Here is a 72,089-nt window from a genome sequence, read left to right as displayed (position 1 = left end):
TCCAAAGTTGTTGTCCCTAAAGCGAAAGGCCATATTGAGGACAACCACCACAGCGATTCAGATTCCGAGATTGACCCTAAACATGATCGTCGTGGCAAGAGAAAAGTGTCTGTCTTGGATGCAGATGATGTTAGACTAGACGCCCGGATTTTTGAGGTGGGTGTCGAGTGCATCAAGAATGCCTTCGCAGACACTGGTCCGCTTCTCTTCTTTTGTGATTCTCATTGTTTATTTATTTATTTCCCTACTTGATCAACATTTTTTTTCTTTCAGGAAGGTGAATGTGCCTTGGAGACAGTCTCCCTTGCTCCGGAATATCGTCTTCCGCATCGTCCACCAAAGATGAAGCCTGGAAAAGGGAAGGGGCTTATGATTCTTATTAAATCAATACCCGTAGGAGACTCTTCTGGTCCAGCATATCAGGGGAGCCAGACTAACAGTTCGTTTGCCAATGGTAGTCAGACTGCCGTGGATAGTCCAGCCTCAACTCATATGTCTCCTCCTTGCAAACCTGACGATCGAAGGCAGACGTTTAAGCCTCTAACAATACGATTTAAACTTACCACACTCCCTACGTGCTCCAAAGCCTCATTTCGTCCACCTCTTTCACTTAAGGGGATTTTTGATAGAGCACTATACGCGATCCGCTTGCAGGTCTTGGGAGAATTAAAAAATGCAAGTTTCTCTAATGTAGGGGAAGTGGCAATGAAGGCTAACGTGTGTTATGAGGGCATTCGACAACTCAAAGGTGATTGTTCTTCACTACAGGCGCGAGTGGATTCTTATGTGGGTGCGGTACATGTTACCTTGCACTCGAGAAGCAGGAAGCAAAGTGTCATCACCCTGCATTGCTAGAGGATAAAAGGCTGGAGTGGCATCAAAAGATTGAGGATACCAAATCTTTTCATGATAAGGCGCAAGAAAAGCATAGAGAGCAAGCTGTGGAACTTTCTGTTACTCTGGAAGAAATAAACGATCTTGAAGCTAAACTCAAGCAAGCACGAGAGAAGGAAAAGATATTGCGAAGCAAATTAGAAGTTGGGGATATATCTTTAATCTCATTGCAAGATGATCTTCAGAAGTTTGAGAGAGAATTAACCCAGTTTGACGATATCCCTGTTTTGAGTCCTGAAGAGGAAGCCTTACTTCACGAGCGAAGAGTTGAATTGGAAGAGATGCGGGCTTCTCTGGATGTTGATCCATAGGCACTTAGATTTTTTTTCTTTTTAGATTATCTAGATTTCATTCTTGATGCATCCATTTTTTTTGTTGTAGCCTAATGGACCAAATTCTTCTAAGATGTTTATTTGTGTTAATCGTTTCTGTGCAATAACACCCTTTCCGCGTGTTATATTCCATTATATTTATTTATACAAACAAATACTTACAATACTGTTTATTTAGCCATTCACAGTTTAAACTCTTGTGGGCCAGGAGTAATTATTTTGATGTAAATTTTGTTGGTGTGGCTGCACTTTAACAAAGTGTTTGCTCAAATTGCCTACGTACTTGCAAAGCTACCAGGTGTGACAACTTGCAAGATCAAGCTAACGTAGCTCAAGAGATGGATTTTTTTGTTTGGAAGTATGGCTGCACTTGAGCTACATGTTCACCCAAGCTGCCTACGTACCTGTGAAGCACAAAGTGTATTTCACAAGATCAAGCCGACGTAGTTCATAAAAGATGGAAAGTTTTTTTTTTTTTTGGAGATTTTTTTTTTGTATACAGTTTAACCTCTTGCTTAGGAGCTTGGACTTGCAGTTTACGCTCTTGCTTAGGAGCCTTCACTGTTGGGATTTAAGAATAGTAACGCTTCAAAAACTTCCCATTGATTGGGCCTACCCGAACGCCGTCTTCATCCATGATTTTGTAAGGTGTAGACCTCCTGTACCACGTATGGACCATCCCACTTAGAGGTGAACTTGCCAACTGGCTTGTGAGAGGTGATGATTGGTCTTCATACTACCAGGACGAGGTCTCCTACTTGGAAAGAACGATGACGCACCTTTTTGTTGAATGCACGTGACAACCTTGCTTGATAGCACTGGAGTTTTTGTTGAGCTTCTAATCTTTTTTCATCGAGAGCCTCTAACTCTGCTAATCACAATTTGTCATTTTCGTCATCCGTGAGTCCTTCTTGAATAGCGATACGCAAGGAAGGGATCTGTAGCTCTAATGGCAACACGGCCTCTACTCTATACACCAACGCATACGGGGTTGCCTGAGTAGATGTTTTGTATGTGGTACGATATGCCCACAATGCTTCACCAATCCTTTCATTCCAGTCTCGCTTTGATTTTGCTACTACTTTTCTCAACAAGTTGCAAAGGGTCTTGTTGAAGGCTTCAGCCAAACCATTTGCAGAAGCATTGTACATGGATGACTTGTACTATTTGAACTTGAATTTTTTTCCCAGACTTGTCATCAGATGGTTGAAGAATTGTTTTCCATTGTCAGTTGTGATACGCCGAGGTACACCATATCTGTAGATGATTTGGGTTCGAATAAAGTCCACAACATTTTCTTTTTTCACTTCCCGTAGTGTGATGGCTTCTGCCCATTTTGAGAAGTAGTCGGTGGCGGCGAGGATATACTCGTGCCCATTTGAGGCCTTTGGAGTAAGAGGTCCTACAACATCAAGTCCCCAAGCTTCAAAGGGCCATGAAGAAACAGTGGGGTGCAACGGCTCTGGCGGTTGGTGTATGAAGTTTGCATAGAACTGACAAGGTTCACATTTTTACGCGAAGTGCATACAATATTGCACCATGGTTGGTCAGTAATACCCCATTCTTTTTACACGATCATGAGGTTTAGGCCCAGATTGATGAGCACCACAAATGCCAGAATGAGCTTCATGCATTGCTTCAATAGCTTCGTCCTTACTTAGACATCTCAACCATTGGCCTGAGAAAAAACGTCTGTAGAGTGTCCTTTTATAGTGAATGAACTTTGGAGCACGTCAACGTATTTCTACCTTGTGTCTGGGATCATCGGGTAGTTTTTGGTGGTCCAAGAAATCAATGATAGGTTGACGCCAGTCATCTTCATCAACTGTGTAGACGCATATCATGTTGGTTATGTCTACATTTTCTTCTCCTTCGAGCAATGATACTACCCAACGATTGTAGACTGGGACTTGCATAGACTCTTTCGCCTTTGAGTGCCAAAGTGGCTGCAAGATTAGCAAGCGCGTCAGCCAACTTATTAGCACTCCTTGGCACATGACCAACATGAATGTCGTCCAGTTGATTCAGCAGTTGTAATGCCTGTTGATGGTAGGGAATCAAGTCTTCCTTTTTCACTTCATATTCACCAAGTACTTGATTGACCACCAGCTTTGAGTCTCCATATATGTCCATATCCCTGACACCTATTTTGATCGCCATTTGAAGACCGAGTATGAGAGCTTGGTATTCTGCCATATTATTTGTGCACAACTGAGTGAGTGTAAATGCATATGGCATAAGATGATTTTGTGGAGTTATGAATACAACTCCAGCTCCAGCTCTATCTTGCCTTGCAGCACCGTCAAAGTACATTTGCCATGGAGGTAGGACGTCCACATAGAAAATTTCTTCTCCTGGGAGGTCATCTGAAATTTCCGACTCTGCTGGCACTGGATGATCAGCAAAGAAGTCGGCGATAGCTTGACCTTTGACAACCTTTTGAGGCACGAACACCAAGTCATACTGCTTAAGTAACATTGCCCATTTCGCAAGTTTTCCAGACAAGACTGGTCTTGAGAGTATGTACTTGATTGGATCAGCTTTTGAGACCATGTGTATGGTATGCGCCTGCATGTAGTGCCTCAACTTCTGGATGGCGAACACCAAAGCAAGACATATCTTCTCTATGGGCGAGTAATTCAACTCAGCTCCAACCAAGGTACGACTCAAGTAGTAGAGTGTTCTCTCCTTGTGGTCTTCAATTTATTGAGCACACATTGCCCCCAGTGAGCGTTCTTGTGCTGCAATGTAGAGGACAAGTGGCTTTCCTGGAATTGGTGCCCTCAGCACTGGTGCGCTGGCCAAGTACTTTTTGATGCTATCAAAATCATTTTTGCATTTTTCATCCCATTGGAATGGAGCATCCTTTTTCATGAGATGGCTGAATGGTTGGCAACGTCCTGCTAGGTTAGATATGAACCTTCGAATGTATGCCAAACGTCCCTGCAATTCGCGCAACTCTTTCAACGTCTTTGGTTCCGGCATTTAGTTGATCGCTTTGATTTTTGTTTGGTCAATTTCAAGGTCTCTGTGTCTGACCACAAACCCTAAGAACTTCCCATATGTGACACCAAATGCACAGTTGAGTGGATTCATCTTGAGTTGACATTTTCTAAATCTCTCAAAGACGGTTCGAAGGTCTTTGATATGGTCTTCTCTTTTCTTTGATTTGATAACCACGTCATCAACATAACACTCTATTATTTTATGCAGAATGTCATCAAAGATCTTTTGCATTGCGCGTTGGTACGTAGCGCCAGCATTCTTCAATCCAAACGGCATGACTGTGTAGCAGAAGATCCCTTTCGGGGTTCGAAACCTGTTGGTTCTTGATCTTCAGGTGCCATATGTATTTGATTGTAACCAGCAGTATAATCCATGAATGAGAGGGCTTCATGACCAGTGGTTGCGTCAATCATCAACTCTGTAACTGACAAAGGGAAGTCATCCTTCGGGCATGCATCATTAAGGTCTCTGAAATCGACACATATGCGCAGTTGTCCATTCTTCTTTCTGACTGGGACAATGTTTGCTATCCAGGTAGAATATTTGACTTCTCGAATGAAACCTGCTTCAATGAGTTTATTGACTTCCTTTTTAATTTCAGGTACAAGCTCCGGCCTGAAACGACGTTGAGGTTGCTTTTTGGGACTGGTGCCTTTCTTGATTGCTAGACGATGAACTGCAATTTTTGGGCTGAGTCCAGGCATCTCTTTATAGCTCCAAGCGAAGACATCTTTGTACTCAACCAACAACTTTTAGTACTCCTCTTGTTCTTCTTTAGTCAGCAGAGCACTAATATAAATGGGGCGAGAATCTTCCGTAGTTCCCAAATTGAGCTCCTTGAGTTCATCCACAGTCGATTGCCCCACGTCTTCAAGTGTTTCTGGGGCCTCATCGGCCTCAACTTCTTCATTCTCGTCAGCTATCTCTTCTACTGTGATGTGATATGACGACGTTGTAATTTCTAAGTCACTTGACTTCCTTGCATCATAGGGACGTGAAGATGAAGGCAAAAGCTCTTCGATATTCTTTTGCCGACCAGTAAGAACTAGTACGCGCCTCCTTGCTTTGAGTGGCTCATGCTGGATGATATCCACTACTTGCATACGCTTCATGCGAGATGGTATTGCGCTTCTCAAGTCATCGGTTACTCTTACTTCTTCTTCATTTTGTGCTGCAAAAGTTGAGAGAGGACGACCCTCACCACTATTCCTCTTGGGAGCCCCTAGTCGACTGAAGACTGTTTTTGATGGACTGCCCAAGCGTTCATGTATTGCGCCCTTCTTGTTTATGCGCAACGAAGGTGTTGTCACTTTGACCTTACTTTTTCCTTGATTGCCAAGCCTAGCAAAGACAGAAATGTGTTTGGTTGAAGCACTTGGTCTCCCTAACCTTGTAAATTTAGAAAGATGACACTTTTCTGCAGGTGGACTTATTCGATCGAAGACTGAAGATGAATGCATCTTTTCTTCTCCTTCTTCATTTTCTTCGACCACTTCTACTGTGATGTGCTGAGAAGAAGCAGTAGCCCCTTTTCTACGAGCACCAATCTTCACAGGCGCATGAGACTCATATCCGAACCCGGCCCTGGTCACCATGAAGCTCCCATCTTGCTTGAACACTTCATGTTGCGCTTTGTTCAGACCGTACGGCTCAACTTCTATAACTTTGCCGAGAGGAGTCTGATTTGTAAAGTCATATCCAGCCTTTGCCAGTAGCTTGTAAGCATTGGAATCAAATATCCCCTTGTTTCCCTCACTTGATGATTGACTGGATGAACAGACAAAACCAGTTGGAGGAGGTCTCACAATCTTCGTTTGAGATGAACTTGGTAGAGGTGTAACGACTTTGGCCACCCATTCCTGCTTGAACACCAAACTTGACTTTTTATCCTTAGGCTCTGTCTTTGATGTTAAACACTTTGCAAATGGACTCTCCCCATCTTTGCAGCGAGACTTCGGGATGTAGCGTAGTACTGGTGGTGTAGTTTTCTGCGTCGTCTCTTGCTTCTTAGATGATGCAACAGGAGTAGTTGTTTTTCTAGCCTTGTCTACATCTTTCTTAACAACATTTTATTTAGCAGGACTTGCAGCTGCATCTTCTTTGATGATGTTCTTTTCCTGCTTACCTCCTTTTCCTGTTGAAGAGATGGTGGTTGGCATGAACTCACTAGAAGTACCATTCTCTTCAAAGAATTTTGCATCAGTAAAGAAAGAGTCGACCTTAGAGAAGGGTTTTGCATCTCCGTCTATTTTCGTTTCGCCACCACGATAATACTTCAAGCATTGATGGAGGGTTGAAGTGACAACTCCATTATCGTGCTTCCAAGGCCGTCCTAGCAACAGTTTGAATGATGTCTTGCCATCCATGACGTGGAACAATTTGTCAGAAGACAGTTCACCCATTGTAAGGTTCACGCGGATCATGCCAAATACACGCTCCCCATTCAAGTTGAAACCATGAATCATTGTTCGACTAGTGGAGAGTTCATCCATCGTGATCCCTAATTCGTTGATGGTGGCTTTTGGCATGAGATTGATTCCTGAGCCTCCATCTATTAAGATGCGTTTGACCTTTTGCCCCCAGATGTACCCAGACACATAAAGTGGCCTATTGCAAGGCTTGGATCCAAGAAGTAAATCCTCATCATAAAAACTCAAGGCTGCATTGCAGGAGACACATCCAGTTGATTGCTTAGAAGGCTCGATTTTGTCTTTCATCTTGCCCGCGTACAACTTTGGCTTCTCAAGTCCTTGAATTATCAGTTGACGCTTCTCTTTAGGTAGATGAAAGATTTGTTTCCACCCCATATTTGTAGGAAGGGCGTCGAGAGCAGCCACTATTTCGTTCTCCTTTTCAGAATGAGACTGTTGTGGCAATACCACATTATCTAGGCCTTCTTCCTTTATTTTCTCTTTATCATCACCACCTTCAGTAGCTGAGATGGTGCACACGGTAACCTTGTTCATGAAATCTTGTGGGAAGAATTCTTTTAAGGTAACGGGACTCAGTTGTTCTTGCTCCAGCAAATCAATAGGTAAGACATGTGGTTTGACCACTATTTTGGACTTCTTCTTCCCTTTGGATCGGCGAGGCTTTTCCCTCTTTGATTGTTTTCTTCGACGGTGAACAGGTTGTGCTGTCTGCCTTATTTGTTTCTTTGACTTCTTGTGCGTCACCAAAGTCTAGCCTTCATCATCATCTTCATCTTTCTTATCCTCATTCTTCTCTTGAGGAGTCAACTTTCCTTCTAGTGATGTTAAGGACAGGGAAGGCCATGTCCTTTGGATCCGTAATGCCACAGGCTCAAGACTTCCGAACTGCAACATATACCCATATCGTCCTTGCAGTATAGTTGGCTCGTCAGGTTGCTCCAGGTCTATAGTAGTTTGATTTGTGGTTACTGTATCATCCAAGTCAAGAATGATCTTCCCTTCCTTGGTGAGCCGCATGATCTTCTTGAGTGTTATACACTTTTCAATAGGATGACTCACCAGCCTGTGATAACGACAGTAATTGGGATCGTTTGTCTTGTTTGCTTGCTCAGGGCGCTTGGACTATGGCAATTGTATAACCTTCTTTTCTAAGAGGTCATCGAGCATTCCAGACAAGTCAGAGTTTGGGAATGGGTATTTCTTAGCCTGCAACTCTTTCAATGTAGGCATGTCTCGTTGGTAGTTATAAGAGAATGACTCTTTCTTCTTTTCATACTTAGGCTTTGATGAAATTTTCACAGGTGCACTGCTGGTTTCGATGACCATTGTCTCCTTTGTCGATGACTTGACGCCCTTATCAGTTTTCTTGAACTCCTTTTTTTCACTTGGCGCCTTAGAAGAAGTTGGTCGAGCACTACCATGTTCTTTTATTGTGATATCCATGTCATGGGCGCGGGTAGCCAGGTCTTTGAAGCTCTTCGGCATGATCCCTTTCAGGATGTAAAGAATGTCCCATTTCATCCCGTTGACACACATTTCAACTGCCGACGCTTCACTTAAGCGATCCTTGCATTCCAGACTCAGCGCACGCCACCTGTTGATGTAATTGACGACAGACTCATCTTGCCATTGAGTTGTCTTTGTCAATTTGCTCATGCTGATGACACGTCTGGTGCTGTAGAATATGTTGAGGAATTCATCTTCCATGTGACCTCAGCTGTCAATTGACTCGGAGTCCAGATCTGTGTAACAATTGAACGCGATCCCTTTGAGCGAACGCACAAACTGCTTCACCAAACAATCACCTTCTGTCCCAGCATTGTTGCATGTCTCGATGAAGTGGGTGATGTATTGCTTTGGGTTCCCCTTCCTGTCGAACTGTTGAAATTTTGGAGGTTGATAACTAGATGGCATGCGCAGGCTGTCAATCCTCTTAGTGTAAGGCTTGATGTAGCGTCCTCTACTTGTCGAGCTATCTTCTAACTGACACTTGATTGTCTTGGCTATTAACTCTTGCAGCTTCTCTTTAGTGAAGGCGCTGATCTCATTGTTTGGCTTTTCCCTGTCATCCTCGCCAACTTTTTTATCGCTATCGGCATCCCTGTCGGTGTCACCATGCTCGTTGTCAGCCTTCCTATCACGGAGTGCCACCACCTCTTTTTGGAGCTCGTCAATTTTCTTGTTCTTTTCTTCATTCTCCTTCATCATTTTCTCAAGGAGTTCATTCATTTTCTGCATTCGATCCTCAAGAGTATCGCCACTTATCACCATGACTAAAGCAACGTTAGGAGTTGAGGTTTCTTTCTTCTTTGGCGATGCCTTGGGTTTGCAAGGGGAAGCCTTCTTGTCAACCTTAACACTTCTAGGCTCCTCGCATGAAGGAGAAGAGACGGCCAGGAGAGCTGTAGCGGCAGCAGCTATAAAGGCGGCAAAGATCTTGCACGGCCTAGTAGGGATGCTTGCAGAGCGTAGACTGGCAGTAGCAACATTGACAAGAGCCTTCCTCGCCATTCCTCTTATGCAAGTGCCAAATGATTGCACAGCTGAGGAGGTAGCAGCACTGGGGGTACCCTGCAGGGTATCTAAGTAGGTCTTCTTGGATGTGCTGGAGGATATGCTTTCCTTGGTAGACATCTTCTTATTTTGGTATACTTGAATAAAACGGCAGTAGAGATGAGAGATAGAGAACTTCACGTCGGGTTCACCAAAATTTGTTACAGCAAATTTTGTGTTGCGATAATTTTATTGCTCTAAGCGCGGTGTAGATTTGATTTCTTGAGTGGGTAGCGATGACTTGAATCTCTCTTGAAGGTTTGAATTTGTGATTGAATCTTCAACGCAGGCGGCACGATTTGATGTGCTTGTTGACTGCTTGCAATGATTTTGACAGAGAGGATTTGTAGGAATTTGTACCTTGTTCTCTCTAGCTCCTTTGCAATTATGAATTTTCAACCCTTTGAATGAATGAGAAGATCTCTATTTATAGAGTTTCAAATCTCCTTGTTGGACTTTGGTGGTCACAGGCCCATTTGTGGGTTTATTAGCAACCTTGGCCCAAATTTGATTCTTTATGGGTTTAGTTATCCGAATAACTCCTTTTGTAATCCGAATCGACCCTTATTTCATTTAATCGGGACAAAATAATTAAATTAAGTTAAAATTTGGTATTAACTCCAGATAATTAATTTATTTTATTTATTCGGCACATTAATAAATTTTCCGTGCCTACAGCACCTTGTGAAAAAAGATTGTACAAAGGCAATTCTTTCTATTTTAAATTCCGGGATTGTTCTTAAGGAAATGAATCGCACTTTCATTGCCCTGATTCCCAAATGTGATAGCCCTGAAGAAGTGAAGGACTACCGACCAATCAATCTTTGTAATGTGTTTATGAGGATTGTTACAAAATGCATTACTAACCGAATGCAGAAAGTCATGGGATGTCTCGTTGGGGACCATCAAAATGCTTTCCTGGCTGGAAGGAGCATTAGTGATAATATATTGCTGGCTCATGAAGCGATACATAAGGTGAACACACATAAGCGCGAAAAATTTGGCAAAGCGGCCTTTAAAGCTGATATGAGCAAGGCTTTCGATCGTGTAAAGTGGGACTTCCTCCAAGCTGTTTTATTTAAATTTGGATTCCCAGAGCGATTGGTTAGTTTGATTATGAGTTGTGTTTCCATTGTAAGTTATGAAGTTCTTTTGAATGGGTCTCCTATTCCACCTTTCAAACCACATCGTGGTCTTCGGCAAGGTGACCCTTTATCACCGTACCTCTTCATCTTATGTATGGAGGTTTTGTCTTGCAATGTTGAGTATGCTCAAAGGGCCGGAAATTTCCAGGGTGTTCGGCTATGTCGAGGGGTGCCTCCCTTAACGCACCTCTTCTTTGCGGACGATTCGGTCTTCTTCTTTCAAAACACAGGTAAATCCGTCCGATACCTTAAATGTATTCTTGCTGATTATTGCGACGCTTCGGGTCAGGTTGTGAACGAAGAGAAGTCGGGAATCATTTTCAGCCCAAACACCACGCTTCGGAGGGTTCGTTTCTATTTAAAAGCTCTCAATATAAAGCACAATAAAGGTTTTGGAAAGCATCTTGGCCTTCCGACTGAGTTTCAGGAATCGAAAAAGGAAGTCTTTAAGGGGCTTGTGGAATCTGTTACTAAACGAATTTCATTGTGGAATGGGATCTTTCTCTCTCCAGCTGGGAGACTTACCTTAATCTCTTCTGTCCTCTCAAATCTCTCCATTTTCTTTCTATCGGTATTTAAAATACCGGTAAGTATGACTGAGAGGATTAATGCTCTTTTGTCACAATTTTGGTGGGCTGGAAGTAAATCAGGTAAGTGTCTTCACTGGTGTAGTAGAACTTTCACCAGTCTACCGAAGCGCGATGGAGGCCTTGGTATTCGCAATGTGGGATGTCTCAATCATGCTTTATTGGCAAAGCATGCATGGCGGCTCATGTCACATGAGCAATCACTGTTCTGCTTGATTTTCCGTGAAAAAATAATGGGACCTTTGGGAATTGAGAATCAAAGATGGCTCTGTAGTAAAAAATCTCTTTCCTGGATGTTCGTACCTGGATCATTAATTGGCTTCTTTACTTGTCTAAGCTGGAAGACGGGGTTACTCTTACAATCCAATTCCTTGCGATTCTAACTAGTCTCTGGACCTTAAGGAACGACATCATGTTCAGAGGAGAATCCTTTAACCCCGGAGCTTTTTTCTCTAAGACTCGTCAAAAGGTTGGGGATGTTCTTCAGGCCAACGACAGGATCACTAATGACCCTCTATATCCGCCTGGTTTTGAGGATGTTACCCAGGACAGTCTGGAGGTCCATGATCTTGATCTTCAAATGCTCCGTGGGGGACGGCCTTTTTACTCTATTGGTTGTTTCTCCTCCTGCTCCATGGTGCGAATCTATGTTGACGCCAGCTGGAAAGACTCTTGTCTTGCGGGCTACGGATGGATTGTCCTTGGGGATGAAGGCGAAATCAGATATGAAGGTTTTGTTCGTGGCAGGGCTGAATCATCACTTCAAGCGAAAGCCTTAGGTATCAAGGAGGCCATTGGTTGGGCACGTCAGGCTGGCATTCTTCATCTCGAGATCTCCTCTGATTGCCTTCAACTCTTGGCTCAATGGATGGGGAAGGAAACCAAACATCACCAAATTAGAGGCATTCTGGATGACATCACTCTTATTTCATCTACCTTTCATTGTTTTAGTTTTAGTTATGTTCGTAGGCATCGGAACAGCAAAGCTCATTACTTGGCAAAACACGCCATGAGTTTGCACTAGGAACCTTTCTTTTCAGCTGTCAAAAAAAAAAAATGTTTGGTAACTCTGGTTGCCTTGGAAAAATCATAACATGTTGAAGTTTTTTAAGTTTCTTAATATTGAAAAAACAGATTAGTCAACTTTTTTGTATAATAGATAGGAGTGTTGTCAATTTATATGAATTTTTGGCGCTTATAAAATGGAGAAATTGGCTTAATTACTCCTCTTAATTATTAGGAATTTACATAAATTGATTCCCTGAACCAAACAAAATTGTCCATTTTATCTTAATTTGGACAAGAGAGTATTTTACATGAGTTTGATTTCATAGGAATACATAATTGCCAGGTCAACTAAACAATACTATCTTACAACAATCACAGATTCACGGCTAAATTAGCAATTTTGTAGATGGTGAAATTCACATAAATTAACTCTCGCATCTTTCATTTTTAAAAACTATTTTTTTGTGTGTTGAATTGGCGTTAACGGTCGGGTATTACAATTTATATGAGGAGAGGGAATTTAAGCTTCGAATCCACCATAATTTTAACCTAGTCACTTTACTAAGACATCTTCAAGTGAACTTATTACTATTTTAACCTAGTCACTTAACTAAGACATCCTCATTTTATTTTATTTATGGAGTAAATTAAAGCCAACGTTAAGACACATATTCAGCCAAAGAACCGCAGCATCAAACTTGATTCTTAATTATAGATGTTGCACTTTGTTGACTACAAATTTGAATAAACTATGATTTCAAAAGACGTGCAAGACATACTTAAAAGCATGATTAAGAAAAAAAATTTAAATAACACAAATTCTTATTTGTGACGGGCAATATCCGTCACAACCTTGTGACGGGTCAAATAAAACCCACTTGCATAGATAAAGACAAACCTTTTGTAATCCCTAGGCATCTTTACTTTTGTCTTTTCTAACAATGTGAGTGGTACTTGACCCGTCACAAGGTTGTAATGGATATATCCGTCACAAGAGAGACCTATTGTTTAAATAATCACAAATTATAAAATATGATCGTAGCATTTTATCCTTTCCATTTCCTCTCACACTCTCCTTAAATAATAATTTTCTCTTTCACCCTCATTTTCCTTTATTTTTATACGTAAATTTAGAACGTTAGATGTTGTCAATATGCGATCCAGACCATTAATAAGTACTTGCCTCTCCATTTCTTTTGAAGAAATGGAGAGAAAATGGGCTCATATATATATATATATATATAGAGAGAGAGAGAGAGAGAGAGAGAGAGAGAGAGAGGATCCGGTGTTCGGTGAGAATGATCACTCGGTGAGAACGCACTAACCATATAAACTGAATCAACAAATCACGTGGAAATGCCAAAAACTAACCCAACAGCCTTTACAATTTCTCTCCTCTCAACCCAGCCCAAACATTTAACTCTCCCATAACCCACCCAAATTATCAACAAACCCAAACTTCCTTCATCAACTACTAACAGTGATCGTCATCGACGGCTCTCTGACTACCGGCGACGAGATTAGCTATTATCAATTTTAGTTTCATGCCGGAGTCGATTTTATTTTTCATTCTCTAAACATTCCATGTGAACCTAACGCCGACAGCCGCACCGACCTTTCGTCATGCCAGAGCTCCGACACAGTACACCATCGACCGTTAACGGCGGTATATTCGACTTGTGTTTCGCCATAATTCGATTATTCGAGGCCTTTTTTTCTTCCCCTTTTCTCAGTACACCATCAACGACGCCCTCAGTGTTGCCGGCATTTCGGTAACAATCAAGTTGATTACGGTGGCTTGTCGGCTCATGGTTGATGTCGGCATCACACGGAAAATATCCGACGACCTTTATTCATCATCGGCAGTCTCTCGACCACCATGGCTAATTATTTTCCCTCTTATTCTGCCTTCAAAAATATCTTTTAATTAACCTTCAGTAATTTAGTGTAACTGTGTATCCATGTATCTACTCTTTACAATAATGTATCTCAAAGCACTTTTAATGTATTTGGGAACAATTTTGGTGTATTAATGGTAGATACATACCAATAGTTTGTAGATACATAAAAAAGTGGCGTAGATACATTGTTCTTGAGACGATGATGACTGATGAGTGGCCACCTGATCTTAATCCTCTGATCCTCCATTTTTAATCTTGATCAGAATAAATTTAGAAATATTAGGCAATAATATTGGCATATCTTGTAAATAAGGTAGTTATCTTATTCTTAGGCAACAATATATTGATTAGTAGGACAATATGGATATACGTGTAAACATTGTAAAAATTGTGATGCTGTATGAATCAAACACAGCAAGGGGCGTAGGTAGAGTTGCCACTGGTAGTTATCTTATTATTAGGTACATTAAAACTGGTTTGAAATACATTAATAATTAAATTAGATACACCAATTTCGTTTAGCTCCGACAATGGAAATGGTTGGATGGAGAAAACAAAGGTGACAATGATGAGGAGATATCTAGTGTTGCGATGTTGTGACGTGGTCAGACGCCGTCGAATGTCGGTTGACAACGGTGTTGGTTTTGGTGCCGGTGAAATGTTACTGCATTGGCTGAGTATCTCGCCGGTAAAAGGCTGACAAGGACGGTGGTTGAAGTGGTGATGGAGAAGAGAAGGAGAATCAAGCTAGAGTTTCAATGTTGTGAGTTCATGTCGAGTGCAATTCGTAGAAATGCGTTGGTATTAGCGAAGTTTACGGTGTTTGTCGGCGTTGTTGATGATTGTCGACGACGATGACGGCAGGTGGTAGTTGGTAAGAGCAGGTGATGATTGGTAAAGTTGATGAAGCAGGGGAAGAGATAAAGGAAAGGGCAAGTGAAATAAAAGGTGATAAAGTTGGGCTTGGATTTTTTATGCAATCACACGTCAGACGTTGAATTGTTTATTAGTTGAGAGTATGTTCTCACCGAATCCTATATATATATATATATATATATATATATATAGATAGATAGATAGATAGATAGATAGATAGATAGATAGATAGATAGATAGATAGAGATAGATAGAGATAGATATATATATAGAGAGAGAGAGAGAGAGAGAATCCGGTGAGAACTACTAAATATTTGAGGATTGAGGATTAGTGAATACAATATCACAGGTTCTTCAATACAATATCACGAAAAATCTGACCTTTGTCAAATTTTTTTTTTTGAAAAATAAAAATTATATATTTTTTTTGCACAGGTATTTTTTGTGTGTGATACTTTATTGAATAACCCGTGATATTGTATTGAAGAACCTCTGATATTGTATCGAAATCCTCAATCCTCAAAAAGATAGTACATCCTCACATGATCTCATTCCTATATATAAAACTCACTTTTTAGCATTTAATACTGTTTTTGTTTGTTAGTGGTATGTTCTACAATAATGGGTGCAATTTGTTTTATGTAAAATTGGAATTTATCTTAATTTATTGGTTTACTTGGTTTTTTTTGCAGTATAAGGAAATTCTAGGAAAAGGCGCTTTTAAGAAAGTGTATCCTCTTTTTAGTTGCTGATATTCTGGTTAATTTCCTGCTGTTTATGTTATGTTGACGTTCCATTTCGGTTTCGAATTCAGCCATGTTGTTGACAGTATAACATCAGCAGAATTCCTAAAAGACCCGGGTACATTAGTCTCAAACAAAAAAGATATTTAGTTTTGGATTTTTTCAGCCCCCTAATTCCACAAATCATTACGTTGGAATCTGGTATAATCAACCTTTTACCAAGGAAGTTATATGGGTTGCTAACAACAATAAAGAGAAGGGAACTTTTGGGAATAAACAAGCAACAAAAAGACGACAACAATAAATTGAAGAAGAAGACCATCATCAAAAACAATAATGATAAGACATAATATCATTATATATATTATTATAAGCAATAAAGAACGTTATTTTATTTCCTCTGTTTAAAATTAAATATTTTTGATGTCTATAAACTGATTTCTTGATACATGGGTGTATTTTCACAAATTTTGTTGATAATAATATAGTTGGTATCTTTAAATTAAAGTATGATTCATTTTTTTATGGCGTGTTAATAATTATAATTAGACAAAAATATACAATAATAACACTATTGTCCAATTGCTAAATCAAGACAATATAGGAAAAAAACGCATGAAATTCAAGGCTAAATAAAATTGGATTTAATATGTATTTTAGGTACAATGTGGACTCTATCTATATATAAAGAGGATAATTATTGCTAATGCAATTATTAATTATCTGGATTAAATTAGTTTTGATTAGATAATTATTTCAATTAAAAATTAAAAATTAAAATTAAAAATTTAAATATTTTTAAAAAATAAAGAGGTTGATAAATTAAATTTGACTCCAACAATAATTTCATATTTCTGTTCATGTCATCCACAATATCTTACCTTTTTAGTTAATATTGAGAGGTGAACCAATATTATAACCCGTGCAACACACGGGCACAAAATCTAGTTTTCTACAAAATAAAGATAATAGGAGATGAGATATAGGGTATAGGGTGAAGAGGCAAGTTCAAATGAGTCCACCTATATATTTGAGTCCCTAAGTCCTAATCTAAGCCACTAGATCTTCTAAGATTGATGGTTGAGATTTGAAACTTTTTATTTGAAACTTTAGTGTTTTATATGTGAAACTTTAATCTATGAGTGTCACTTTAATTCTCTACGATTGTAACTTTTAATCTTCACAGTCATTTTGAAAGTAAAAATTTAAATTTATGTTATACAATATAATTTTAAATATATAAATTTGATTTTTGAGTGAAATTTTAATGTTTTACAAGTGAAACTTTAATGCTTAAAAGTGTAACTTTAGTCTTTTTAAACCATTTTTAATATAAAATTTTGAATTTATGTAATAGTGTAATTGCAACTAATATTTATTTAATTTTATTGATTTATAAATAAAACTTTAATGTTAAACAAGTGCAACTTTAATGGTATACGAGTATAACTTTAATGCTTAAAAGTGAAACTTTAATTTTTTAAGGCCATTTTTAATAAAACAATTAGAATTTTTGGAATAATGTAATTGAGACCAATGATTATTTAATTTAACTAATTTTCAAGTGAAATTTTAATGGTATACGAGTGTAACTTTAATGCTTAAAAGTATAACTTTTATTTTTTTAGGTCGTATTAAATTTTGAATTATGTAATAATTTAATTGCAACTATTTTTTTATTTCACTGATTTATGAATGAAACTTTAATGTTAAACTAGTGAAATTTTAATGGTATCGAGTAAAACTTTAGTTTTTTTAGTCCGTTTTCAATTGAAAACCTTGAATTGATGTAATAATGTAAAAATCTTTAATTTCTCTAATTTACGATTGTAATTTTAATGGTCTACTAGGAGTGAAATTTTAAGGATCTACGAGCGAAACTTAAATGGTCAAGAGTGAAACTTTAATAGCAGAGTGATTATGTAATTTAATTCATCGACACCTCCAACCAGCCCCACCAACAACTACGCCTGACCCACCACCATACGTCGACACCGCCAACACCAACACCCACGCCTGACCCACCACCATAAACGACTAAACCACACCACCGCCGGAAATGGAAAACGAAAAAAAAAAAAAGTAGAAACGGCTACCACCCATCCAACCCAAACCCACCACGGTTGACCACCACCACCACCAACCCAAAAAAAAAGCAAACCTTGAAAAAAGACCACACCATAAGTCACCACAACCGCCATCAACCACCACGACCAAAAACCACTCCGCCACACCCACTCCACGGCCAGATCTAGAGAAAAAAAAAAAAAAAGACCCAACGATTGGCACACGACAGTCCCACATACACGACATCCCACTTCACCACCACCACGGCTCCACCCACGGCCAGATCTGGAGAAAAAAAAAAGACCCACAACCACCGGCACACGACAGCCCGCACATACACGACATCCCACACTTCACCATCCCACCACCACCACGGTTAACCGTTGACAATCACCATCAACAACCCGAAAAAAAAAAAAGAGGCGGCAGGGGCGGCGCGGCAGATTTGAAGACGAAAGAAAGGATAAGGAGAGGAGGACGTTGTTTTGATTGTGATGAGGTGCGGTGGTCCGGTGAGGGAGGGAGGGACTGGTGGTGTTGCCGGTGAGATGAGGAGTGTTGAGAGAGAGAGAGTTTTTAGAGAGAATGATGAGGGAGAGGTGTTTATGTTAGGGTTTGTGAGAGTGGCTGAGTGAATAGAGTTTGGTGTCTTTTATATCTTAGCTTTTTTTTTGTTTTAATCTTAACCTTTGATTTTCTATGATCTAAGGGTCTAAAATAGGACTTAGGGACTCATCTAAGGAAGGTGGACTTAGTTGAACCTAATTCTAGGGTGAATATCTCAACTTATAATATTTGAAAGAATAAATTGGTATTCATGTGTCGTGTTTCTTGTTTTCCTAGTCATATCGTATCTTTGATTTGCGAAATTACGTATTTGAAGACAAATTGGTGATCAAATCTGGATGGCCTGATTTCCAAGCATAGGCTGAGGCAGTAGCTTTAAGTCTCGCCCTCAATAGTGCAATACCGTCTTGCCCGGTTTTGAACTAGTGGTATTATAGAAGTATTTGTGCTTTTAGACTTCAATTGAACAACTTCAATTGGACAATAATTTGGTAACTACCCAGAAAAATTGGGATGCTACCCATAAATATGGAGATTAACAATATGAATTTGGGGATTTAGGGTTATTGAATTTGGAGGAAATGAAATGTAGTTGGGTAATTAGTGTGTTGTAATGAGTATTGGAGGGTATTTTGCGTATTTCACTTAAGTCGTCACTTAACGAGACGAAAAATTAGAAAAATGATGTCCGGGACAAAAATACGGTGGTAATTGGGGAATATACATTGAAGGTTGGGGGTTATTTGTAAAAACGCAAATGCGTGGTGGTAATTTGTAAACATACACAAATACATGGTGGTTATTTGTAATTTTTTCTAATCCTAATTTTATCTACCTAGTATAAAAGTTAGGATTTTTAAAGAGTTTCTATTGGTTCCCTATTTCAAGGGGGATTGAAAAAAAAAGTTTTCTTTTTATGTGGGTCACTCATGTTTTATACTTCAATTTAATTACTCATTTTCACTTCACACAACAAAGTTATTAAATGATGAGATTTTTATTTTTAGTTATTCCAAATTTAATACAACAAACCATACATTATACTCCATACGGGAAAGTACTAATCCAATATAAACTTTCAAAAATTACCTAGATATAAGTTTTCGATCATACTTGGTGATCTATTTTTTTTATTGATTCTTCAATTTATTTAAATTAATTTTATAAAGATATTTTTATATAACATATAATTATATTTTGCTTGCATTTTTGAAAAGTAATCCGTCCATTTTTTGCACGGGTGTAAAACTAGTAGTTGGGGAAATTAAAAGTTACTCTTTTTTAAAATGAAATTTTTAAAATTACTTGCTTTAGAAAAAACTGTTTTTGCTTTTAGAAATGAGTTTTTTAATAAGTTTCTTCTTGATAAAACTGTTGGTGTTTGGCCTAATATTTTACAAAAACGACTTCTCAGCAACACTTTTTACGTTAGCGGATGAAAAATAAAATTTTTTGTTGAAAAGTATATCGAGATGGGTCTCGATTTGTAGAGAATGAAAAAAATATGAATTAATAAGTATTAATTTTATTTTTTATGACATGTTTACAACATGCAAGTAGTCATTTATGCATTAAAAATCTATAAAATAAAAGTAAAAGCTAGAAGCTTTTGGCTCCCAAAATTGACTTTTTGGGCTTAAAGAAGTTGGTTTAACTTCTTCAAAATTGATTGTTTAGCCTAGCTTGTGTTTATTAAGTGGAAAAACACTTCTAAAAGTCGGATCAAATAGCACCATAATTTTTTCCTAATTACTCTCTTAAAATATGTACATTTATCAAAAATTGCTTCAAAACTCTAAATTAGGCGACGTATTACGTATGTTTTTGAACTTATTCTCCATTGTTATATGTTTCACAGTATAACTAGTTTAGTTTCCCGTCGTGAAAATCACGGGACTTCTCTAACTCTTGATTAATTTGTTGACGTAATTTTTTTTTACTACTTTTTGTAGTAGCTTGATATTCTGTTATTTACATCATTTTTTAGTATTGTTTTTTTTGTTATTGTAACCTATTACTCACATTCTCATTACTTTTGTAACCAAATGATATCATTTTTGTTCAACGTCAAAATGATATTTTTGTTAGTCAACTTTATTAAAATGATGATACTCTGTATTCATTAAAAAAATAATAAGTAGTATGAAACATAGTTTATATACCTCTTTTTTTATTTTTTTTATTTTGGAAATAATGACGATATTTAAGAGTTAAAATATTCTTCACTTTTTTCTCTTAACTATTATAACGTTTAATCAAATAAAAATAATTTAAATAAGGTGTTGGTAAATAGATAAAACATCCATTCTCCTATTGAAAATTAAAGTAAAAAAGATATGCTACTCATTAATATTATGTTTTTTTGGGATAAAATGTACGTAATTATATTAACAGAAGTAATATAAACAAATTATCGAAAATCGATATATACAATGTACTTTTGTCATCTTATCATCAAAGCAACAATAAGACAACAAAATCAAATGTATGATATCTCATCTCATTAGTATTCAAATTATAAGGAAAATATAGACTTACCCATCTAACCAACTTAATTAAATATATAGAGAATACTATATTTACACTAACTTTCCTTAATCATATTTGTAATTTGTTGTTAATATCAATCTTAATAAATTTATTACACATTAACAATAATGAATATATTAAAAACATCCGCAAAATAATCTATCACTATTAAAAGAGAGATTAAAAAAACTAAAGTTACAATTTAGTCAAGTTAGGATTTCCTTCACCAAAGTTTCACCACCATTCGTTGATGATTATATTCAATCATCGACGATCTCAAGTGTCTTTATATACATTCAACTATGCCTAGAACAAACTATATAATACAAATGCTTATCAAATTCTCCACTTTTCTTCTTCTACTTCTCTCTTATCTTTTCAATTCTTGTCCATTTGATTCCTACACACCACAAAGTAAAGATATGAGAATTGTTGAAAAATAAATCAAATGAAATAATTAGGTGAAAATAAACAAAATTTTTATTAATTTGTTTTTTTAGGAATGTGTTAGAATTTTTTTATCAATTTATTTTCTTTTATAGGTGACTTTTTTTTCATAACGGTAGAATATAAAAAGATTAGCAGTAAATTATGATTATTAAGTGGAATAATGCATGATAAATAAAAGTGTTTAAATAAGATGAGTAATTAGTCTATTGATTACTATTTTGCTTTTTCATTTTCTATTTTTACTTTTTTTTTAAATAAAAAATTAATTATTGATCTAACATGTAAATGTAGCTCGTCACGTGTTATTCTCCAACTACTCAATCTAGGTTTTTTATGTTATTTTTCATTAACTTTTTATTAATTTGTTTTTGCTAGGAATATGCTAGAATTTTTATCAATTTATTTTCTTTTATAGGTAAAATTTTTTCATAACGGTAGAATATAAAAAGATTAGCACTAAATTATGATTATTAAGTGGAATAATGCATGGTAAATGAAAGTGTTTAAATAAGATGAATAATTATTCTATTGATTACTACTTTGCCTTTTCATTTTCTATTTTTACTTTTTTTTTAAAATAAAAAATAAAAAATTGATCTAACATGTAAATATAGCGCGCCACGTGCCATTCTACTAACTACTTGATAAGTGCATATTTTATATACTTTCATCCCTTATATTAGCTCCATTTTATTTGTCATTTAGCACTTATCATAGTGTTTTGAGCTAATATTTTTTATTCTAGTGCATTTGTTTGTCTCCACATGTTTTGTAGGATACTTAAGCTTTTTGGAGCTAAAATACTACAAGATGAGCTACTAGAGTGCAATGGCTAAGCAAGACCAAATATTGGGCTATCATGGAGTGTTTGCATGGGTTTTTCATGAAGAAGTTGATGGACTAATGTGTGCAATACAATTGTTGTCAACAAACCAAAGTCAAGCCCAACTTCAAGTCCAAGTCAAGGTGGAAAAGATAGGATTCCAAGCTACCTAGGATGCCAAGAATTAAGGTCTTAACCGGGTGATTAATCGCCAATTAATCACCAACATAGGATTCTCCAAGCAATTAAGAGGAGAATTAAGGCAAAGGAGCCGGAAACACACGACCCCGATCGGGGTGGAGTGGCCCCGATCGGGGTTGCATGCCTCTTGGCTTTTACGTTATGCTCTCCTCTCCTATAAATAGGAGAGGTGTTCCAAAGCTTTAGGCATCCAATTTTTACGTCCAAGTTTAGTTTACAATAGCCTTAAGCATTATATTTCTCTCAATAGTTTTCATATTAGTTTACAAATTAGTTAATCTTGTAGTTCTTCAAACATTTGGTTCTAAGTTATTTCAAGCTTTTGGTTATACATTGTTCTTCCATACAAGTTCTCTACTTTTAAGGTATTTCTATTTATAGTTTATATCTCTACATTTCTATTTCAGTTTATACATAGTTTATAATTAAATAATTTGTTTAGATTACTTTAGTTTAATTCTTCCACATGTTAAATCAATTAGTTTATATAAATCATACAATTATGTTCACCATTTCTCTTAATTTAGTTTGCAATTTACATTTTAGTATGAGTAGCTAAATTTCCTAGTCTAAGGGCTAGGGGAGCCATGCATAAATCAAGTATATAACATGATAAAATAGATTAATAATAATATTGATCATATTGCTTCTATCACATGCTTGTGCCACAATGTTTAATCTTTGTTTAGGGCCCTATTCAATTGATTAAGTTTGTTTATTCGTTCTATAAGTCGAGAGGCACGGAATTGAATTAGACTGAGCACGTATAGTAGGACGACCTAGTCATGGACGAGAGTTTCTCTAGGACCCGGTTTAAGGTTGACACTAATATCGTAAGGTGGGTGTCTTTAAGCCTAAGCAATTGACAATGTTATTAGTACCGAATTTATCATAATCATATATTTACTTTTGAATGTGTGACCCGAACCCCTTAGACTCTCTTTTATCATATAATCCACATCATAGTTTTTTTTAGTCAATCAAACAACCAAACCAAACTAAAAACGAAATCGACCTTGATAAAAATCTACCCATAGCAATTCACGACGCGATTCCCGTTTCCTTGTGTTCGACCCCTATTACAACATTTATTTGTGTTTAGGGAATTTATCTTTGCATAGGTACGCGATAAGCCTATCACTACTCAATCTAGGCTTTTTATGTTATTATATAGAATTGGCTAAGTCACAAACGGAATAAGAGCAAGTCCAATGGTTTGTCGTAGGGACTTGCTTGCAATTTTAAGAAATTGCAAGCTAGTGGTTAGACAATTGGACAACTCTATGTAGGATAGCTTAAACCAAGCAACTAGTTTCATTAAGCTAATAGCTTAATTGACCCTACCACTAAAATACCACCAATAGAAATTAATTGATTTATTAAAATTTGGGTCAAGCTAATTAAAATGTAAGCTAAACCATTGAAATAAATTTGTAGCCTAAAAATAAACTAGCTTAAAAAGTGAGATGGCAACTAGCTTACCATTGGACTTGCTCTAAGTTCATATACTGACGGAATAAGTAACTTAATTTTGAGTTTTGCAGCAATTTTTGATAAATGTAAGGAAGTAATTTTAGGAAAACATTATATAAGGGAGTAATTTTTAAAAGCTGCATTTTAAAAGAGAGTAATTTTTAATTTACTCTTTATACTTCTATATTTTTTACTTTAAATAAAATTTGAACTACGTTTTTTTTTTCTTTTTTAAAGAAAAGATTAATCACTACAAAAGTACATAGTACTATTTGGTGTTTTAGTGTAGATTTAAAATTATTTTCTGTAAATGAGTAACATATTATATTTTCGGTTTTTTTAAAATTTGAAATAAAGCCGCTAGTTCAAGTAGCACAGTTGATCTAAGGGATGAGTTATTGCACACCAATAGGGGAGGTTTTGTGAGTCGATTTATATCAACTACATTTTGAATCAATCTGATCAGCACAAGAAAAATTTAAGTTCTTCTCTCCGTTTACAGGAAGTTGATGTTGTGGTAAGTTCAGCTGCCGACATTACAAGTTGTTCATCAGTAATGTCGGATTCTAGTAATGATGTTGCATCGTCTTTAGATACTATGGAGTTAGATAGTACCAGTGGTGATAGCAATGAAGTTTGTTATACCTCTATCTTAAATGTCGACATAGAACCTTGCTCCAATTAGGAGGAGTTGGGTATTACCGGCTGTGATAATAATAAAGTTTGTTGTACGTCAGTCTTAAATGTCGACATGGAACCTTGTTCCAATCAGGATCAAGGGGATCGGTTTTTCACTTTCAAGAAAAGTGGCGGTAGTAATTCCAACCTTAGGATTGACACCAACTCTTATAAAAACCTTTTTGAGGGTAAGACCATTTATGTTCACCAGCAAAAGCTTTTAACTACAATGATTGTACGGGCTCACAACCTTCCTCAAAAGAAAACTTTGACGGGAACTCCCATTAAGATTTTTCAAGGGAAGCAGTAGTTCCCTCTTCCGGTCCTTCGACTGAGAAGCTTAGTTCAATTCCAAATCTTACAATTTCGGAGAATGTCAAGTAGGTGAAAGAGGAGGCTATATTTCATATCAACAAAGAAGAAATGTCTTACGTCCGATGCATCTGCTATTAGCAAGGTCTTCACGACTCAGTTTGAATTTACGGCAGTTAAAGAGCATTTAAGCAAGAAAAGTAGGTGCAAGGTGGAGCGGATCAACTGTCGCGGTCAAATGTCACGGGCTACTGGTAATTTGAAAAAACGTTCTTCGGTATCTGTCGAGCTTTTATCTTCTTTTTGCAGGTACACTAAGACGGTTACAGAAGGCAAAGGGAATAAAATAAAGGACGTTCGCTTTCTTTTATCTTCTTTTTGCAGGTACACTAAGACGGTTGCAGAAGACGGGATTATGGTAGTGAAGAATGATTCTGTAGTTAGTTGAATTGCAGGGATGCATCAAGTGTATAACTATGATGAAAACCATGGCAAATTCTGCTATTTCAGGAATATTTGTAGCTACAACTACACCATTCTTTTTGATGAAATAAGAGAGAGATATAATTCTGGTTGTCAAGATCTTGTTTCGGGTTTGGCTAAGCAATCTCAGCAGGGTATCTATTTCAGAGAGTAGTTTTTGCTTTTGCTTTAGCTTCTTTGTAGCACTTCTGTTTCAGTAATCCAACTAACATTAGACTTAAGTTGCGTTTGCTTAAAAATGCTTAGTTCTTTCTGATGTGTTTTGGGATATTATTATGAAGGCGATCTTTCAATTAGTATATATGAACGCAGGGAGGATTATTCTTCTGCAGGGGCAACAAAGCCTTTGCATTTCCTGGGAATCTAGCTCAAACTCGAGAATACATGTACCAGTTGCTCTAAGTGCTCAGAATCGTCAAAGGTACGTGCTCTCAAACATAATCATTTTGTTATTGTATATGATATTCATCCGTTTAGTTTAGGAAATTTATAAGAAATACTCTAATAATAGGACTACAATGTTAAGATTTGTCCATTTTATTCAAATAATCAATTTAATCACTTAACTTGTAGCGACTTATAGTATTCACCACACATTTGTTCGATAATGAAAACCCATAATTAAACAGATATTACAAACATAATGAAAGAGTTAATGGATTTCCATGATTGAATGAATGAGAGATTGTATGAACTGTTTGATGAATATAAGAAGACGAAAGTATTGAGAGAAAGTTGAGAGAAAATATTGTGAGAATTTTGTATTGATAAGAGTAATGAATTGGTGAGTACAAAGTGAGATATGTATCGGCTTATATACTAATAACAACCGATTGAGTTAATCCATAACTAACTTCTAACTATACTTCTAACAGAATATTAACTCTAGTTGTTCTTGAGTTAGTTGGCAAAGTTAGTTGATCAAATTTATATTCCTACACCCCCCCTTCTCTCAAGTTGGAGGGTGTAGAATACATCCCCAACTTGGACTGGAGAAGACAATGCTGAGGGCCACTTAAGGCTTTAGTAAACAGACGATGCTGAGGGCCACTTAAGGCTTTAGTAAACAAGTCAACAGGTTGATCCTTGGTGGGTATGTAGGATAAACTTATAAGACCTTGCAATAATTTTTCCCTGACGAAGTGACAATCAAGATCAATGTATTTCGTGCGCTCGTGGAAGACAGGGTTTTTGGCAATATGAATTGCTGCCTGGCTATCGCATCTAACAGGTATACCAGTTATATTAGGGACATCCAATTCTGCTAATAACCTGCTTAACCAAGCTAGTTCTACAGTTAATCGTCTGAGTGATCTATATTCAGCCTCTGCTGATGATAGGGAGACTGTTTGTTGATTTCTGGACTTCCAAGACAGCAAGCTACCTCCCATAAAGACCACAAAACCACTGATTGATCTTCTAGAGTGAGAACAAGCTGCCCAGTCTGCATCACAAAAGCCTTCTAACTTATAACTTGCTTTGTTGTTGAGTAAGATACTTTGATTTGGATCCTTGGATAGATACTTGAGAACATGTATAGCAGCTGTCCAGTGTTTTTCTCTTGGAAATGACATAAACTGGCTAAGCAATTGCACTGAGAAAGCAATGTCAGGTTGGGTGTTGGTTAGGTAATTTAATTTACCAACCAGCTTCCTGTAATCTGCTGGATTGTCAAGGAGATTCCCTGAGTCTCTGTCAACCTTGACAGAAGCATCAAGAGGACTGTTGACTGGTATGCAACCAAGACAGTTGAAATCTGTGAGCATTTCCTTTGTGAATTTCTTTTGAGTCATAGTAATGCCCTGAGTTGCTTTGTGAACTCCATTCCTAAGAAATAATGAAGATGCCCAAGATCCTTTATTCTAAAAGTGCTGTCCAAAAAAGACTTCAGATTGTTGATCCCTTCTGTATTATCTCCCACCAGGAGATTATCATCAACATAAACAGCTAAAAAAATCACTTTTTCATCTGTTTTCTTCTTGAACAGGGAATAATCATTAAGTGACTGTTCATAACCCCTTGATTTTAAAGCTTGGCATAGCTTAGCATTCCACTGCCTGGATGCTTGTTTGAGTCCATAAAGGGACTTTTGTAACTTGCAAACAAGTTTCTTATCTGTAATATCCATTCCAAAAGGAACCCTCATGTAATCCTCTTCATCTAGCTCTCCATGGAGGAAAGCATTATTGACATCTAGTTGGACCATAGCCCAACCCTTATTTATGGCAACTGCAACCAAACTCCTGATTGTTGTCATCTTAACAACAGGTGAGAAAGTTTATGTATAATCTATACCTTCTTTTTGTGTATATCCTTTAACTACAAGTCTGGCCTTGTATCTCTCTATTGAGCCATCTGACTTTTGTTTTACTTTGAACACCCATTTGCAGGAGATTGCCTTCTTTCCAGGAGGCAAAAGAATAATAGACTAGGTATTATTTGCATCAAGGGCCTTAAATTCAGCTGCAATGGCTTCTTGCCATTCTGGAAATTAAGCAGCCCGTTCAAAAGTAGAAGGCTCTTGGATTGGAACCAAGGCCTGAGTGATAGTAGCAGTGAAACAAGCTGAGGGAATATCTTCCCAAGCAGAGACATTCTCACATAAAGAAGTGATGGTATTGCAACAAAAACCAGATTCAGCTACATTACAAGATCTAGGCTGAGTATTACAAACATATTGTTGCAGATAAGCAGGGGGCCTAGATGTTCTGGAGGACTGTCTAGGTACCACTGCACTAGGCTTAGTGGTGTTGGTTAGAGTAGGCAATGGGTCGTGCTGGCCGGCCCGCGTGCCGGCCCATCGTGCCTTCCCCAAAAATTGGCCCGGCCCAGGTACGGATATTGGGCTCCTCGGGCCGTGCCGTGCCAGGCCCACTGATCCAAACCTACGCCGCGGCCCGCTCAAGGCACGGCCATTTTCGTGCTTGGGCCGTGCCTGGCCCATGGGCTTTTCGTGCCTTGTCCGTGGGCCGGCCCATGTGCTTTAATATTTTTTTTATTTAAAAACAAAAGTTATATAATTGATATATTTTTAGTACTTTTTGTTTTATAAATGATGATTAATGGTTTAAATATATATTTTATTAAATATTAGTGTACTTTTAGTTTAATGAATGATGATTAATGGCTTAAATATATATTTTGTTAAATGTTACTGTACTTTTTATTTAATAAATAATAATAAATGGGCCATACTTCGTGCCGGGCCGTGCCAAACCCGTCGTGCCTGGTGCGTGCCGGGCTCCACCGTGCCTGGGCCGTGCCGTGCCTAGACACGGATTTTTGATGAAAATCGCGTCGGAGCCCGTCCAAAGCCCGTTCGTGCCGTGCCCGTGCTTCCTTGATTTTCTCGTCGGGCCGTGCCGTGCCGTGTTGTGGGCCGTGCCTGGCCGTGCCGCCCATCAGCCCGCGGCCCTTTATGCCAACTCTAGTGTTGGTATTAGGCAAGTTTGTATTAGTATTATTAGTGACAGTAGTGTTATCAACATTTTTTAAAAATATATCAGAAGTAATGTCATGATCTTCCTGTATTGCTAGAGGGATAAAATTTGTAGAACTATTTGATATATATGGAAAAATATCCTCATAAAATACTACATCTCGAGATATTATAATTGAATTGTTGGATAAATTTTACAATTTGTATGCCTTCTTTCCAAAAGGATTGCGCAAGAAAACACATGAAGTAGCCCTAGGAGAGAACTTGTCCCTCCCTGGTTTAGGAGTAGAAGCATAAACTAAGCATCCAAAAGCCCTCATGTGAGACAGTTCAAGAGGTTTGCCAAACAAAATCTGATATGGTGAAAGATTCTGCAAGACCTTAGAAGGCATTCTATTTACAATATAAGTTGTAGTTAAAACACAATCATCCAAGTATTTAGTAGGTAAATTAGATTGAAATTTTAGTGCTCTTGCTGTCTCAAGAAGATGCTTATGTTTGCGTTCTACAACACCATTTTGCTGTGGTGTATGAAAACAAGATGTTTGATGTAAGATACCATTATCAACTAAAAATTTGGCAGTAATATCACTGGTTCCCAACTTAAAAGCCTTGTCTGATCTTATGATCTTGACTTTCTTATCAAATTGTGTTTGAACCATTGGAATAAAAGATTTAATGAAGCCAAATGCATTACTCTTGCTAGAAAGTAGATGTGTCCAAGTGCATCGAGTAAAATCATCTACTATAGTCAAAAAATACTTGTAACCATTATAAGTTGGAGTATTATAAGGACCCCACAAGTCAACATGTATTAGTTCAAAAGAATGCATTGAAACAGAAGAACTAATTGGAAAAGATAGCCTATGTTGCCTGGCTCTTGTGCACAAATATTACAAGTTGCAATTTTAGTTTTATGAGAAGGAAGAAAATTACAAAGCTTCAACTGTTTTAACTTGGAAAGAGGAACATGACCTAATCTATGATGCCAGGTTTTACATGATATTTTGGAAACTACAGAACAAGAGCCACTACCGTGATCTCCTTTATTAGCTATTAAAGAGGCATTATGAAACTCAGGATGCAGCAGATAGAAGTCATTATGGTTTTTACCAAGGACCAAGGGCTTCCTGGAAGAGTCCTGCAGGTAGCAAATATTTGGGGTAAAACTCACTATTGAGTTCAGTTGTTTATTTAATTTACTGATAGAAAGCAGATTAGATTTAAAACATGGAACGTAAAGAACATTTAGTAAAGGAAAGTCAGGTGCAATGTGAACTGTACCAACAGTGTCAATTTGAACTACATCTCCATTAGGTAAAGACACAGTATAAGGTTTAACAAGATGATGAAAATAAAAAAACAAAGCCTTATTGGAGCAAAAATGATCACTAGCACCAATGTCTAGGATCCAAGCATTAAAAACAGGAGAACAATATGGATTATTATGCAAAGAATGAGGTGTGGAACCCATACCTGCAAAATTTGCAGAAGAAATATGATCATTGTCATTGTTATGAGAAGTACCTGCTCCATCTCCTCTATCATGACTAGACCTGTCAAAACTCGGCCCGACCCGAAAACACGACCCGCCCGACCCGTTTTTAGGGTTACAGACCCGGTTTTTTCGACCCGCAATCCGTTTGACCCGAACCCGAAATGACCCGTTATTTTAGGGTCGAGACCCGACCCGAACGGGTCGACCCGTTGGGTCAAAGGTAAATCAAGAATTTTATTAAAATATTAATTTTTATATATTATATTTGAAAAAATAGTTAAAAAAATAGTTTTTTTATTACTTAAAATTACAAAAACAACTAAAAAGTTAATTTTATATAGCTTTAATAATATTTAATAATAAAATAATTATTAAAAAAACTTTATTTTAATAATTATGTCAATATAATTAATGTAAACGTTGAATATGATTAAAATATTAATTTTAAATATGATTTACCCTTTTAAAAAATATTTTTTTAATTAAGAAAATCGTTTAAAAAAGATATTAGAAATTATTTCTTGACCCGTATTCTAATCCTAACCCGACCCGTATCTGACCCGACCCGTATTCTGACCCGACTCGTATGACCCAACCCGGGACCCGACCCGCCTGACCCGTTTGACAGGTCTAATCCTGACCCATCTGACCAGTACCAGCTGCACCACTAGATTGACCATTCCCAAAGCCTGAGAAAGTGATGTCTTCAGAATTATTGAAGAATGCATTGCCTGCAAATCTGCGATTCCTGTCGATTAAGTGATAACAATTCCGAATGACATGACCATATTTCTTGAAATAATTGCAGAAAGGTGGTGGTGGTTTATCTTCAACAGCATTTCCTGAACCATTATCCAAATTCTTGCCCTTGAATTTGTTTGGACCATTGAATCCAGCATTGTTCCCTTTGTTTGCTTGAGAATTATTGTAATGCCCAGTGCCACCAAAACCATTATTAGCACCATTACTGAAATTACCTCGACTGTTCCCAGAATTCATTCCCTTATTTCCTTGATAACCTTTATAGTTAGGATTCCAAGAACTTCTCTTTTTACCCATGTTTCTGGCCATCATAGTAGAAGAACCAGACTGATCAAATTGAGTAGAGTTATGAATCTCTCCCTGTTTTTCTTCTTGCAGGAGATTATTATAGATGACATACATCTTTGGCAAAGGATTTTGCATTAAAATTGTACCTCGGATTGCAGTATATGAGTCATTTAATCCAATCAGAAATTGAACAACCCGCTGATGTTCTTGAAATTGTAGCTGCTTCTCTTGTGCACCACAGTTACAAGTGCAAGTGCATCTTGGATTCATTCCCATGCTTGAAATTTCATGCCAAACTGACTTCAACCTTGTGAAATAAGTACCAATGTCATCATTCCCTTGCGAAAAATCATTCAACTGCTTCTGAACACCATAAAGTTGTGCTCCATTGGATTGCCCAAATCTTTCTTGTAATTCATCCCATGCGTCTTTGGCAGTGTTGTTGAAGAGAATTGAATCAGCAATTCAAGGAGAAACTGAACTAAGAATCCAAGAAAATACCACATCATTACAGCGTTGCCAACTTTTGGCTGTAGCAGCATTCACAGAAGGTTTGGGGATGGAGCCGTCTATGAACCCAATCTTATTTTTAGCAGAGAGTGCTATCAGCATTGATCTTCTCCATTCGCCATAACCAGTATCCTCAAAGACAGTGGCAACAAGTTTGCCACCAGGTGCATCAGAAAGATAAACATAGTGCGGATCATTGACATCAATGGTATTACTGGTTTCAGGCATCTTGATTGATGAATAAAGATTTTCTTGAATTTACGAATTTATAGAGATAAACTGACGAAGAAAGAAATCTAATTATCGTATATGTGGAAGCGGAAAAGAAGAAAAAAAAACAGAAACAGGATCAGAAGGATCCTGCTCTGATACCATGAAAGAGTTCATGGATTTCCATGATTGAATGAATGAGAGATGGTATGAACTGTTTGATGAATATAAGAAGACGAAAGTATTGAGAGAAAGTTGAGAGAAAATATTGTGAGAATTTTGTATTGATAAGAGTAAATGAATTGGTGAGTACAAAGTGAGATATGAATCAGCTTATATACTAATATCAACCGACTTAGTTAATTCATAACTAGCTTCTAACTATACTTCTAACAAAATATTAACTCTAGTTGTCCTTGAGTTAGTTGGCAGAGTTAGTTGATCAAATTTATATTCCTACACATAAACCTTATATAATGTAGATATAGATCTCTATTTAGATGTCTTGATAAACCCAAAATGCCTGGGATTTCCGGACTTGGTCAACGTCATAAGATCATAAGCAATCCAACACCTTGAGTTCTCTAGATGATAAAAGTAACCAACACACTTGCAATCCAAACTACACTTGCTTTGACACGAAGCCAAGGCCATAGAACCCTCACCTTTGTTGTACATGATAGAGAAATGCTCAACACCTTGAACCTTATAGTACTTAGCCGCCTTCCCCAAGCTACACGCACCCAATTTTGGAGGCACGCACTTACCGGCAATCCAAGGCAGGAGCCCTTGAGGCGATGGACATGCCACACACGTGCTGTTTTGGCACACTTCAAAAGCGCCACACTTTTCAGGTAGTAGACAACTATCCACTTGATGGGTTAATAATGGTGCATAATCCTCTTTAAAGACACTAAATCCAGGGAACCATCCCTGATCACCTTCATCATTTATTTGGTAAATAATAACCTTTAAATTACCATCATTTTGGAGTCTCATAAATGAGGTTATAATTTCGTAATGGTAATCTGCAGGTGGTGTTAAATCCCCAATTTCATACCGATCTTGATACCGTCTGTAAATTGCTGATTAAAGGATGGCTTGAACTCGTCGTAGGCCAGAAATTGCAAAGTGCTTAGTGTTTTGGTTGTCTTAAACATTGTATAATACACAACTGGGTTAGAACTATTTGCACTCTTATAGTAAAGGAACACTCTGTTGGGCATCAAGACAAGGCTATAGACCCCTCTGAGGCTCGAGACCCAACTCACTAGCTTCTTGGGGCCAGTGGCCCGGAGAAACTGGTTTGGGAAAATAGTGTCAGTAGGGTGGTCAAAGCTCTGCCAAACCGTGTTATTATGAGCATCGTAAAGAACCATGTTACCATATTAGCCATAAATAAGACTCTGGACACCTATCACCCCCATGTTTGATGTGTTACTCTGCCACACAAGGCGGCCATCAACGTCGACCAGGACAAGGTTGCCGTCATCTTTGAGGGACAGTTTGGCACCCTCCTTAACGGGGTCAGTGGGGTTGGCTGCCCAAACAAAGTAGCTGGGGTCGACTCCCAAGGCTAGGGTGTAGGCATTTAAGGTGGTGTTGTAGAAGCATAGAGACATAGTGAAGTCTGATGCGCTCCTTTCGAGTTCACGGAATGTTGAGCCGTAATCGCCTCGACGGTATGGGGGAAAAGGGCCGGCATTAACGAAATCAAAAGTGTCAACTGATGCGGAAGCAAATGTAGGTGGTGAATCATATGGATTATATGGAGGTGGAGGAGGTTGAGCAGCTGATGAGGAGATTATGAGGAATGATAAACAGAGCATTAATAGGATTGATGGCTTGTTTTGGAAAGACATTTTTTATGTTGGTTTTGTGTTAGTGAACTAAATTGGTATGTTTTTAAGGTTAATTAGCAACAATGTTTGGTTTGAACTTTTTTTTTTTGGGAGCTGAAAAGAAAGGTTCCTAGTGCAAGCTCATGGCTTGTTTAGCCAAGTCATGAGCTCTTCGGTTCTGATTCCTGCATACATAGCTAAAACATAAACAATGAAAAGAAGAAGAAATGAGCGCAATGTCGCCAATAATTCCTTTGATCTGATGATGAGTGCTCTCCTTCCCCGCCCATTGTAACAAGAGTTGAAGACAATCCGATGATATTTCCAGATGCAAAATACCTTCCCGTTGAGCCCATTCAATTGCATTCTTAACTCCCAGAGCTTCCGCTTGAAGAGGTGATTCAGCCCGGCCGTGCACACTCCCCTCAAACCTAATTTCCCCTCCTGTCCCAAAAGCAACCCACCCAAACCCCGCAAGCCGAGAGTCCTTCCAGCCCGCATCAACTTGGATCCTCACAAGTGGACAAGATGCATATCCTCCTATAGTATAAAAAGGCCTACCCTCATACATCATTTGAAGATCGAAATCTTTTTCCAAAGAAATATCATGTTCTCCTTCCCCAAAACCCGGTGGTTTTAAGGTTTCCAAGCATGGGAAGTGCACTTACAAAAACTTGACTAATTAGGCAAGTGGTACTTAAACAATGGGCAACTTTAAGGTAATCTTGTACGTTATTGGAATTCAAAGTAGTATGATAGGGAGTATTGAGTGAACTTGTTTATATGAAGCATGTGATGGTGAAGTAATTACTTGTTCAACTGAAGTTTGTTCTGCGTCGATCTAAAAGTCAATTGTATGATGAGTGTGGAGAAGAAATAAAGATTTATAATTGTTCTATTTGAGAAAATGGAAGGACATTAAGATCAGAGAAAAGAATGAATCAATAAACATGCTTCATAAATACTTTGCATCTTCCGTGATGAATAGTTTTAATTTTGATCACAAATTATAAGCATAATACTCCATCCATTCTGCTGATTTATTTTCCTTTGGTTTTGACACAAAACAAATGAAAAGGTAAGGAACATTTGTGGTGTTTTTTTTTTTTTTTTTTTTGACAACGACAGGAGAATAACTTACAATGTTCTACCAGCAATAACGTAAGCTACTCGACTAGGTAGCACCAGAAACTCGACATCTAAATCTAGCACTACAAAGTCATACCTAAGACATACATAATAATTGTTTAAAACTTAAACTACAACACTAAGATAAGATAGCTCTGCGGTGATAGGATGGATAAGGGTGGAGGAATAGCCTCGTACAACCGAACCAGCTTCAACAGAACACATGACTTCCAGAAGACATCGACGCAAACGAGCCGCAGAGTGGCAATGACAAGGTGTACTTCCGCTCTTGCGAAAAGAACGAAGAAAGAAATAGAAATGAGCAAGACGACGGAGTCTGCCATTGGCGGCGATAAATCTCCTACACCTTAGAAATTGAACCCTTTGACCAAAAGACCAACACTTCAAGAAATCCACTATGCAAAGAAGAAAGGACAATGGCAGTCCATTAACCAAAATCAAGTCAAAAGAGGCCTTAAGACGACATCTTCTGTTGAATCCAACCCACACATCACTACCAAATATCTCCATAATGAGATTTATTTAGACTAAAAACATAAAGGGGCTATAAAAAAACACCATTACCCCTATAAGAACTAAAAACACGACCCTAAGATTCACCTCGAAGATTAAGGGACAAAACATCCATAACCAAAGGGAGGTTATTATTGAAGTAAATAGAGAAAAAAACTAGCAACAAGAAAAATGTATCATCAATTAGAAGCAGAAACCACCACATCCGACCCAACCAACGACACTCCCAAAGCCCCAACTCCACCCTATCCATCACGCCTAAAAAACAACAAAAGGGATACCCAAGCAGCTGATCTCGCTCTGAAAACAGAAAAATACGGCCACACCATACAATCCACAAATGGCACAACCAGCCTAAGAAAGATCAAACCCGTAAAAGACACCAAGACACCAAAAATCCAAACGAACCCCCAGGACCGTCGGCTTGCAACAACCCCCGCCGAGAGGATATCACACACGACTATTTGTAATACCTCATAATTTCTAAGGCGTTCACTCGACCGAGTAGACCAAGTGGACAGAGTATAACCTATATTAGACTTAGTGGAGTTGTGATAATGCCCGTCTGTAGAAGGGTCATCTTAAAACTATCATAACTTGAGTTCTAGACATGATATTAATGTGATTCAAATTGGAGGTGATAGCTTGTTCTCTTAAGATTCCAACGGTAGGTCAAAGCCCCCAAAATGACCAAGAAACGAATGAGATAAGACTATTTTACGAAAACTGGTCATTGCTGAGAACCGCGTCGCACTCGACCGAGTGAGGTTCACTTAACCGAGTGGACCAGCACTCGACCGAGTGAGTGACACTCAACCGAGTGGACTCGCCACTCGACCGAGTGGTGCTGAATCAGAATACGAGATAATGAAATCTTATCCCCTTATCCTCATTCATTCTATCTTCTTCCTTATCTCTCCAAACTCTCCCCCTTCTCTCTAAAACCCCCACAAACACCATATTAGGGGATTTAAGCTTGGATTAGAGGATTGTTCACCTTCTCCTTCATCCTTTCACCTTGTAAGTTGAGATCTACCCCTTTTTCTAGTCTTATGTACCCTAACTTTTGGGGGTTTTTAATTTGGTTAATTACTTAGTAATTATTGTTAATATATGAGTAATTAGAGGGTAATAATAAGAGGTTTTGTGTTGTATTATAGTATAGGGTGATTTGTGATAGTTAATATGTGATTTATGTAGGATGAGACGATTTTATGAGATGGATACTTGGTGATTTCGACTAGCTTATAGATTATGCAAAAAGGTAGGTTAATCTTACTCAGTTTCAATATTGTGGTTGTTACATATTTTGTGGTTAATGTTGTAATTAATCTCACCTAATTAGAGTAATTGCATTATAACATGTTTAGTCACCAATCATGTCATAAAGGGGATAAGCATGATGGTTATTATGTATCATAATGTAATGATGGTTAAGACGATGTGATGAGACGGTATTTGGTATATAAAGTGTTGTCTTGCATTTGTTATAATTATCTTGTGTATTGGAGGTTGGTGACGATATGGTGGTTGTTATTGTGGAGACGGAAGGCAGTTGAGAGATCGTTTTCCGCTTGAGTCGCCTCTTGGAGCTTCCCACTCTAAGAGGGATGTGCACAGTAATGGCTTGAGTTACAGAGGGAGTCGTGTGGTTGAGACACGACGTCAGGCAGGGAATCCGGTTGACTTCCGGACCCGGTACGTCTGGGCGTGTCCCGATACCTGTCTGTGGTTGTTGGTATGTTTGGGCGTGTTCTGGTACCAGTGTGGTTGTCGGTATGTCTGGGCGTGTCCCGGTACCGTGGTGGTGGTTGTTTGATAGCATCTCATTCATATTATAGTCATGTGCATACTCACACACTTTGAGTCGTGTCACACTTTATTTATTGAAACTGATGTGTTGTGTGTCTGTGTAATTGTCACCTATTACCGGGGTGGTCTGTGTCGATCCATATGATATTTCCGATCATATGGGGAGCAGGTTGATTAGAGGTTTGGCTTGTTGACACGATCGGGAATTGGGCCGCGCTACGGACTTTGGAGTTGAGTACCTAGTCACTAAGTAGACGATATAGTCATAGACGAGTTGTATTTCATTTATTTATTCTTTATGGTTATGTAATTCATTAAATCTTTTATTTATAAAATGTTCTTTGATTGGAGTTTTGAAACACTACCTCGTGAAACCGAGATGATAATGCCTTCAATTATGTTGGTCGGATAATTGAATGTTACAAAGTGGTATCAGAGCGACGATTTTGGAACTTAAACCAATAAACCAAAATGATCCTAGGTGTGTCTAATAAAACCCGACTTGAGTGCGATAGGAGGTTGGTTTTGGGTGAGTAGGATCCCTCATCTCAAAACTAGATCCTATTGTTTCGGTTGGTCACTACGTGGGTGGTTACGAGTCGGGAAACGTGACGTGATATGGTGAATGATTATATGTGTGCTACAATTTTGTTGATTTTCTTGCATGGTATAGAGGTTTCTGTGGTAAATGATAATATGTGAAAGATGGATGAGTAGGCTAATGTGTATAGCATGTTTTAGAAGCAATTGGTGTGTGTTGGTATAAGGGGCGTTAGTCCCGAATCTTGGCATGTAGATAAATCATATGCGTGTTTAAACTTGTTAGTGCTATCGTTAATTAAGGCATGAATGTTGATGATTGTTAGTAGAGTAGTTATGAGTATGGAGGTAATGTGTTAAGATAGTGAGTATGATGCCTTATGAACTAATTCGGAATGGGTTATCGAGGGTCGGTAGCCTTCCGAACCTTTCTTTCTGATGCACGGAATGTCATAGGTCAATTTAATCGAGAATTGAAAGCCGTAAAGGATCACTCGAGTGAGTACGAGGCCACACTCGACCGTCGACCGAGTAGGGCCGTACTCGACCGAGTGGTTTGGTCACTCGACCGAGTAGAGAAAGTTCCAGAAACTGAAAAACTTCTGAAAAATTTGCCACTCGACCGAGTGCCCTCAGTACTCGACCGAGTGAGTTTGATGAGCTAAGAAACTCGTGAAAATTTTTGCTTTTCTCTATCTTTTCTTCTTCATTTCTACCTCAAACCTCGTAACTTCGACATCAGTTTATCTTAAAATAATTTCGAACTCCATATCGATAATTTGTTGTTTGGATTACACTTTGTTACCCCACTTTTCTTCATCCGTCTTCTCAACTTTGACCATGCAACAGTGTTGACCTTCTTCATTTTTTTTCCCAAACTTGACTTGGGTAGATCTACACATATTTGTTCAAATTTTATCAAGATTTTTTTTAGTTGAAATATCCCCATGGACGAGCTTAAAAACTCGTGTTCTTGAGTCAATAGTTGGATTTTTGTGTTCGTTGTAGGGTCTAATTGGATAACAAAGGCTTTATATTTATTAATAATGTTGAATTTTATCTTGTATGTGAAAATTTCATCTCAAAAGTTTATCTTAATCTTCAAGATTTTGATCTTTCATAAGTGAAACTTAGTTTAATCGTTTTACAAGACTACTATCTTCATTAGTAGTTTACTACATCGTCTTAAAAATGAAGATTTCATCATCGATTTGGCCCAAAAATTTTGAACTAAGTGAGAATATGAACAATTTTTTATTTCATCTTAAACATGGTTTAATAGTATTGCGAGACTATAATTTTATTGGGGAATTATCATAAAATGATTTGAATTTTTCCACCCTAAAGGGGGGACAAACTTTCCGAAAAGGTTGTGACAAGTATACATAAGCTTTGACTATAACATCTTGTGAAGTAATGAGATATTTATCCGTCTTAAATATTTCAAAAATGAGTGGTATACCTACCCGGATTTTGACTTTCACCAAGTTAGGTTCTTTCCTTAATTGAATCTTAATACTGTGAACTTGGCTTATAGCAACATGTGCCATCTTATAGCAGCTTATTCCGTATTAAAGTTTTCAAGAAATTTGAAACAAATCATCGTTATGTTAGATTTTTAATATAATAATTCACATTTTAGTCAAGTTTGAGTAAAAGAAAAAAATTGCATAGTAGGGAAGAACATTTTACAAAGTTGGTAAAATAGAGTTGATTTTTGAATTTGCATCATTTTACAAGATTCATCATATTTCAAGTGTACTATTGAAACAAGTTTGTGGTTTGTTTAAAACACAAAGGAAGCCATGCCGTAATTTATTTAATTTCATTCTTCAGGTTAAGTAAACTTCATCTCAATGACAAGCTCGTGTCAAGGGTTTATTTTAAAGTGTTGGTCACCGATTTAAGCGTTGGGAAAGTTTTCTATCCATTCCAATTTACTTGATTTCCTACCTCTTCCGTATCCGTTCCAGATTGTTATAATTCTCATCACCCCTACCCGGAAGTTTCATGTGAAATGAATTCTAGGGGGTGCAGAAGTCATCAAGCAACGCGAGTGGCAACCAAGCAAGGGAAGCTCGCCAAGAGCCGGTGGTACCTTCGGTGATTACGGGAATCTCCGAGCATAGAGTTTGTGTGTGAGACTAATAGAATGATTTTCTCACCCTAGCCCTTAGGCATGTGTCTTCGACGAGATGTGTGAAATGGGATATAGTCATCGAGTTTAAGAATTTAGGAAACCTAGGAAGGTATACCCTATGCAAAGTTTTGAGTTGAGTGAGTTGATCATGAGAGACAACCTATAAATAATGAGTGGAGTGCGACCAAGGTTGGATATTTAGCGGTTGTTCGGACTCATAGTCAGGGAACGAAATTTAAAAGACAAGTGAGAGTGACCTTATTGAGTATGACTCGGGTATCTTGGGATAGTATAGGTCTGAGTTAAGAGTTATAGATTGATGAGAGAATAGTGAGGTACCAAGAGTGAAAAGAGAGTGATGATACAAGTTGATAAAAGTTTCGGAGGGTGTGAGATTTGACTTGACGAATGGTATGAATCGAATAAATAGTGACAAAGGGTTATGAAACCGGAAAACGAGAGGGAATACTAGAACGAGAGATGAGTTGGAGGTTTTGCAAGTTTTGTAATCCAACATTTGATAAGGAATTGTTACAATTTTTAAGGGATCCCTTATGACGAGGTCGCGTTGACGGTCGTGACATACGAGGGATGAGTTTAAATTTTAATAATTAAGATATATGATGGTGGATTTAGTATTACCAAGCTTAGTTTTCGCGGTTATGAGAGTTAAAGTGTGATATGTAAAGCATGTGGGCTCAATTGTGTTGTTACGGTATCCTGATTTCTTGTGTTATGTAGTATGACCGCTTAATCTAAGTGTGTATGCATGGAGTGTGAAAGTAGTAAGGTGAAATTTTGGCCTATGAGCGGTAGTATAGATGTTGGTAAAGTTGCCTCCCGATCATCAGGTGGAACACCCACGGTGTACAACGTGACCTTGTTGTAGTCCTAATTGAGTGATGAAATAAGAAATCTTGGAAACGAGTTTGAGAATAAAAACCTCGTGCCCAGGTGACACTCGACCGAGTGCACCATGAACTCGACCGAGTGGCCGCCTACTCGACCGAGTGGCCTCTAACACTCGACCGAGTGGTCTACTTTTGTAACACCCCGATACACTGAGGTGCCTTACCAAGACCTCCTAATGCATGGAAGTGTTACCATCTCGGTTACCCGAGACAATGTATATCAAATTGACCATAAAAGAACATACTTTAGATAAATAAGTTTAACGATTACATAACCAAAATCCCAAAACTGTAAAGTGATACAACTGTTCCAAAATAAACAAAACCAACTAAAAAAATATAAGTTCAACGACACAGCGGAAGACTCTAGTGACACGTGGTGACTCAATCCCAGCTATCCCATGTGCGTCCATCTCATACCTACTCAAGAACTTCTCACCATCCCCGAATGGATCACCACAGTATTTAAAACAATTAAACGGGGTCAGTTACTGATTACATAATACAAGATACAACAATATCAACAGTATACACAATCACCCAACTCCGTCACATCTGCAATCACCTGACTAGCCAGAAGGTCTAGCCTTACCAGATTACGGCCGCAACCAGTAATCCTCACCGCCAGTGGGGGACCGCAGCCGTTCCCACCTAAGCCCCGCTCATCAATACCAAGCAAAAACCTAAGTTCCTTAATGTGCACATCCCCCTTGTGACGGGAACCACAAGGGGTGAATCAAGGGCGTGAAGCCAATCCCGCAAGTGACCCCACTCAGCCGAGGACACACCTCGCGAACCACAGAAAAACATAACCAACCAACTATACAACAATTACCAACACCAATATGATATAGATCAACAACATTAACAACCATCAAATACAATGTAATCAATAACCGAGTAGGGAAACCCTACCTAGAAAAGCAATCACCAAGATTGTCACAATCAGCTAATCAAAACCGTTCCTCTACAAAATCACCTCCTATAATCACACAATCATACAATTACTATACAACAATCACAATACTCCCAAAACCCCCAAAATACCCAATTAGGGTTTCAACTAAAATCAATGAAACGACATAAAAATCATACTAGAATCTTACCCACGATGCGACGGTCTCAACAGTATAAAGAACTCGATGATCCGACGACTCTGGCCCTTAGGATTTGATAGCAATGAGAGAAGGGAATGCTACGTAACTTTATTAGTAATCACTTAATAAGTAAAGAAATATGCTTACGTTTCTCTTCGTTGGTGGCTTCTTGTTCATCTCCCTAGTCTTCTTGTTGAACAAGTGGTTCCGAGCAACCTTTAAGTTCCATGCTCTCAAGGATTCCCCTATCTTTTTTTATAGGTAACTGTTAGGCCTGGAAATCCGCAGACCTACCTGATTAATGTCTTACCTTAGCCTGACTATCAGGGTGCCAGGATGTCAGGCTGTCAGGACACATGAAGACAGGCGCCAAGCCATGGAGAGGACAACAGTGAAAATATCAGGACGATATTAGACCAGGAAATCAAATTACAAGAGGAATACATACGCATCATTAAATAGGAAGATCTCGCAATTAAAGCAGCAATTAAGGACGTAATATTGAGAATTATTGCGGGCAATTAAGGAAAATATTCCGCACTAATACCAAGATCAAGCAGCCATTCAACTGGTGACTATATAAAGAATGTTTGGGAATCATTTGAAGGACGACAACACAAGACAAGATATAGCATACAATATTCTTATACAACTCTTAGATAATTACGTTCCATTGTGCTAAATACGTAATACAACAGTGAAATCCTCTCCTGGCTTGGTGCCCGTGGTTTTTTCCCATTTAAGGGTTTTCTACGTACAAAATTCTTTGTCCCTTTATTGTTATATTTATCGTATTTACATCTCCATATTCCACCTTGACGACCTGACCTACGGACTAACTAGAGCTAGTTAACCCTACCTAAATCTACTCTGACCTGATTTAGCCTTGCGCAAAATCCACACAAAATAATTGGCGCCCACCGTGGGGCATCTAGCTCTTTAAACCCTTTTTTCTTATCCTACAAAAATTCAAAAATCATACAAACATGGCCCAGCCCACCGTTGAAGAATAGTTGAACGCAACCCTTCAACAAATCGCTGAGTTGGAAAGCTTGAAAGAAAAAGTGGCCCAAACTGAGGCAGAAATCCTGCAATTAAAAGAGTCTGAGTCAGCTCTAAAGCAAAAATTGGAAAAAACCCGAGGAGCAGGCTCTAGATTCCAGCCAGGAACCCCATTTGCATCAATTATCAAAAACATTGATTTCTCCAGTTTTGGGAGCCCAAGTGGTTCTAAATTCATCAATACTGACGATGATGGTGAGCCAAAGAATGACAATGAAAAACCCGATGAATCTGCAGTAGCCATCATGATGGCAGTAGTCCAGGAAATCAAGAAACTTAATGAAAAATTTGACAAGATACCTGGAGTACCTGCTAGCCTGGAAGAAGCTACCCTTGACAGTTATGCTGATTCGCCTTTCATAGACGAAATAGCAAAGGTAGATTTACCCAAGAAGTTTGTGGTCCCATCCATGAAAATCTATGATGGAACCACAGATCCACAAAACCATGTGGCCCTCTACAAACAAAAAATGCTGGCTGCATCTATTCCCAGCGAATTCAGACAAGTTTGCATGTGTAAGGTATTTGGAACAACCCTGACCGGCACTGCTCTACAATGGTACATCAACCTGCCAACTGGGAGCATCCATTCCTTCGCCAACCTGATCAACAACTTTAACCGGTTTGCAGTAGTAGCAGGAGTTGGAGAAGCGATCCAGTGATCTTTACCGGATTACACAGAAGCCTAATGAAACTCTCAGGACATTTCTTGCAAGATTCAACAAAGAAAAAGTATCTATTCCCAGGTGTGACGTTGGAACAGCAGTGGAGGCATTCAGGCAGAGATTGCTACCACACAGTGACTTATACAATGAGCTCACTAAGTATCCCCGTCACTCCTTCGAAGATGTCCAGGCCAAGACTCTTGCTTTTATCAGGCTAGAAGAGGACAAGAGCTACAAGCTTGGATCATCCAGTGGACCAAAGGACTATGAAAAAAGCAATAGGAAGAGCAACAAAGGACCCAACTACAGACCTATTCCATATTCCAGGCCAGACCATTCAGAAGTCAACCTGGCACATGAATATCAAGGTAAGGCTAAAGTTTTTCCACCTATTTCCGAGCATAACTTTAGTGTTGATATTGCAGGATTGATCCAAAGGCTTGACAACATGGGGCCAGTAGTCATATGGACTACTAACCCAGGAAGACGGAAAATCCCAACCTTAGAAGGGACAATTCCAAATGGTGCGAATTCCACATGGACATTGGATACACGACGGATGACTGTTTCACCCTAAGGAAAGAAGTGGCTTATCTGCTGAAATCTGGATACTTAAAAGACCTGATCAAGACGAAAGACAGGAATGCGGATCAGGGCAAGGAGAGCCAGGAGCATAAACAGGATCGCAACCTCCCTCCACCACCTCCAGTATACGAAGTAAAATTCATATCCGGTGGATCAGAAATCTGCGGCCTGACCAGTTCAGTAGCAAAAAAGATAGCTAGGACGCCAAGGACCGTATCACCCTGCAAGGCGGATCATATCCCAACAATCACTTTCAATGATTGTGACCTGGTGGGCATCCCTGATGTTCATCATGATGGCCTGGTAATTTCTGTGCAGATTGGAACCGCCACAGTAAGAAAGATTCTGGTAGATGGAGGCAGCTCATTAAACTTGATTATGCTTGACGTACCGAAAGCAATGAAAATCAATGAGGACCAAATCACCAAAAAATCCAGTATTTTGGTAGGATTCAGTGGAGAAACCAGAAGCACTCTAGGAGAAATCCACCTCCCAACCTACGTTGAAGGAGTCTCATCCTATGAGAAATTTGGAGTCCTTGATTGCCTGTCGTCTTACAACGCAACCTTGGGAAGACCCTGGATTCATAATGTCAAGGCCGTGCCATCAACCTATCACCAGTGTATCAGGATACCAACAGACTAGGGCATAGCCACAATCAAAGGGGATCACAAGATAGCCCAGGAATGCTACACAACAACCTTGAAACCTTCCAAGGCAGGTAAGTCCCTTGCATAGCAATTACAGTACCCTGTCAGGACCACTTATGTAGCACCTCCCAGAATGGAAATAGATCAGGTAATTCTAGACCCTAAGTACCCTGAAAAATATGTTTTAGTAGGATCTGACGCCCCAGATAGCGTCAGGCCCGAACTGGTAAAGTTTCTTAAAAATAAATCATCTTGGTTTGCTTGGTCACATTTTGATATGACTGGAATTAGTGCTGATATAATTACACATAAATTCAATGTTGACCCATCTTTTAAGCCGGTACAACTGAAAAGATGAAAATTTGCAGCTGAAAGAAATGTCATAATCAACAAGGAAGTGGAAAAACTCTTGGATATGGGAATGATCAGGGAAGTAATGTACCCTGAATGGCTGGCTAACGTTGTTGTTGTGCAGAAAAAGAATGGAAAATGGAGAGTCTGCGTAGATTACACTGACCTGAATAAGGCCTGTCCCAAGGATCCATTTCATTTGCCACATATTGATGCCATGGTAGACGCCACAGCAGGCCATGTGATGCTTACATTCATGGATGCTTCCACTGGATTCAATCAAATAAAAATGCACCCTGCTGACCAGGAGAGTACTACATTCATTAGGCATCGAGGCATATATCGTTACACCGCCATGCCTTTCGGCTGAAGAATGCAGGGCAACGTACAAATACCGGTCAACATGATGTTTCAAGACCAAATAGGTGATATCATGGAAGTTTACATAGACGACATGGTGGTAAAATCCAAAAATACAGAAGATCATGTGAAGCATTTAGAAGTAGCATTCGAAATATTGGAGAAATACAACATGAAGCTCAACCCTGCAAAATGCCACTTTGGAGTCTCTGCAGGTAAGTTCCTGGGATACATGATCACGAAGAGAGGCATATAAGCCGATCCCGAGCAGGATAAAAGCTATCCCGGAATTACAAGTCACCCAAATGTCAAAGATATCCAAAAATTGATAGGCCGGGTAGTCGCCCCAACGTTTCATATCAAGATCCTCTGAAAGGTGCAAAACATTTTACAACCTCCTTAGAAAAAATAAACAGTTTCAGTGGACGGATGAACATGAGACAGACTTTCAAGATTTAAAATCCTACCTATCATCTCCACCCTTACTGGCTAAACCAGAGAAGGGAGAACCCCTGTCAGTATACTCATCCGTCATTGGCACAGTAGTCAGTGTAGTCCTAGTAAAAGAACATGATGGTCAATAACATCCGGTTTATTATGTAAGTAAAAGCCTGCTGGATGCTGAGATGAGGTATGGATTACTTGAGAAATATGTTTTAGCTTAGATTATGTCGTGTACTAAATTACGACCTTACTTTGAAAGCCATCCCATTATAGTCAGGACTAACTTACCAATAAAATTTGTCCTACGTAAGTCTGAATTATCAGGCAGGATGGCCAAATGGTCAGTTCAAATTAGCACATACGATATCTTTTTTGAACCCAGGGCAGCGATCAAATCGCAGGCCCTAGCAGACTTTGTGTCTAACTTTAGCCCTAACCTAGAACCTGACCTGAAAAAAGAAGTCAACCAATTAGAAAATAAGACCCTAGACCAAGAATGGACTTTGTTCGTAGATGGGGCATCCAACGCTAGGGGAACAGGGTTAGGATTAGTGCTTAAATCATCACGGGGAGATATGATAGCACATGCTATAAGCTGTGAGTTCAAAGCTACAAACAATGAAGCGGAATATGAAGCTCTGATAGCAGGCTTAAAGGTATGTCTAGACCTCGATGTTCAAAACCTAAAGGTAAAAACTGATTCACTTCTAATTGCTAATCAAATAAAGGGAATTTATATGGCTAAGGATGCAAAAATGATTTCGTATTTAGAATACGCAAAAAACCTTACCGCTAAATTTGCTTTATTTGATATAGATCAAATATCAAGAGACCTGAACACACAGGTTGATGCTCTGGCCAGCCTGGGTTCAAATTTTATCCCTACGGTTATTGATAAAATACCAATTGTTCATTTATTAGAGCCAACCATCAGTAAGCCTGAACAAGTCAACCCTGTCAATCAGGACGATAACTCTTGGACTAAACTCTATTATGATTGGTTTCTCCAAGGAATACTGCCTCAGGAGAGACACGAAGCAAGGGCTTTTAAAATTAGAGCTTCAACTTATGCTATTATCAATAACACATTATTTAAGAGATCGCAGGCCGGACCATACCTGAGATGCTTGGAGCCTGACGAAGCTAAACATGTACTTCAAGAAATACACGATGGACACTGTGGTAACCACAAAGGAGGAAAAAGCCTGGCGAGTAAAGTACTCAGGACAGGCTATTACTGACCTACACTAAGGGCTGATAGCCTGGAATATTCTTTAAAATGCGAAACCTGCCAAGTCCATGCACCAATTATACATCAGCCATCCGAGCTCCTTAATTCAATTTCTGCACCCTGGCCATTCATGAAGTGGGGCATGGATATTGTAGGAAAGCTGCCCGTAGCTCCAGGACAAAAAGTATTCATGTTGGCTATGACTGATTACTTCTCCAAATGGATCGAGGCTGACTCTTTCAGGCAAGTAACTGAAAAAGGAGTAATATCCTTCATCAGAACAAATATTATTTGCAGATATGGAGTCCCATCAGAAATAATATGTGATAATGGAACCCAATTTGTGGGGAAAAAGACCCAAGCATTTTGCCAAGAATGGAACATCAACCTGGTAACATCTACCCCTGGATACCCAAAAGCTAATGGCCAGACTGAATCCAGCAATAAGGTAGTCATAAGCTGCCTAAAGAAGAAGCTAAAAAGAAGATGAAGAAGATGGGCTGAAGAACTTCCACTTGTATTATGGGCAGACCGGACAACCCCAAAGACATCAACAGGCCAAACACCTTATTCCTTAGTGTATGGCTATGAAGCTGTCATTCCTGCAGAAATGAGGGTGTCAACATCAAGATACAGCCTGAATAATGTTGAAGCAAACAGAGACCTGATGCAAGATAACCTGGCCCTGACAGAAGAGCTAAGAGATGCTGCCAAAATCAAGATGACATCATACCAACAAGCAGTAGCTAGGACTTACAATAAAAATGTTAGAATTCGAGTCTTCAGGGAAGGAGACCTTGTCCTACGAAAAGTTTTTCCAAATAAAAAAGAAAAATCAGCAGGTAAGCTTGCCCCCACATAGGAAGGCCCTTAATTAATTGACTCAATTGTCGGATAAGGGCCATACAGGCTCCAAACATTAGAAGGAGAAATGATCCCAAGATCTTGGAATGTAACCCATTTAAAATTATTCCATATGTAAAACCCAAATGAAGCCACAATCAGGTACAAACTCATATCTTTACTCAACCTGATGTGCTACCTGAAAAATTACGTATTTTATATGCTCTATATGCAACTCATATCTATATATTTAACTAACCCAATTTCTCTTACTTTTTGAAATCCTGAACAATTATACATGATAAATTTTTATATGCATATATATTCAGGATTGAGGGCTACTCTACTATATCAAAATCTGAAACAAAACTTTGCACTTAACTGTGCCTAACGAGTTGGTAACCATCACCGAATACAGTAAATGTCAGGATCAATCAGGCATGAAATAATTGCCTGACCTGACTAGGTTTACTGCAAAAGATTACAAACGGCTGGACGCAGCAAGACGGTGGAAGGGTGTGCCATCCCGACCATTTAGTCTAAAAGCCCTCCTGTCAGGCCGAATACCAAGCCCTCCAGTCAGGCAGGGGACATAAGCCCTCCTGACAGGCCGGTTTTCCCACCCCTTCAACCACTATAGCAAAAACCATACTTGGTTGAATTACTCACGGCAATTTAAATAACGGGATAAAATAAAAATACTCTACAGGTTAACCAAATAAATATTTTGACAGGTCCAAAAGGATGGGAAAAGCAAAAGCCATAGGTTTAAACAAAGTCAAATAAAGCAAAACCAGCCAAAGAAGGCCACCACGATTATATTAATAAAACCCTTACCCCCTGGGGCAAAGGCACCAAAATATTCATAGAGACCAGGGATAGTCTCCCTGACCTGAATAGAGACATAAAAAAAATTGTTTGTCCAAGGACATCCCCCCTGGATGGGCCAAATATCAACTAGGAAAAAAGAAAATTACTGCTTCTCCTTGGAAACAGCACCAGCACTCCCACTCTTAGCCGGATCAGCATCAACATCTTGCTCCCCTAGAGAGTCAACCTCCTGTTCATTTCCCATGTTATGTAGGTCAGGATACTTCGAAGCAGCAAAAGCCATCTCAGCTTCAGGGTTCCAATTTGCCCTAGCCTCAACAGGCTCTGACATAGCAGCAACCTTCCCCTTAATATAGAAATAAAGGGAGGCATCATCAAGCTTAAACTCCAAATCATCCCTCTCCTGGGTGAGCTCTTCATTCCTGTCTAAGGCCTCCTGCAAGAGTCGCTTATTTGAATCTGCCTCAGTCTTAGCAGCATTCTTCTCAGCCTGCACCCTCACCAAGTCAGCAGCCTTAGCAGCTAGATCAGCCCGTATAAAGCCTAGTTCAGATTTCAGCCTATCATAATCTGATCTCATCAGGTCAATCCTAGCTACCAAAGAAGTAGCCTGATAGGCATTATGGAGACAGGCCGCAACGCCCTAACCAAAAACAGAAAGAATAATATGAATATTATACCCCAATAATAAAAAATATCCAAACAAAATACACAAAATAAACATAACGATAAAAATAGCGTTCCTCCCTCACAGCAGCCAAGGCACTTGCCAAAAGGCTGACTGAGTGATCTACTGAAGCAGCCGCCTGGGTAGCAGTCTCAACAGGGTCAAGGGTGAGCATGACATCTGACTTCGAAGGAGCATAATCCCTGATCTTCACCCTAGCAGCCTCCATATTATCCACCCTGGCTTTCACTTCCCTAACCGGGGAAGATACATCAACATCTTCAATTTTTCTTTTCTGGGCTGCTGAACTTGTTTCAGTAGAGGCAGCAGGAATGGTAGTGACCTTGGAAGAATCAGGCAGCTCGGTTAAATCAATAACAGGCTCAGCATCTCCGCTTTCCTGAGAGCCTTCCTCCTTGATCTTATACAACCTGGCCGAGAGGTCAGCCATACCAAATCTGGCAAGGCGAGTAGATGACCTAGTACCTACAACACGAAACACTACATTAGCAATATAAACTAAACATCACCAAAAAGCCAGAGTAAGAAGAAAAAAAGGAAATAAGATAGACTTACTGCTTGAAGTGGAAGCACTAACAACCCTTGAAGATTTAGCCACTTTGGCAGTACCATCAGCCTTCAGACAACGAGGAAGATGGCCAGCCCCGCAACAAAGAGGCCAAGACCTCTCCAAAGGAGGAATAACAAGTGATGGGGCATATTCTGCACCCGCTGACCGAGTCAACATATTGAGCGAGGTCAAAGATATCCAAAGCAAGTCAACACCTTGGACAGCCTAGCCGACGCCACCTGTCGGCCTGTCACTTGGGTCCCGGCCAGGCAACTAGCCAGCCGGGGCACATATCCGCGTACTCACATCCAAGACCCCTCGGCCGGCCTGACATGGGTCCATCGGCCGAGGGTAGAACGGTCTTTCCACCTGCTAGCCACTTGGCCACTTGGCCACTACGTGACAAAAGGTGAAAGTTTATAAATACTCCTCAACCCTCATTGAGGGAGGGGATCCACATTTTAACCTAAGAAACACTATTCATCTGGTATTATCTTCCTTATCTCTCTACAATATACATTTAGTCAAGTAACAACAACTTATCCCATAAGTTTACTGACTTGAGCGTCGGGGTGAGTTCGCTCGGCCCCAAGCCGAGCCCTCAGTTTGTTCATCGTTTCAGGAGACCGAAAGGAGGATTCAAGCAAAGACGTCATTCTACGAGCTACGAGTGGTAACAAATATCTGCTCTATAATTACACCCGGAACAATTGGCGCCGTCTGTGGGAAAAGATACTAGAAGCTAGTCACATTCATTCCCAAACAAAAAAAAAAAAAAACAAAACAAAAACCCACCCAAAAAGCTAAGAAGATGTCGAAAGAACAAGAGGTATTCGTGACTGACGAAACCGAATTCTGCACAGATGATACCGTCCATAATTCTATAGTTGCGCAGCCCTCCACCGGCAGGGTAATTCAACCGGAGTACGGGATGCCAATAATACCAGATACGCCGCTGCCCGCCAACCAGGTCACCATCATGGGACACGTGGTTGATACAGCCAAACTGAAGCTACTCCTGGACCTGATGGGTAATACGCAGATCACCCCCGCCGCAACGACGGTGACGGCAGCACACCCGCAGGTGACCCGGACCCACAAAGTGACCCCGAACAACTTGTCGGGGGCAATGCAAGGAGCGGAGCATACTAGGACGCCGGCGGAGCCCATACTGCCAGTGGCCGACCAAAGTACTTCCCCCACTCGCGGGAGGACAGCGTCGCCGCGGCAACGAGGCCACCCCCGGAGGAATGAAGACAGAAGTCCGACTCTCCAAAGTCGGACAACAAGAAGCCCTTCCCGCCACGGGGAGAGAAGCCGGACTAGAGTAGCGAGGAGCCGATCGCCACGTGTCATTCGGCACGTGGTCCGACAGCCCCTCAGCACTTACGTCCTCGAAGTCAGGCACCCCAACGTGTGATTACATCTAATAAAGAGTGTTCCAAGTTATCCATCAAAATGAAGAGTCCCCTCCATGGTCATACCAAAGTAGACGCCACGGCAGACAGCGCCAAAACCTCGATCACCTCGGCCAAGACCGAGGGCGACGAGGGAACGAGCCGATATGCCTAGATATGTACGACGGCAAACAGCGCCAAAACCTCGATCACCCCGGCTAATTAAGACCGACGGCGACGAGGGAACGAGCCGATATGCCTAGATATTTACGACGGCAGACAGCGCCAAAACCTCGATCACCCCGGCTAATTAAGACCGAGGGCGACGAGGGAACGAGCCGATATGCCTAGATATTTACGACGGCAAACAGCGCCAAAACCTCAATCACCCCGGCTAATTAAGACCGACGGCGACGAGGGAACGAGCCGATATGCCTAGATATTTACGACGGCAGACAGCGTCAAAACCTCGATCACCTCGGCTAATTAAGACCGACGGCGACGAGGGAACGAGCCGATATGCCTAGATATTTACGACGGCAAACAGCGCCAAAACCTCAATCACCCCGGCTAATTAAGACGGCGACGACGAGGAACGAGCCGATATGCCTAGATATTTACGACGGCAGACAGCGTCAAAGCCTCGATCACCTCGGCTAATTAAGACCGACGGCGACGAGGGAACGAGCCGATATGCCTAGATATTTACAACAGCAGTCAGAACGTAAACTCAGTTGCCCCGGCCAAAGCCAGGAAGAGACGAGGGAAACGCGACTTGCTCTCGGCAAATTAAGACCGAGCTTAAGAACGTATAAGTACAGTTGAGACGCAAATCTGACACCTCGGCTAACTAAGACCGAGCGTGAACAAGGACGCGATCAATATCGTCTATAAATACGAACGTTGTCGCGCCGTAACCCCGATTCCCTCGGCCAAGGCCGGGAAGCAGCGGGGACACAACGACCGATACGCTAGAAGAAACGTATACTCAGTGCAGTTGAGATACGCATTCTAACTGCCTCGGCCAGGCCGAAGGTAAAAACAACCGGCACTCTCAACCCTGGTCTCGGCCAGCGTCACTTTCTTTTCCACATCGGATGCCCTTTACACATCCATGTGGAGGGGGGATATATCTGGTACGGCCTCAACATGACCAAGCCGACGAAGAAGCTCGCCGATGAAGAAATTTTTCCAAATCGCAGAATATACGCTCAACACACATCGGAGCCCATACCACGGCATAGACTACGCTGGGGGCAAATTGATGGGGCATATTCTGCACCCGCTGACCGAGTCAACATATTGAGCGAGGTCAAAGATATCCAAAGCAAGTCAACACCTTGGACAGCCTAGCCGACGCCACCTGTCGGCCTGTCACTTGGGTCCCGGCCAGGCAACTAGCCAGCCGGGGCACATATCTGCGTACTCACATCCAAGACCCCTCGGCCGGCCTGACATGGGTCCATCGGCCGAGGGTAGAACGGTCTTTCCACCTGCTAGCCACTTGGCCACTTGGCCACTACGTGACAAAAGGTGAAAGTCTATAAATACTCCTCAACCCTCATTGAGGGAGGGGATTCACATTTTAACCTAAGAAACACTATTCATCTGGTATTATCTTCCTTATCTCTCTACAATATACATTTAGTCAAGTAACAACAACTTATCCCATAAGTTTACTGACTTGAGCGTCGGAGTGAGTTCGCTCGGTCCCAAGCCGAGCCCTCAGTTTGTTCATCGTTTCAGGAGACCGAAAGGAGGATTCAAGCAAAGACGTCATTCTACGAGCTACGAGTGGTAACAAATATCTGCTCTGGAATTACACCCGGAACAACAAGGAAAGCAGAAATATTTGTTGTGGGATACTCAGTTTCAGTAACCCAATCATCAACTGCACACATAAGAGGTATGATTCAATATAAATTTCATTTTATTTATTACTAACGAATAAAACATGCAGGATAAAAGAAAAGTTATAAAACTTACCAGCGACACAACCTTCGTAATTTAGATATGCCAGATCAGGACCCACAGAATTGGTCCTGACAAACATGTATCCAGCAACCCAGTTCTTGTCATGGCCACTATCCAGATTACTCAGAGGGGGAGTAGTAGAAGCCCTGACCTTAAAGCTTATATTGCCAGGACTATTGGTTTTGACAGCATAGCAGGCTTTCAGATCACCAAGAGAAAATGATATATTGTGCTTTTTACAGAGGTGCTCAACAGAACTGACCACCTTCCACACCATGGGCATCAACTGATAAGAAGGAACACCAATTTACTTAATAACCTCAACCATAAGAGGGGAAAAGGGAAGCTTACAACCTGCCCTGAAGGCCCGGTCATGAATATAGAACCAACCAGGATACGCCCAGTCAGCCCTGATAGGAGAATTCTCAGGGATCCAGACTTCAGAATCAACAGGAATGATCCCCTTATCCTTCAGTACCTTTTCAAACTCAGGCTTCAAATGATTTGGGAGTGACTGGTCATCTTTCAAGGCCTTCGTGGGCTTAAATTAGAAATCACCGTGAAAAATTGAGATCATCTCCAGAGGAGAATCACTTGGATTATCAACCACAGAAGGTTGAGCAACAGAAGATGAAGGCAAGTTTTCAGAAGAGGTTTCCTCAGGATTTTGGGGAGGTGGAGTCCCAGGAGTCACAACCCTGGTAGATTTCTTTTTCGCGGCCATTATTGAAAGATTACAAAAATTAATTGAAGATTAAAAAACTGGAAGTTAAGGAAGATTGAAGAAGAAGATTATTAAGAGAGATCAAAGCAGATTTTTCTGATGGAGATTAACTTAATGAAGTAAATGAGTATTTATAGCAGATAAAATTAGGGTTTCAACCGCAAGTTGGATGGATAATCATTGAAGAGGTTGCAGTAAAAATACACGCGTCATAAACTGAGCAAAATAGCCGTTACAAGAGCTGATTAGGCACAATCTAACCGTTGAGTAATTTTCCAAAGATTGAAGTTATCTCCTTAATTTTTGTCTTGACACATCGAAAATAAGGAGATAAGGGGCAATTGTTAGGCCTAGAAATCCGCAGACCTCCCCGATCAATGTCTTACCTTAGCCTGACTATCAGGGTGCCAGGATGTCAGGCTGTCAGGACACATGAAGATAGGTGCCAGGCCATGGAGAGGACAACGGTCAAAATATTAGGACGATATTAGACCAGGAAATCAAATTACAAGAGGAATACATACGCAACATTAAATAGGAAGATCTCGCAATTAAAGCAGCAATTAAGGACGTAATATTAAGAATTATTGCGGGCAATTAAGGAAAATATTCCGCATTAATACCAAGATCAAGCAGCCGTTCAACTGGTGACTATATAAAGAATGTTTGGGAATCATTTGAAGGACGACAACACAAGACAAGATATAGCATACAATATGCTTATACAACTCTTAGATAATTGCGTTCCATTGTGCTAAATACGTAATACAATAGTGAAATCCTCTCCTGGCTTGGTGCCCGTGGTTTTTTCCCATTTAAGGGTTTTCCACGTACAAAATTCTTTGTCCTTTTATTGTTATATTTATCTTATTTACATCTCCATATTCCACCTTGACGACTTGACCTACGGACTAACTAGAGCTAGTTAACCCTACCTAAATCTACTCTGACCTGATTTAGCCTTGCGCAAAATCCACACAAAACAGTAATCATCATGCTCTTGGGGGACAGTGTAAGCTGCCTGCATATATGGTGAGCATATTTGGTTAGTTTCGGCTAATAGCACATATCGAATACTAAGATAATTTTATCTAAATCATTTATTATTGTACGTACATACCTTTATTCTCACCCATAGCTTTTCCTTCAGGTCTTTACTTAACTGATTGATACGCGTTAAACCGAGAGGCGCATACTCTCTTACACAACAACCAATCCAACTTGCGAAATTTGCAGCAAAGGTACCATCTGGCACCCTGTTAATTCATCCCATTAAAGTTTATTAGGTATCCCTCTCTTTATTGCTTCTAGGGAAACCCTATGGCGCCTTTGCCCAGTATCTGATTCCAAATTATTCTCATCACCTGAATCTTCTTCGCCTGACTTTTTCCCATCTTTTCTATTCCGTTTTCCACCCATATATAAACTAGAAATTAATAAACTACTAAGTTTAAGCATTAAGTCAACATAGCAGGAGCAACGTCTTAAATAAATGATCACACAGTATACCTAAAAATATAGGTGTTGTTTAACACACAATATACTTAAAATAATAGGTATTGTTTAACACACAATAAACCTAAGATAATTAGGTGATAATATCACAACTAAAAAAGAAAATAAAGACATTAAGTTAATAAGACGAAGGAGTAGGGTTTATTATTACTTATTCAAAGAGGAGAAGTCAGCCCTGTCTGGCGATGACGGAGGGGACGGTAGAGACAATAGGGATGGCGACGGCGACGGCGTTGGAGAATACTAGTGGTTCCAGGGAAAATCAGTGTCCGAGGGTTTTAAGTGAGCGAGGAGAAGGTTTGCATGTGTGTTGGTTGAAGAATGATTTAATTTAAACTAATAAACACGGGTTAAGCCAAACCGCCTTCTTTATTTTGCAATATGACAACGGTTTATTAAAAACCCATAATTGTTTTCATTATAATACAACGGTTGGTGTGTAACTGTTGTCTTTTATATTTCATTATGTCCAGTTTTTCCACCAAAAAATAAAACCATCTTCCATATTTGATACTCCCTCTATTCAGCTCCACATTACAAGTTTCTCTTTTGTACACCATTCACAAGTGAACATTCAATGTCGATTTTCTCTCGATATATAAGTGAAAATATACTCATGTGAGATCTTATTTCATTCGTCTTTAGGAGTACATTAAGAATATCTAACTTTTACAATTTTTTCAAATACGTAGCTAAATATATTTATCGCGTAAAACATGTGTTGGCAAACGTGAAAAAGCAAACTTGTAATGTGGAGTTGAATGGAGGTAGTATTAAGTTACTACAAACCGTCTTGCTTGTGACATACATTATCCGTCACAAGCTTGTGACGGATATTGCTCCTCTCACAATAAGGCAACTGGGATAGCAAGTGGGGGAAATGGAAATTCAAGACTAAATTATACACAACCCAATTTTATTAATGTATATATTAAAATCTTCTTTTCTTAATTAGTTTCCTAATTACAACCCAATGAGCAATTAATAAACATACATTAATCAAATGACCTAAAATACACTACATAATGGACAATATCTCTTCCCATTAATGATGGTGTAGGAGTCTATTTCAACTCTGGTCTTTTCCTCCAAATCCGACATCTCCTTCGATGACCTGAACCACCATTGACGCCAAGCTTTTATTTCGTCACTCATGTTAGGTACATACCAATCGCATCTGGGCAATATATACCCCACCATCAAATCCTCAGAAGAACCAACTTCGAAAGCCGATGAAATCTCATCTGTACTTTCAAGAATGATATGTTTAGGGGGGAACTTAATGAAATGGAAAGGACATTGTTCCTTTAACCTTTCTCGTAGCGCATCCATTTTTTTCTCGCTTTAAATATAGCTAGGCTGACGACGCAATTCCCTTAATCTTTTATTTTCTACTTCTTCTGACAACTTACGATCTTTCTACACCTATGGACCCGCAATATTTGTACCTTGGTTAACGACCATAATTTTGGAGCAAAATTAAAATGATAGAATCACCCACCAATAAGGCAACGTTGATTCAAACCCACCAATAATGCAACGTTGATTCAATAAAAAATAACTGAACAGTCCCTGCATTGGTCAAATTAAGAAAAATGAGAAATATTCACCACAGCTTAAAAAATCCCGTTGTCATATCATTTACTTATTTTTTTTAATATATTGAGTCGTATGGTCATATCTTACATGTATTTTTTTTTAATATATTGAGTCGTATGGTCAAACAATTAATAAACGGTCCAAGTTAAAGTTAGAACGTCACGATTGACAACGGTTGTAGGTGACCCGTTGTTGATGAACCGATATACAATGGTTGCAGGTGAACCGTTGTTAATGAACAAATTTACAAAGGTTGTAGGTGAACCGTTGTTAATGAGTATTATGTAGCAGCAATCTTGATCTTGATTACTGACTGATCTATGGAGTTCAAAAAATGGAAGCAAATCAAACAAGCATAACTCAACACTTTTAAAAAGATCATTTCATTTTATTTTAAACCAAATACATTATAACATTTATCAGAAATCAAAAGATGTATAATAAGCCGGAATAACCCCGGTTAAGAGAAAAAAGCGCTTCTCAACCTACCACCAATTACGCCACTCTGGTATACTGCTAACTTCCGGGTCATTGGCTTTATATTTTTCAATAACAGATTGAATATATGCAAGGACACGACTTACATGTGGAGATAAGGTTGGAAGAGTAGAACTCAACATATCTGTAATACTCCGTATTTATAAGTCTTTGGGTACTCTATCGAGTAGGCCTTACTCTGTCGAGTAAGGGTGAGTTGCGTTTTGAAATAGTTTCTGACCTGTTGGGTACTCGATCGAGTAACTATGATACTCGATCGAGTAAGGGGGTACTCGATCGAGTACCTTAGCTACTCGATCGTGTAGCCGGTTTACGGGGAGTTATTTCTCGGGTTTTGTTAATTATGCGATTAAGGTATATAATCTTTTCCGTCATTGTTCTAAACACTTTTCAAAACCTAATTTACTGTCAAGAGAGAAAGCAAAGTACGTTCATCACCTTAATCGCATTGTTAGCAAATCCCGGAGTTTGGAAGGTCGGATTTCATCGTTCTTTATACCGTTGTGATCCTTGCGTCAAGGGTAAGACCTATATACCATTTTTATAATCTTTCCTTAAAGTTGGTTAAACCCTAATTTGGGAATTGGGGGTTTTGTAGTATGTTATGCTTGGTAGTGATTATATGTTTGTATGTTAGGAGGAGGATTCGTAGAGGAAGCCTTTTGATATCAGCTGTGAGATCGTCTGATTGTTGTGCTTTCAGTAGGGTTTCCTACTCGGTATTAGTTACATAATGTGTGGTGATTGTGCTGTAATTAGTACTTGTTGTTTGGTTTCGTAACGGTTGTTGATTGATTGTTGTTGATGGATGTGATTGTTTGTCTCTGGTTCTCGAGATGCGTTCTCGGCTGAGTGGAGTAACTTGCGGGAGTGGCTTCACGCCCTAGTTTTGCCCTCCGTGGAACCCGCCACGGGAGGGGATGTGCACATTAATGGGACAGGGTTATCGCTCGGTATGATGAGCGGGGCTTAGGTGGGAACGGCTGCGGTCCCCCCTGGTGGTGGTCCAGTGGACGATCGGTGACGGAGATGGAGTGGAGTGGATGATTGTGTATGATTGTATGAGCTGTATTGTTTTCTGTTCAGTTGGTTATATGATTTATGTAAATAGTACTAACCCCGTTTATTGTTTTAAAACCTGCGGTAATCCATTCGGGGATGGTGAGTAGATATTGAGCAGGTATGAGATGAGTACTGGGATAGCTGGGATGTGCCACGATATGATGATAGAAGTCTTCCGCTGTAGCTTAGTAGTTTTCATGACATTTCGATTAGATCGAAAAATGTGATCAGTTTGAGAACATGTATTGTACTTTTGGTTTTGGTTTTGAGATTGTAACCTTTCACTAAGTATTTCTATTTAAACGTTGTTTCTCTATTGTTTATTTGATTATCATTGCCTCGGGTAACCAAGATGGTAACATCCTTATACCTGGGTTGTCCTGGTAAGGCCCTTGGAGTATGGGGGTGTTACAATATCTCTCGCTGCAGCCAAGTTGCGAATAATAGGCCGACGAAGGTATGAAGATGATGATGAGGCTTGGTTGACAAGCCGGACTGCTTCACGCCTCTTAATCCAATAATTTCGTTCATGTTCAAGGGATGCTTTGATTAATGGATGTTGATCGGCGGGAAGCCCGACGAGAACCTTCCCATCACCTGCAATCGTTTGTGTAAGCCATTCTTCGTTGTTGATAAAATTAGGGTTCATTGCCATGTTATTTCAAATTTGTGTAATGGGGATGAAATATTGAGATTTGATTAATGGATGTTAGTAAAGGATGCTTTAACATTTATACTCACATTTATAATTTTTTTCAAAACCGTTAGTAATTAATTCCTAAACATTAATTACCTAATTAATGTATTAGTTGACTAATTAACAAATATTTTAAATCTACGTAACTTGCAATAAATAATTAGAAAATAAAATATTTTACCACGCATATATTCAAGAAAAACACAGTCCTAACAAAAAATTAAAGCATCAATTAGAATAATAATAATTAATCAACATAATCATCTTGTAATTTCCCTGCGATTGAGATGAATATTGAGAATTCAATATGTAGATTATTAGAAGGCACTTGTTCCGCCTCCCATGAACGAGGCACAATGTGTCAATATAGTGCCGATATGTTCTTAATAGATTAATGTCACAATCGGTTGCAATCCATAAATATTGCGCTTGTAACACATCATCCGTATAATAATTTTTCTTCTCAACATCATGATCCTCATATCTTGCCTGGAGTTTTCTCGCTCGATGAAAAGATTCCAGCTTCTTCCCAAAACCTTCAAACTCGATCATTGCGTAACCAAGAAAACCACGAACTTTAGTCCAAGCTGGGTGGACCTTTTTAACGTCCGTATAACCACCTTGACAAAACATATCTCTAATCCAAGTAAAACTTCTCGAAAAAGCCTTACCATTGTCATCATATTTGATTGGAAGGTTGTGTATAATACAGGTAATAGGATGGACATAGCGGGTATTTGATTGTGATTCGGCGGGTGTAGAGGACAACGACGACATGGTGATCGAAGCGTAATATTTTTAATTAAATTATAAGCTATGATTAATTGAACTTTGAATTGGTGAATATGGTTAATTGATCACATTATAAGTGATATTTATAGGAAAATATGTATGCATGTGTGAATATAATAATGTACGGATAGTAATAATGGTCAAACAAAACAATGCATGCAACGGTTCATTATTTATCATACATGCATTGGTTGAATATTAAACATTGAAAAAAGTATACAACGGTTATTTTTAGCCCGTAAATGATAAATAACAACGGGCACAAAGGAACCGTTCTTCCATAATAGAAAATGATAACGGTTACAAGAAACCCGTAGCTATAACATAACAACGGGTACCAACAACCGTTGCTGGTGTTAATTTAGTAACGGTTTTTGAAACGCCATTTTATTAAACCGGTAACGAAGGTTGTCTAACAACCGTTGATAAGGGTGATTCTATAACGAGTTTTTGGAAACCGTTAAACGTTTATTATAACTGTTTGTTAAACAACCGTTGTCAAAATATAACAACAACCGTTTTCGACGGAAACCGTTATTCTTATTAGTGCGGTCTAGGTTTCCGCCAATATTTTGAAAACGATAATCTAAGTGTCTTTATTATATGCATTAAACCATTGTGATACACTCGTTATTGATGGTCAGATTTGGTGTAGTGTTGTGCTTTACTTATCTCAATTACTCAATGAACTAACCCCGTGATGTGTTTTCAAAACTGTGGTGATCCGTTCGGGGATGGTGAGGAGTTGGCTTACCAGGTACTGTTTCATATGATGCTTGCGGGACATGGAAGGGAATCGAGTCATCACGCTGTCGGACTAGATGCCGCTGTCACTCATGTCTAGTAGTTCTTCCAGTTGTTTATGTTGTAATCTTTCTCACGTTGAGTTATATTGTAAAGGATAAAGATAATTAATAAATGTTCTGTGATTGTTTATTTGATCTACTTACCTCGAGAAACCGAGATGGTAGCACCTTTATATGCTTGGGTGGTGGCACCTAGGTATATGGGGGTGTTACAACCATGCCACAGAAAAGATCTACAAATTGCCTCAATCTTTCTGATCACAATTTTAGGAATAATGAAAATGCGAGACCATTAGCTATGCAAGTTACTTAGTACAGCTTGAATAATCATCACTCTACCTGCATATGACAACTTTCTAGCCCCCAAACCTCGTATCCTACACATTACCCTTTCAACCAAGCATGATCAATCCATCACAGATAATCTCTTAAGACAGCGTCTCTTGTCATACCAGTCAACTGAACAACCTCATCAATCAGTTGGGCATCCACACCATTACAATTAATATTAGACTTCTCTTTATTCACCACTAAGCCAAGAGCTTTTGAAAAAAATTCAAAAGCATTCAACATCAACTCAATAGACCCTCTCCCCCCCTTGCAAAACATCACCAAATCATTTGCAAAACATAGATGATTCAGCTGAATCCTCTGACATTGTAATACCCGGTCATTGTGGGACCCGTAATTGGACCGTGGGATGCGTGATAGGACCATTAGACCTGAGAAGAGATTACTCATGAGGGAAGGATAGCCTTACACTAGACCTAGTAGGCCCTAGACTAGACCAAGTGGAGCTGCAGCGGCGCGAGTCGGTCCACTCGATCGAGTGAAAAGGTATACTCGACCGAGTGAGGTACCCACTCGATCGAGTGATTCCACTCGACCGAGTGGACTCAGTACTCGGTCGAGTGACCCTGTTCAGAGCACGGATGAAACCTTTTCTCGCCTAACCCTAAAATCATTTCTATCTTTCTCCTTATCTCACCAAACTTTCTAAAACCCTCACAAACACCTACTAATTGGGATTCAAGCTTGGATTAGAGGATTTCTCACCTTCCTCTTCATCTCCTTCATCTAGTAATTAAAGATTTACCCTTTTCTAGTCTTTTAAACTCTTACTTTTGGGGGAATTTTGTTATGGGTAATCAATTAGTAATTAGTATGTGTAATAGGGGTAATTAGGGAGTAATAATAAGGGGTTTTGTAGTATATATTAGTATAAGATGTATTTTGATAATTATTATGTGGTATTGTAGGATGAGACGGTCTTATGAGACGGATCTTGTTTATTAATTGGATTGCTTGTAAATAATGCTAAAACGTAGGTTTATATTACTCGGTTTTAATATTTTTGTGTGCATATTTGTGTGTCTTTCATCATCCTTTCAAGTATGAGTCGATTTGGATATCATGTTGCTATTTCAGGGAGTTTTATCCATGATATTCCAGATTGAGTTCATGGTGAGTCATATAATTGGTGTTGTGTTGAATTTTCCATGTATGGTCATTGTTGTGTTGTGTTGGAGATCATTGGTGGTGTTACTTTGTTATTGAGGAGACGTAAGACGGTTGAGAGACCGTCTTACGCTTGATTCATATCTTGGAGCTTCCCACTCCAAGAGGGATGTGCACATTAATGGCTTGAGTTACGAAAGGACTCGTATGGTTGAGACACGACATATGGCAGGGGATCCGGTTGGCTTCCGGACCCGGTACGTTTGGGCATGTCCCGATACCTACTTGTGGTTGTTCGTATATATGAGCGTGTCTCGGTACCAGTGTGGTTGTCGGTATGTCTGGATATGTCCCGGTACCGTGGTGGTTGTTGATAGTACCTCATTCATATTATTGGCATATTGCATATTTACCTATCATGTTGTGTCGTATGTGTAATTATTGAAACTAACGTGTTGTGTGTTTGTGTAATTGTCACCTATTTATGGGGTGGCATGTGTTGATCCATATGATATTTTCGATCATATGGGAGCAGGTTAAGTACATGTTGTTTTGGTGTCACGCGGGAGACGGGGACGAGCTTCAGGCTTGGAGTCGAGTCGGCATGAGATAATATTTTTTAAAAGAGTATATTAGTCATGAGTTGTGTCATTTATTTCATTTATTCATTTATGGTTATGTAATCCACTAAATACTTTATTTATATTAATTATTTCTTAATTGCAACTCCGATTTCACCGCCTCGGGAAACCTAGATGGTAACATCTCCCAATTACCTCGGCCGGGTAAGAAGGGGGTGCTACAGACATAAAGGATGAAATTGAAATTTGTTGTGTTTTTGAATGACCAACATTTTTCTGCTCAGATAATCCAAAAAAAGGGTGGAAAGCAGAGGGGAAAGAGGGTCCCCCTGTCTTAGTCCCCTTTGTCCCTTAAATAGTCCAAAAACCTTCCCATTTAGAGAAATAGAGAAAGAATTAGTGCTTACACACTGCACAATAATCCTACTAACAGCTTTGGGCATGTCTTGCACAAAGGACCACTCCACAGAGTCATAAGCTTTTTGCAAATCAAGCTTCATCATAACCCTAGGAGAGCAAGACGTCCTATTATAGAGCTTGATCAAATCCTGACAAGTCAGCAAATTTTCAACTATGTCCTTCCCTTTAATAAAAGCACTCTGTGATAGAGAAATAATATCCGGTAAAATTTGACTTACCCTATTACAGATTACTTTTGAGAGGCATTTATATATTGTATTACAACAAGCAATTGGCCTGAATTATAATACTGACTCAGGCATCTCCACTTGTGGCACTAAGGTAAGAATGGTGTTATTACATTACTTTAGAGGCTCCTTAGATTGGGACACATTCTATATAGCCCTGATAACATCATTGCCTACAATGGACCAAGCATCTTTGAAAAACATGCTGCTATACCCATCAGGACCAGGGGCTTTATCCCCCTTTATGCCAAACATTGCTTTCAAATACCTGGGGGATCCCTATTGCTTCCAGGAAACTTTCTGTTTTGGAATGTAATATCCTGGTTGAAAGGGTGGTGGACAGGATTAGGGCTTTAAGTGCTAGAAAACTTTCATATGCAGGAAGGCTAGTTCTTATCAAGTCTGTTCTTGGCTCTCTCCATACCTATTGGGCCAGGATCTTTATTCTCCCATCTAGTGTGTTGAAGAAAATTGAAAGCATATGTAGAAATTTTCTTTGGCAAGGTAATATTCACGCGCACTCTCCAGCTCTGGTTTCCTGGAATAGTGTCTGCCACTCCAAACAATAAGGTGGATTGGGTATTACAGATATTATCCTTTGGAACAGAGCTGCAATGGGGAAGTATATTTGGTGGATAATGCAGAAAAAAGATCATCTCTGGGTCAAGTGGGTGCATAGTATATATATCAAACAGTCTGACTGGGCTTCTTATACTCCAAACTCAGGTGCCAGCTGGTCCTGGAGAAGTATTTGCAGATGTAAAGATATTTTTATATCTGGTTATACTAGGATTTGGTGGCAGGATGAGGATGGAAATTACACTATTGCAAAAGGATATAAATGGCTTAGAGGAGATCAACCTGAGGTCTCTTGGCACTCTTGGATTTGGAATTGTATCAGTCTCCCTAAGCATAGATTTATTGCTTGGTTAGCCATCAGACAGAGACTGTTAACGAAAAATAAACTTTGTATGATGATTGGATGTTCTGAGGATTGGTGTGATCTTTGTGGGACTGCTAAGGAGGATCATGCTCATTTGTTCTTCCAATGCCCATACAGTCACATGTGTATCCAGTTAATTTCAGATTGGTGTGAGGTTCTATTGCCCACAGCAAACTTGGTGGATTGGTGGAGTAACCAGTCTTTTGGTTCACAGGAGAAGAAGGATATTGTAGCTGCTATTGTTGTTGCTGCAATGTATCAGATCTGGTGGATGCGAAATCACTGCAGGCTAGAGAAGAAAATTTTTAGGCCTGAGTATGTATTACATAGAGTTAAAGAAGTGGTTAGAAAACGTTGTATTAGTCAGTGTAGGGATAATATCTCTATAGCTGGGTTAATAGCTTGAGTATGTTGATTTTGTTGGATATTAGCTTGAATGTAAGCGTATCTAACACAAAATTGTAAGCGATGATGTAATTTTGCCCATTTGATGATATAATACTTCCTTAACTCCGCCCGTGAGTGTTTTTCGGGCATTCACTGCCGGTCCCAAGCCCGGATAAAGAAGGAGGGTTGCGGTAGGTCTGTGGCAGCCAGCATAAAAACTTAGTCACATTTTATGGACATGAATCAGAATTTGAACATCTTTGGGGCGTCTCCTCAGAAGCGACGCGCTGCACTTCTTAGACCCGGGTGTAGTGAAAAGTATGTGAGGGTTGCTAGGTCGTCGCCCGGAAGTGACGCGCCATCTTTACATCTGGGGGTGGTGTCAAATAGGCAAGGGTGCGCTACATCTTCTAGACCCGGGTGTAGTGAAAAATATGCAAGGGTTATTAGGTCGTCGCCCAAAAGTGGCGCGCCACCTCGAAGTATGGGTGTGGTGTCAAATAGATTTGGATCTAGGAAGCATGATCAAGAGCGGGTAAAGAAATCAGGACATGACTTGAGGAAGGGTAGTAGGTTAAGTTTTGGTACTTGGAATGTTGGCTCTTTGACAGGGAGATTAGCTGAGGTAGGGGAGGTTATGAAAAGGAGGAGAGTGCATATAATGTGCCTACAAGAGACAAAGTGGGTCGGAGATAAAGCAAGGGTGATAGCGCCTTGGGGTTATAAGCTTTGGTACACGGATAAAGACAAAAGTCGCAATGGAGTGGGTATTGTCATTGATAAAGATTACATCGATGATATGGTAGAGGTATCAAGAAAGAGTGATAGGATTATGAGCATTAAGCTTGTAGTTGGGGATGAGGTGGTGACTGTTATAAGTGCTTACGCACCTCAAGTAGGTTTGGATGCTTCTTTTCGACGAGCCTTCTGGGAAGATCTGGAAGAGGTTGTAGAACGAGTCCCTATTGGAGAGAAATTGATCATTGGTGGTGACCTCAATGGGCATGTGGGTACTAGCCGAGTTGGCTTCCAGAACATTCATGGAGGTTTTGGGTTCGGGGAGATAAATGAAGCGGGAAGTGACATATTAGACTTTGCTTTGGCATTGATACGTGCATTTTATATAGTCTTTTAGCCTAATTTATGCACGTATTTCTATGCTTTTATCGTGGTTTTATGCTACGAAATGCCCCGAATATGCTACTTTGGGTTATTTTGTCTTATTTGCAGGAATGAACCCAAAAGTAGTGAAATCAAGCCTTTTACCGTCCGTTTAGCATGCATTTGGATGAAGAGTAAATTTGGAGCGGGAATGTAGCTATTTTGAGATGCGCAAAGAAGAAAGATAGCTAGGCGAGCAAAGGAAGAACTTCAAATTGCTAGTGCCTATTTTGGAGAGCCATATCTCGGTTTCTACAACAGATATTCAGGTGATTCTAATTGGAGATGAAAATTTGTCCTTTTAGCTTTCCAATGCCACCGGAATCACCCTGTTTGCCCAAATAACGAAGAAATGGTAGCCGTTTAAAGTTCAGTGCGCGAAGCAGGAAATTGTGCGCTGGAAAGTACTCGATCGAGTAGAATTATGCTCGATCGAGTCCTTTTTCTACTCGATCGAGTAGTTGCACTTATTGATTTACTCGATCGAGTGGAATCGAGTGGTTATTCCACTCGATCGAGTGGTTTAAGCTTTAGTTTACTCGATCGAGTGGTTTTAGTGGTTTCGCTGATGGGTTGGGCTTTTTAGCTTTAATTCCGTCAATTAGGTTAATAAATCCTATTTTTCTTATAAATAGGAGTAGGACATCATTGTAAACCCTCCCCTTTTTTCATCTGACACTGTCAGACGTTACTTTGCTCTATCATTGCTACTGATACTTTGTTCTTAATTTCCGGATTAATTCCAGTAATTCTTTCTTCCCTTTTCTCTCTTTAATTTAATGTTTATTGTTCCTTCTTATTCTTTATTTCTTGTTCTCATTTATTCCATGTCTAGCTAATTCCCCTTAATATGTTAGGATTAGGGAAGCCGTGGTAGAAATATGTTAGGATCGACTTGATTAGATTAGTCTTGCGATAAGAATTGTATTAGGCAATTTAATTGTTATTAGGTTGAATGAATGCATGCAGAAGACCAATTTATCTAGTTAACCCCGACCTGGATCGAAAGATTGGAAGGGAAGGCTTGCTTAATTACAATAGGTGATACCTAATTAGGGCGAAAGCTAAGTTAGGAGACCCTAGGGCGGTTTAAGGACCGAAAGGTGACGACCATAGCCTTTCTTATCAATAGTTTAATCGACTCAGTTGACCCGATAGTGTAGCTGCCACGGTAGACCGACTCCTAGCATATTTCTCTCTTTTATCTGTTAAATTCTCTTACTTCTCTCTCTTGCCTTAGCTTCATTAGTTTAGTTCAACAATCAAAACCCCCAAATAGTGACATTAGACAGATAGGATAGACAAGTAGATAGTAAACCGCCTCCCTGTGGAGATCGACCCTACTTATCGCTAGCTTCTGTTAGTTATATTTAGGTATTTATTTTTGGTACATAACGACCGTATCAGGCATATAACTTGGGTGTAATGAACACTTGGTTCGAGAAAAGACATTCTCATTTGGTGACTTATAGGAGTGGAGGAAATGCTAGTCAAATTGACTTCCTTTTGGTAAGGAATGTGTGGAGGAAAGAGTACACCGATTGCAAGGTCATACCCGGGGAAAGTGCCACAACACAACATAAACTAGTGGTGCTTGATTTTCGGGGTAAGAGAGACTTGAGGAAGAGAAAGATAATCGGTGAGGCACGAATCAAGTGGTGGAAGCTACAAGGGGAAAACCAACAAGCGTTTTTGGATAAGGTTGGAAGTAGCGATATTTGGTCGGATTGCAAGGAGAAAGATGTTGATGCAACGTGGGATAAATTGGAGCATGTTGTAAAGGATTTGGCGAGGGAGGTGTTAGGGGAATCTAAAGGGAATAGACCATCAAGTAAGGACACATCTTGGTGGAACGATGAGGTGAAACAAGCGATAAAGACAAAACGTGAATGCTATAAGGTTTTGGGGAAATGCATGAGTGATGAGAACTTTGAAAAGTACAAGGAGGCTAGACAGTGCTAAAAAGGCGAAGACGGGATGCGAGGGCAAAAGTTAACCAAGAAGTGTATGTCAGGTTGGACACGAGAGAAGGAGAGAAGGATATCTATAAACTGGCTCGTATAAGAGACCGAAAGACGAGAGATATTGGGAGAGTTAGGTGTGTGAAAGATATGGACGACAAGGTTCTGGTTCAGGATAGCGATATAAAGGCTAGATGGAGTTCTTACTTTGATACCTTATTCAATGGACATCAGGAACAAGGTTTTGGGGATGTAGAAGTAACACCAAGCATGGTTAATCGGGAATTTGTGCGTAGAATACAAAAGAGTGAAGTTCGAAAGGCGTTAAGGATGATGGGGTCAAAGAAAGCAGAGGGTCCGGATGGTATACCCATAGAAGTTTAGAGGTGCTTCGGGGAGAAAGGGATCGAATGGGTAACCATGCTCTTCAACAAAATTTGGAGGACCAACAAGATGCCATCAGCTTGGAGGAGAAGCACTCTTGTCCCTTTGTACAAGAACAAAGGTGATGTTCAAGAGTGTTCCAACTATCGGGGAATCAAACTCATGAGTCATACGATGAAGTTGTGGGAGCGGATAATCGAGCAAAGGCTTAGGAGATGTGTAGACATCTCGGATAACCAATTTGGATTTATGCCCGGGAGATCGACTATGGATGCGATTTTTATCATGAGACAGTTGATGGAACAACATCGGGACAAGAAGAAGGACTTGCATATGGTTTTTATTGACTTGGAAAAGGCATATGATAGGGTACCAAGAGAAGTACTTTGGTGGGCTTTGGTGAGAAAGGGTGTGTCTCGAAAATATATTGACCTCATAAAGGACATGTATGAGGGGGCTAGTGCAAGTGTTCGCACTAATGTTGGGAGAACGGAAGAATTTCCCATTACCATCGGGGTGCATCAAGGTTCCGCACTTAGTCCTTTTCTCTTTGCCATAGTTATAGATGAGTTGACGAGGGATATTCAGGACGACATCCCTTGGTGTATGATGTTTGCTGATGATATTGTGTTGATTGATGAGACAAAAGAGGGGGTGGAGAGAAAGTTGGAATTGTGGAGGCAGACTTTAGAGACTCGTGGGTTTAGGTTGAGCAGGAGTAAGACTGAGTATTTGAGGTGTCCGTTCACTAAAGTGGCGGGGTTGAGATCGACAGATGCGGGAAGTATTATTTTTGATGGGAATGTTGTTGAGGGGTCAGATTTCTTCAGATATCTAGGATTTATTATTCAAAAAGATGGGGAGTTAGACGGAGATGTGGCTCACAGAATTAAAGCGGGATGGTTGAAATGGAAGGGTGCTTCCGGGTTTTTATGCGATAAAGATATGCCCCAAAGATTAAAGGGGAAGTTTTATCGCACGGCAATTAGGCCTGCCTTACTTTACGGTTCCGAGTGTTGAGCCGTGAAACATTGTCACATTCAAAAGATGAGTGTGGCGGAGATGCGTATGTTGAGATGGATGTGCGGACATACAAGGAAAGATCGATTAAGGAATGAGGTGATTAGGGAAAAGGTAAGAGTGGCGCCAATAGAGGACAAGATGATGGAAAACCGACTAAGATGGTTTTGCCATGTGAGAAGGAGACCTATGAACGCATCAGTTAGGAGGCCGGATACTTGGAGAACAGAAAAGGCCCCTAGAGGTAGAGGAAGACCGAGACAGACATAGTTGAGAGTGATAGAGCACGATATGAGATTTCTGGGGCTTGAGGAGAGTATGGTGACGGAGAGGGCACAATGGAGGGAAAGAATACATGTTGATTTCTAGTGTTTTTATTTAATTTAAAAAATAAATTATATGCCCTTCTCTCTTTTATTATTTTTTTACCGACCACTTTCCTATATATTTTTCACTTGGTTTACTTTTATGGCATTCTGGATCCTTAATTCTATTTCGGTTTTCAAAATCGTTTTAACCTTTCCTCTCAATTTAAATTTTAAGTTTTTATAAAAGAAATCCGAAATTCGATTTTAAAACCTGTAAGTTTACCTCATTTTCCCTTTTCTTTTCGCTTTTTGAGGTATGAGTTCACCTATGAATGGTTCTAAAGGATGATTCATGTCAGCCGACTCCAAATCATTTTGGGATTAAGGCTCTGATGTTGTTGTTGTTGTTGATGATATAATACTTCCTTACATTTTACCAAAAAAAAAAAAAAAAAATTCCTCTGCAGTAACAGGTGCATTGAGAATAGCATAATGATCAACAATCAAGCATCTCTCTACCTTCACTACTATCTCATTGACAGGAGTAACAAGTTTGGAAGTTCTTAGCAATGATTAATAATACTGAACAAAAGCACTTTGGATCTCCTCTGTAGAACCGAACAACTTATTGTTCATATCTTTCACCTGGTAAACTCTATTTCTGATTCTTATGCTCTTCAATCTAGCATGGAAATAACTAGTATTATCATCTCCATTTCTCATCCATTCACACTTTGCTTTCTGCCTAAGAAACTGATCCCTAGCCTTTATTAACTCCCTCAAATCAAATGCACATTGATATTCAGCAACACATAAATCTTTGTTTAAAGGATCCTGAATTAAACTGTTTTGAAACTGCTGCAGAGCTAACTCAGTAATGTGAGTTAGATTTTCAATATCCCCAACTTGCTCTTTATTAAGCTGCTTCAACTCAACCTTTAAACCCTTCAATTTTCTCACCACCTGAAACATAGGTGATGCGAATTTGCGGAAGCGGATAATAGATAAATAAAACAAAGGGATATTTGCCTTGAATTCATGTGTCGAATTCAAGTCAATGGGATATTTACTCGGTGCTAGACCTATAACACGAGTAATGGTGAGAATACTCAAGACCTATTGAATATTACTCGGGCTAAAGCTTGATCGCGTCAAACTCTAACAAATTTTATCGAATGCATCGATCTTTTTTTTTTTATCTCAATTCTCTCTTCAATATCTATTACAAGTGATGACCTCTATTTATACTAAAAGAAATAACAACTAATATTGAATCTAGTCCCTACTACTTGTAGTCTAAATACAAAGGCTTGAAGGAAAGACATTGAACATAGTCCAACATCAAAAACAATGAACAAAATACATTGAACATAGTCTAAGATGAAATGGTAGCCATATTCGTATCATACATGATGCGAATTTGTGGAAGCGGATAATAGATAAATAAAACAAAGGGATATTTGCCTTGAATTCATGTGTCGAATTCAAGTCAATGGGATATTTACTCGGTGCTAGACCTATAACACGAGTAATGGTGAAAATACTCAAGACCTATTGAATATTACTCGGGCTAAAGCTTGATTGCGTCAAACTCTAACAAATTTTATCGAGCGCATCGATCTTTTTTTTTCATCTCAATTCTCTCTTCAATATCTATTACAAATGATGACCTCTATTTATACTAAAATAAATAACAACTAATATTGAATCTAGTCCCTACTACTTGTAGTCTAAATACAAAGGCTTGAAGGAAAGACATTGAACATAGTCCAACATCAAAAACAATGAACAAAATACATTGAACATAGTCTAAGATGAAATGGTAGCCATATTCGTATCAATAGGGTTACCTCTAACCTCCTTGTTCCAACCATTTCCAACTATATTCTCAAAATCGGAAGATAAAGTGTAATACTACGGTTTTCTATGTGTATGGGTACTCTATCGAGTGGGGCTTACTTTGTCCAGTAAGTATGTTTTTACGCAAAACAGTAGTCTGCCTGTTGGGTACTCGATCGAGTACGTGTGACACTCGATCGAGTAAGGGGCACTCGATCGAGTAAGTCAGTTACTCAATCGAGTAAGTGACTCTTACGGGTTATTTTGCCGGTTGTTATAGCAACGCAAGAAGGATATAAAAGCATC

General features: G+C 39.3%; 4 protein-coding genes across 4 annotated transcripts; 1 reads left to right on the top strand and 3 right to left on the bottom strand.

Moving 5' to 3' along the window:
- Positions 1 to 2,389: 2,389 nt before the first annotated feature.
- Positions 2,390 to 3,779, bottom strand: LOC141627675 (uncharacterized). The gene is made up of 3 exons (XM_074440904.1): positions 3,231 to 3,779; positions 2,975 to 3,172; positions 2,390 to 2,719 (listed from the first exon to the last, which is right to left on the bottom strand). The coding sequence occupies exons 1-3, from the start codon at positions 3,777 to 3,779 to the stop codon at positions 2,390 to 2,392; spliced, it is 1,077 nt and encodes a 358-aa protein (XP_074297005.1).
- Positions 3,780 to 28,693: 24,914 nt separating this feature from the next.
- LOC141627673 (uncharacterized) lies at positions 28,694 to 31,785 on the bottom strand. The gene is made up of 5 exons (XM_074440902.1): positions 31,560 to 31,785; positions 30,648 to 31,475; positions 29,746 to 29,975; positions 29,535 to 29,640; positions 28,694 to 29,244 (listed from the first exon to the last, which is right to left on the bottom strand). The coding sequence occupies exons 1-5, from the start codon at positions 31,783 to 31,785 to the stop codon at positions 28,694 to 28,696; spliced, it is 1,941 nt and encodes a 646-aa protein (XP_074297003.1).
- Positions 31,786 to 32,259: 474 nt separating this feature from the next.
- Positions 32,260 to 33,146, bottom strand: LOC141627672 (EP1-like glycoprotein 4). The gene is made up of 2 exons (XM_074440901.1): positions 32,828 to 33,146; positions 32,260 to 32,708 (listed from the first exon to the last, which is right to left on the bottom strand). The coding sequence occupies exons 1-2, from the start codon at positions 33,144 to 33,146 to the stop codon at positions 32,260 to 32,262; spliced, it is 768 nt and encodes a 255-aa protein (XP_074297002.1).
- A 31,248-nt stretch (positions 33,147 to 64,394) lies between these two features.
- LOC141627671 (uncharacterized) lies at positions 64,395 to 65,129 on the top strand. Its single transcript, XM_074440900.1, has one exon. It carries the CDS (start codon positions 64,395 to 64,397, stop codon positions 65,127 to 65,129), a length of 735 nt encoding a protein of 244 aa, XP_074297001.1.
- Positions 65,130 to 72,089: the final 6,960 nt, after the last annotated feature.

The sequence above is a fragment of the Silene latifolia genome, chromosome Y (assembly GCF_048544455.1).
Source record: "Silene latifolia isolate original U9 population chromosome Y, ASM4854445v1, whole genome shotgun sequence".
Taxonomy (NCBI): Eukaryota; Viridiplantae; Streptophyta; class Magnoliopsida; order Caryophyllales; family Caryophyllaceae; genus Silene; species Silene latifolia.
This window is presented reverse-complemented; position numbering and strand designations above follow the sequence as displayed.

Coding starts and splice junctions, on each gene's coding strand:
- LOC141627675 (XM_074440904.1), bottom strand. CDS start 3,779: ATGGTCTCAAAAGCTGATCCAATCAAGTACATACTCTCAAGACCAGTC. Junction 3,173..3,230: donor ATCAACTGGACGACATTCAT/GTTGGTCATGTG, acceptor CTAATCTTGCAG/CCACTTTGGCACTCAAAGGC. Junction 2,720..2,974: donor CCGATGATCCCAGACACAAG/GTAGAAATACGT, acceptor GAACCTTGTCAG/TTCTATGCAAACTTCATACA.
- LOC141627673 (XM_074440902.1), bottom strand. CDS start 31,785: ATGCCTGAAACCAGTAATACCATTGATGTCAATGATCCGCACTATGTT. Junction 29,641..29,745: donor CTGACTTTCCTTTACTAAAT/GTTCTTTACGTT, acceptor TGCTACCTGCAG/GACTCTTCCAGGAAGCCCTT. Junction 29,245..29,534: donor AGCTAATAAAGGAGATCACG/GTAGTGGCTCTT, acceptor TTTTGACTATAG/TAGATGATTTTACTCGATGC.
- LOC141627671 (XM_074440900.1), top strand. CDS start 64,395: ATGGGGAAGTATATTTGGTGGATAATGCAGAAAAAAGATCATCTCTGG.
- LOC141627672 (XM_074440901.1), bottom strand. CDS start 33,146: ATGGTTCTTTACGATGCTCATAATAACACGGTTTGGCAGAGCTTTGAC. Junction 32,709..32,827: donor TACAGACGGTATCAAGATCG/GTATGAAATTGG, acceptor TAAATGATGAAG/GTGATCAGGGATGGTTCCCT.